At 37.1% G+C, this 72089-nt stretch overlaps 1 pseudogene; it reads left to right on the top strand.

The window, feature by feature from the left end:
- Positions 1–36180: 36180 nt before the first annotated feature.
- LOC122755126 lies at positions 36181–69668 on the top strand (annotated as a pseudogene).
- The last annotated feature ends 2421 nt before the right edge of the window (positions 69669–72089 follow it).

Here is a 72089-nt window from a genome sequence, read left to right as displayed (position 1 = left end):
AGTACCTTTAAGCAAGATGTAATTTCCTTCCTTATCTCTTTTAATGAGATCTATTTTTGCCTGCACTTTGTCTGAGATAAGGATTGCTACTCCTGCCTTTTTTACTTTAGCTGAGGCATAATATATTCTGCTCCAGCCTTTTTACTCTGTGTGTATCTCTCTGCTTCAAATGTGTTTCTTGTAAACAGCATATTGTAGGATTCTGGTTTTAAATCCACTCTGCAATTCGCTTCCGTTTTATAGCAGAGTTCATCCCATTCACATTCACAGTTATTATTACTGACTGTCTATTCCCCTCCATTCTATTTACCCCCTTTGTACTTTTCCCCCCTTCTTTCACCCTATTCCTCCTCACTGACATTTTACTTCTTACCCCTGCCTCCCCCGATCTGCCCTCCCTTTTTATCACCCCCCTCTATTTTCTTTACCCTTTGCTCCCTTGCTTTTGTCCTCCCTTCTATCAGTCCCCCCCCCTTTCCCTTCCCCTTTTGCTTCCCTAAAGAATGAGTTAAGTTTCTTTATCCCAATGAACGTATATGTTATTCCCTCTTTGAGTCAAATCAAATGAGAATAGGGTTGAAACAATGTTCCCCCCTCCTTTTTTTCCCCTCTATTGTAATAGGTTTTTTTTTTCCACCTCTTCATATGATATAATTCATCCCATTCCACCTCCCCTTTCCTCTCCTCCCCATAGACTCCCTTTTTAACCCCTTAATTCTTTTGTATCATCACATCAAAGAAAATTTATATTTATACCCTCTATGTAAAGTCCTTCTCTCTGCCCAAATACATTTACAGTTCTTAAGAGTTATGAGTATTATTTTCCTGTGTAGGGATATAAACAGTTTAACCTAATCGGTTAACCTTTTTTTTCCCCCTCTGTTTACCTTTTTAAACTTCTCTTGAGTCTTGTATGTTGAGATCAAATTTTCTATTCAGTTCTGGCCTTTTCACCAGGAAAGATTGAAAGTCCCCAATGTCATTAAATGTCCATCTTTTCCCCTGAAAGAAAGTGCGCATTTTTGCTGGGTAATAGATTCTCGGCTACAATCCAAGCTCCTTTGCCTTCCGGAATATCATATTCCAAGCCTTGCGGTCCTTTAATGTTGAAGCTGCCAGGTCCTGAGCAATCCTGACTGTGGCTCCATGATATTTAAATTGCTTCTTTCTGGCTGCTTGGAGTATTTTCTCCTTCACCTGATAATTCTGGAATTTGGCTACAATATTCCTTGGAGTTTTCCTTTTGGGGTCTCTTTCAGGAGGTGATCGGTGGGTTCTTTCAATGATGATTTTATCCTCTGATTCTATGATATCAGGGCAGTTCTCCTTAATAATTTCCTGGAATATGGTGTCTAGATTCTTTTTCTGGTCATGGCTTTCAGGCAGTCCAATGATTCTCAAATTTTCTCTCCTTGATCTGTTTTCCAGATCAGTTGTCTTTCCAATGAGGTATTTCACATTTTCTTCTATTTTTTCATTTTTTTGATTCTGCTTGACTGATTCCTGGTGTCTCATGGATTCCTTATCTTCCAATTGTCCCACTTTAATTTTTAAGGCATGGTTTTCTTCAGTGAGATTATGCACCTTTTTTTCCATTTGGCCAAGTGAATTTTTTAAGGCAGTGTTTTCTTCAATGAGATTATGCATCTTTTTTTCCATTTGGCCAGATGAATTTTTTAAGGTATTGTTTTCTCTAGTGAGATTATGTACTTTTTTTTCCATTTGGCCAAATGAATTTTTTAAGGCTTTGTTTTCTTCAGTGAAATTATGTGCTTCCTTTTCCAAGCTGCTGATTCTTTTTTCATAGTTTTCTTGTTTTGCTTTCATTTCTCTCCCCATTTTTTCTTCTACCTCTCTCAATTGATTTTTAAAAACCTTTTTGAGCTCTTCCAGGAAGGCTTTTTGTTCTTGAGACCAATTCACCTTCCCTAGTGAGGCTTCAGATGTAGGCAATTTGAGGCTATTGTCCTCATCTGAGTTTGTGTTGGCTTCTTCCCTATTGATACAGATGTTCTCAATGGAGAGGGCTCTTTTTTGCTTCTTACTCATTATTGCAGCTTATTTATTTATTTTTTAAGTTGAGGTCTGCTCTGGGGGCACCAGGGTCCCTGTTTTGTGCTTCTTGTGCAGGGGTATAGGTGCTGTGTGAGCGGGTTTTTAGTCTGAGGCCTTTATGGTGTGTGTAGATCCCCCACCCTGCACTTCCTGTCTGATTGTGCTTGGCCAGCCAGGCGCTGGACTGCGGCGTCTGATCCCGCCTGACCCGTTTGTGGCCCTCTCGGTCTTTGCAGGTAGGTTTTTCCACTGTCCTTCTTGGCCACCAGATTTTTGAACCAGGTTCCAGGGGCCTCAGTTGTTCAACTGTGGCCCACAGCTCCTGCTGACTTGCCCTGATCCCCTCGTCGCTGGGTTGCTGCCCTGCGCTGGGCCTCCCTTTTGCCCGAGTCAGACCGACCTGTTCCTGAAGTCTTCTAAATTATCACTGGTTGGAGGACTGTGTCTCTCTGTCTCTTTGCAGGTTCTGTAGTTTCAGAATCCGTTCAGAGGCTTGATTTAATGTTTGTTTTGAGGGAACAGAAGGAGAGCTCAGGCAGCTTGCTGCTTCCTCTCCACCATCTTGGCTCCGCCCCTCTCAAAGGGTGTTGAAATGAAGAAAATGGAAGAAAAAACATTTCCTTGAAATTGCCTTAAATTTCTAAATTTGATTAATCTTTTTTAAATTTAGAGATCAAACTCAATGAAAGGGAATGTTGCTAAGGGAGAGATTGGTTAAACATATATAAAAAGAGGGGGCAGCTAGGTGGTGCAGTGGAAAAAGCAAGGGCCCTGGATTCAGGAAGACCTGAGTTCAAATCCAGCCTCAGACACTTGACACTTACTAGCTGTGTGACCCTGGGCAAGTCACTTAACCCCTCTTGCCATGTAAAAAAAAAAGTATATAAAAAGAAAAAGAGACAAAGAAAAAGGAGGGGGAGGAAATAGCTTAGATTCCTTCTCTCACTGATTGCTCTCTCTTTGACTTTCCCTAACTTGAGTAGGTAGAGCATTTTTGCTCTACCTACTCACAACCATATGATGGGAACTTCTAGAACCTATCTATCCTGTCCCAGTATCATCTGTTCACTTCATTCTCTATCTCTTTGTCTAAGTGCAAAAGCCCTTCTAGTGAGATATTATCACATTACAAAAATTAATTCCTCATGAGGCTCAACTTCATGAATCTTCTCAATGAGGACCCTGTGGGAAACAGAGTTCTCCATATCATTTTCTGACAATAATGTTCTAAAGTCTCCCTTTCCTCCAAATTCCTAGGATGGGAGTCACTTAATTTCTTTGGAAAAAGGTAGCACAGTTCAGAGAAAAGAGTGCTAGATTTAAAATTGGGAAAATCCATATACAATCCATACCTTGATTGTAAGCAAGTCACATTTTCTTTGAGACTTAGTTTTGTTACGTATGAAAAAGGGATAATAATAACACTCATCATACTGGGTTATCTGACTTTCACATAAAAAAGAAAAAAAGATAAAGGGGGCAGCTAGGTGGTACAGTGGATAAAGCACTGGCCCTGGATTCAGGAGGACCTAAGTTCAAATCTGGCCTCAGACACTTGACACTTCCTAGTTATGTGACCCTGGATGAGTCACTTAACCCTCATTGCCCTGCCAAAAAAAAAAAAGAAAAAGAAAAGAATTTCACATGAGATGATGTATCTTATGTGTACATTGTAAAACTTAAAGGTCTATTTAGTGTGAACAATTATAATGGTTTCCTCCTTACTCTTTCTTTTTTTTCTATTCTGTCCTGGTCCCTCTTCTCTTCTCCCTCAGAACTATTTCACTTAGTGATCTCATCAGCTCCCATGGAACCAATGATTGTCTCTTTGTAGAAGATTCTCAAATCTTTTTATCCTCTCCTGACCACTGTCTTGATCCCTTTCTATTAGACATCTTAAATTATATTTCTTGTAAACACCTTAAAGTAATTTTTTCCAAAACTGAACTCATTATCTTTTATCCCAAACCTTCCTGTCCCACAAACTTCTTTCTTACTGTTAAGGGCACCTTCATCTTCTTTGTCATTCAAGCTTTCAACACAGGTATCATCTTTAACTCTTCATTTTCACTTTCATGTCCGTCCAATCTGTTGCCAAGTCCTGTCAATTCTATATTCTCAACATTTTTCATATTTGGCCCCTTTTTTCCTATGACACTACCAACATCCTGGTGCAGACCCTTATCACCTCTCACCTGGACCATTGCAAGAGCGTTCTGCCTCGTCTCTTCTACTCCATGTCATCTTCCACACAGCTGCCAAAGTGATTTCCCTATAGGGTCCTCTGATCACATCACTCCACTAAGAAATAAACTCTGGTAACCTATTATCTCCAGTACCAAATATAAAGTGGTCTGTTTGGCTTTTACTGCTCTTCATAACCTTGCCCCTTTCCTACCTTTTTTATCTTCTTATACTTTACTCCCCTCCAAAAACTACAACTCAGCAACAACGTCCTTCTTGTTGTTCTTGAAAAATACAACCCATTAGGCAGCTAGGTGGCACAATGAATAGAGCACCACCCCTTGAGTCAGGAGGACCTGAGTTCAAATCTGGCCTCAGACACCTAGTACTTATTAGCTGTGTGATCCTGGGCAAGTCATGTAACCCCAATTGCCTCACAGAAAAAAGAGAAAAGAAAAATACAACCCATCCCTTGAGTGAATTTTCATTGACTCCTGTGCTTCTCTACCTCATTCAGGACTTTCTTTCTTTAATTAATTAATTTATTTAGAATTTTCCCCAAGTTACATGTAAAAAACAAAACAAAACAAAATAAAATTTTTCACATTGATTTTTGTAAACTTTTTGTTCCAAATTTTTGCCTCCCTCCCTCCTCACCCCTCCCTAAGAAATCCAGCAGTCTTCCAAAACATCTTCACATTAATCATGTTATGAAAGAAAACAGACAAACTTTAGAAAGAGGAATGAGCAAAAAAAAATTATACTTCAATCTGTATTCAGATAACATCAGTTCTTTCTCTGTTGATGCTTTGCATTTTTCATGTCCTTCTGATAGCATCCTGCTCATCATTTCTTTCATAATTACTATTGTTAACTATATTACCCTTGATCTATTACCTCCCCTTGATATTTACTATATTTTCTATCTTCTTTCACCCTATCCCTCCTCAAAAGAATTTTGCTTTTTACTGCCCCCTCCCATAACCTCCCCTCCCTTCATCCTTTCCTCATATCCCCTTGCCCTCCCACTTTCCCTCAGGGCAAAATATATTATTATACCCACTTGATTATGTATGGTATTCCCTCTTTGAGTCAATTTTAATGAGAGTAAGGCTCACTGACTCCCCTGCTACTTCCCTATCTTCCCCTCTACTCCATAAACTTTTTCTTCCTTCTTTTATGTGACCTATTTTTCCACACTCCACATCTCCCTTTCCCTTTCTTCCAGTGCATTCCTCTTACCCTTAACTTTATTTTAAAGATATCCTCATGGGTCATCTAGGTCATCAGGAGGCCCAGAGGACAAATCCGGCCCAGACATAAGCCACCCCACCATTCCTGTCCCACAAAAAACAAGGATAAACAAAAAGTAAATGGTTTACAATGTGATGTTTAAAATCTAATGTGTGATAACCTTACCTGACCCAGGTGTGGCAGGGAGAACTACTTAAGTTTACTGTTAAATTCAGCAACAGTTTAGGCTTTTAAGCATTTATTAAAGTATATTAGGCGTTAGCAGAGAGAGAGAGAGAGAGAGAGAGAGAGAGAGAGAGAGAGAGAGAGAGAGAGAGAGAGAGAAAGCTGCTTTCATCTAGCTATCCATGCTTCCAAAGAGAGAACATGTGAAGTTTTGAAAGTTAGGAGATCTGTCTACCCTGCCTACTCCTGTCACCAAACACTTGTTTCTGAACAAAAGAGAGCGATCCTCAGTGGCTTCTCCCAGAAGCCTCCTGTAGAAGAGGAAGCAGGGCAGTCCCCACACACAGCTCCAAAATAATTGGCTGGTCTATTGATTGACATGACTTACAGGCAGTCTATGAATAGAGGTAACTTCCAGATGCCAGGCAACTTCCAGATGCTAGTCACATGATTTCTTTTCGGGGGGAGGGGGGGCATCATCCTGGTTCTCACAATGTCTTTCTCAGCAGGTGGTGGCACCCTGATTCTCACAACAGATATCATCCCTTCATATTCAATTCACACCTGTGCCCTCTAAGTAAATTCCTTTCAGCTGCCCTAATACTGAGAAAGTTTTTAATGAGTTATAAGTATCATCTTCCCATTTAGGAATGTAAATACTTTAACCTTTTAATATCCCTCATGATTTCTTTTTCCTGTTTACCTTTTTCTGCTTCTCTAGGGTCTTATATTTGAAAGCCAAATTTTCTATTCAGTTCAGGTCTTTTCATCACAAATTCCTGAAAGTCCTCTTTTTCATTAAGTTCCATTTTTTCCCCATGAAAGAATATACTCAGTTTTTGTGGGTACATGATTTTTGATTGTAATCCCCATTCCTTTGCTCTTCAGAATATCATATTCTATGCCCTCCAATCCTTTAATGTAGAAGCTTCTAGATCTTGTGTTATCCTGACTATAGCGCCACAATATTCAAATTCCTTTTTTTCTAACTGCTTGCAATATTTTCTCCTTGACATGGGAGCTCTGAAATTTGGCTATAATATTTCTAGAAGTTTTCCTTTTGAGGATGGCTTTCAGGAGGTGATTGGTGCATTCTTTCACTTTCTATTTTACCTTCTGCTTTGAGAATATCAGGGCAATATTCCCTGACAATTTCTCAGATGATGTGTAAACTCTTATTTTGTTCATAGTTTCCAGGTAGTCCAATGATTTTCAAATTATCTCTCCTAGATGTATTTTCCAGGTCAGCTGTTTTTCCAAGGAGATATTTCATATTGCCCTCTACTTTTTAAAATTCATTTGGACTTCTTTATTGTGTCTTGATTTCTCATAAAGTCATTAGCTTCTATTTGTTCTATCCTAATTCTTAAGCAATGATTTTCTTCAGAGAGTTTATGTACCTTCTTTTCCATTTGGCCAATTTGGCTTTTCAAGCTGTTAACTTTTTTTTCATGACCCTCCAGCATCACTCTCATTTCTCTTTCCATTTTTTCTGCTACCTCTCTTACTTTTCCCTCTACCTCTCTTACTTTATCTTCAAAGTCATTTTTTGAGTGCTTCCATGTCCTGAGTCCAATTTATATTTTTCTTGGAAGCTTTGGATGTAGGAGCTTTGATTTTGTTATTATCTTCTTCTGAGGGTGTATTTTGATGTACCTTCCCACCAAAGAAATTTTCAATGGTCTGCTGCTTTCTCTGCCTGCTCATCTTGGCCACCAACTTCTTGGCTTTTAACTCCTTCTTAACATGGAGTGCTGCTTCCAGGCTGCAGTGTCCCAAGCCACAGGGGGTCCCAGGTGGGACAATTAGGCTTGTTCTCAGCCCACCTGGCCTATAAGTAACCACAACCCTGCTTTCAGAAATCTGATTGAAATCTGATTCTCTATGATTAAAACCTTGGCATACCTGTGCCCCTCCCCCACTGGGCCTCTGCCTCTTAAGTCGGCTTCCTTGCCAATGTGCTCTGCCTCTGCTCCCATAGGCATCTCTACTCTTTCCCTCTGGGCAATTGCTGTACCCCCTCACCAGTCTGTGAGCTGAGTTTCAGAAGAAGCTGCTAACACTGAAGATTATGAGACTCCAGAGGTGTGGCCTGCCTTGGGCTGGATGTGTACCCCATGCTGAGTTCCTCTCACTCCCTGAACAGCCTATGATCCCTGCCACCTATTTAAGCTGGCTTTTGCTGGAAAATAGTTTAACACTGTTCTTTTGTGGGTTTTGCTGCTCCAGGACTTGTCTTATGGCATTTTGGGGGGTATGTGGACAAATTTATTGGGAGCAGTGAGAGTCAACAGCCTTTCCTTTGCCATTTTAGCTCTGCCACCCTTCCTTACTCTTAATACCCATGGGAAATGATCATATTGAATTCCAGATACTGAATCAATTGCTAATGCTGAATTCCCAAGGAGAGTAAAGAAAGTTTTGTGCTACAATAATAGTCTTCACTGATGTTAGATTGAAAATACTTTTTAAAAACCTCTGCTATATTAAGTAATTTTCTTTCAAGTTTTAATACCAATAATAGCTTTATCTGGTTTTATCCAAATGTGCATATACTTTTATTGATATTTTAACATTAGCAAAGGGTAAACTTGAAACCATTTGGAACTGGTTTGAGGGAGCTAATTATTAAATTTTCAGTATAAACATTGATACCTTGAGACTAGGAAATGCTACAAACAGGTACTAATTTATTTTTTGTCGATTATCTGAGCTTAAAAATGGAGAAATTTTTAATAAGGAGGTAGATTAGACTTAGCCATGTATTGTGAGTACTTATTTTTCCCAGAGAACCTGTTGTTAAACATTTATTTTGTACTGAGAACACTGCACACTTTCTATATTGAAATGTTCTATAGACATTTTTCTCCCCTTTCTTTCACTGTCATTGAAGGACACTTCTAATGCAAGTCTGAAGAAAAGAGAGAGAATACTGAACCTGATATGGAGGAACTGCATTTTTTTCTCATGTTAAATGAAAAGAGTATATATATTGTATTAAAAAAGGGAGAAGAAACATGAAAAGTGTAAATTGAACTTTTGCCTCTCATTGCATCTGCTGTGTTTACTGAAATCAGTTTATTTTTGTTTGTTTTACTGTCTATCTGCTGAAAACCTATCTGAAGCCAAGGCAAATGCAAAACATGTGACTTTAAATGGCTTGAACCAGGGAAGAAGAAGAACACTGGGGAACACTCTAAAGGGCTCTGTAGTGAATTGTGTACATGCACCACATCAAAAGTAAATTGAAGCTAAAATAAATAATGTTACACTGAAAGTTGAAAGAATATAGCAAATCCTAAAGCTGCTTGTGTACTAATTGAGAGTATTTTAATTGTTAAAAGATTTAGAGAAGTAAACAATGTGGATGGGAACACTGTGCTGAAAGCTCAGGGCCCAGTCTGGTTTTCCTTTTTAGTGGCTTGGCAACAGTGGCAAGGCTGAGCTGCCGCCTTGTTTTTAGAAACAGAAGCAGAGCTATTCAAAGGATTAATCAGCTGTCCGAACATGGGAGGCTATGATCTCCTGATATACACAATATTTAACCTCGAGGACAGAACAACTGGTCAATCTTTGTTTTTCTCTAGTTCCTTTGGTATTCCTCTTTCTGATAGTGGAAACCATTGTATAGTTTAAGGAACAATCATCTCTCCTTTTCCTGTGGGTTTTTTTTTTTTGGACAGTATTGATTTAACTATGCTCAATATCTAAGTGAGGTAGCATGGTTTAGTAGAAAGAAAAGTGGGTGTAGAGTGAGAGAACTTGAATTCAAATCCCAGCTCTTTAACTTTCTAATTGTATGAACTAGGAAAAGTTACAACTTCTTTTAACCTCAGTTACTCACCTATTTACAAAAAAAGCAAGGAGGGGTGGATTGGAATATTTGAAATTCTTTCCTTGATTTCTCAGAGACTTGTTGAATTTGTGTCACTTTGCAGGTTAATTACCTCATAGCCAAGGATATTTAGCAAAGACTTTCAACCTGGCTTTGCCATTGTACAGATGCCCTCTAAACCTCTTTTTTTTCAAACACCTTCACTATTTATTTTTACCATTAAAAAAACTGAGTTGCAAATTCCCTCATGACCTCCCAATTCTGCCCCATCTATTGAGAAAGTAAACAATATGATACAAATTATAACTATGGAATTATGTAAAACATTTTCCCACATTAGTTATATTGAGAAAGATGAAAAGAAGTGAGAAAATATACTACAATTTACACTTAAAGCACTTCAAAAAGTGAATACTGAGAAGATTTTTGGTTGCAGTTCTCATTTCTTTGCCCTCCAGAATATTATATTCCAAACTTTCCACTACATTCAACATGGAAACAGCTACATCTTGTGTGATGCTGACTGTAACTACTCGATATTTGAATTGTTTCTTTCTGGCTGCTTGAAATATTTTCTGTTTGACACAGGATCTCTGAAATTTGGCTATTACATTCCTGAAAGTTTTCATTCTGAGATCTCCTTCAGATGATGGTCAGTAGATTCTTTCCAGTTCTATTTTGTCATCTGGGTCTAAGATATTAGGGCAGTTTTCCTGTATAATTTCTTGAAATATGACGTTTAGGCTCTTTTTTAAATCATAGATTTCAGATAGTTTAAAAATTCTTAAATTATCTCACATATCTATATTTTCCAGATCAGTGGTTTTTCCATTGAAATATATCATATTTTCTTCAGTTTTTTTTTAAATTCTTTTGACTTTATTTTGTTTTTCTTTATGTCTCATGGAGGCATTTGCTTCAAGACACCCAATTCTAATTTTTAAGGAATTATTTTCTTCAATAAACTTTTATACGTCTTGTTTCCCATTTGATGAGTTCTGTTTTTAAGGGGTTCTTTTCTTCAGCAAATTTTTGACCATTAGGCTAATTCTGGTTTTTAAGCTGTTATTTTCTTCAGTATTTTTGTTCCTTTTTTAAAATCAAGCTATTATTCTCTTTACATATTTTTTTTTCAAAATTCTAATTTCTTTTCAAATTTTTTTCCTTTACTGCTCTTATCTTTAAAAAAAAGAGAAACTTCAGCAATTCTTGTTGGGCTTGGGTCCAATTTGCATTTTTGAGACTTTTAGTTGTAGCTATTTTTATGTTGTTGTTCTCTTCTGAATCTTGTCTTGGTATTCCTCTTCAGTATAGTAGTTCTTTATGGTCAAGTTTTTTTAGTTGTTTACCTCATTTTCCCAATCTGTTTATTGACTTTGAACTTTATGTTAAAGTTGGTCTCTGCTCACTTGGGTGTGGGAGGCATTGTTCCAGGTTTCAAGCTTTTTCATGCTGTAGTTTTCAGAGCTAGTTCTGGGGGTCTGCAAATTTTGGTGCTCCCAAGGTGGTGCAGTATAGGAAGGAATGCGATCCCTGCTTTCCTGCTCTGCACTCAGGTTTTTACCCAAGCAAGGCCCCTGCTTCTCTGTAGTTACAAGCCCTTTACTTACAGAAGAGTGCTCTTTTCTGCTTTGGAACTCTAACCAGGTACCCTGCTCTTTAATGGCCAACCACAAGTGTTCATACACATGCTAACATTGTAGCCGAAAATTGTGCATAGCCAATAGAGTTGCCATTGAGAGCCAGCTACACCTAGTCCCAGCAAAGAGTTTCCTGTAATTTCTTTCTGACCAGTTCTATGACCCCCTTAAAGTCTCTGAGCTAAGAGGTCCCAAAGCTGATGCTGCAGCTGTCATAGCCACTTCCAAAACCTGCTGCCACTGGTTCTGCGTGTGATCCAGGCTGGCCCCCATCCAGATGTCACAGATTTCTTTTGCCCATGTCTCCCACCTCAGTATTACAGACAGCCATTGCTTACCTTCTAAGTTTTCTTGGACTCATAAAATATCTCACACTCACCTTTTGTTGGCTCTGCTGCTCCAGAATTCAATTTGAGGCATTAATTTAAAGTTGTTTGGAAAGGAATGTTGAGAAAGTTTAACTGGATTCCTACTTTTAATCTGTCATTTTGGATCATATACACTAGATAACCTCTAAAGTAATTTGTAGGGGGGCAGCTAGGTGGTATAGTGGATAAAACAATGGCAGTGATTCAGGAGGATCTGAGTTCAAATCCAGCCTCAGACACTTGACACTTACTAGCTGTGTGACCCACAAACCCCTAGTTCTAAATATGGTGTGTTCGAAAAGTCTTAGTGGAATAAGCTATTACCACTCAGAAATTATACTATGACTTTTGAAATACCCTTTATTTTCCTATGGTTTACCCTGAACTTTATTTAGCATACTTTTATGAATGTTTGAATGAAGCATCATCTTTAAAATGATTATGGTCTCCTCAATTATTTTAGGAACAAAGCTAGATGATAGGGCTAAGATAGTTCAACCTGACAAAAACTTCTCTGGGAGGGGCAAATAACTAACTATTCTAATATATACGTATAATGGGTACCCTGTCATCACTAATGAAAGTAGTCGAAAAAATGTCCATTTGGTTGGAATACCCCATTTTATTTATGGATGATAGATGTAATAATGGAAGGGACTTTGGTGGCAATCAAGTATAATGTTCTCATTTTACAGATGAAGAACTGAGGTCCAGAGAAATGAAGGATTCACAGGCCTTGTGGGCCTTGCCCACAGGGCAAGATATATTACTATACCCCCTTGAGTGTGTATGTTATTCCCTCTTTGACCATTTCTGATGAGAGTTAGGTTCACTCATTCCCCTGCTCCTCCCCCATCTTCCCCTCCACTTCATAGGTTTTTTCTTACTTCTTTAATGTGAGATACTTTAACCCATTCTACCCCTCCCATTTTCCTTTCTCCCAGTGCAATCCTCTCACCTCTTAATTTTATTTGAGGATGTCATCATGGGGGCAGCTAGGTGAACAGTGGACAAAGTACCCCACCCTGGACCCAGGAGGATAAAAGCCCAAATCTGACCTCAGACAAAAGATACTCACCAGCTATGTGACCCTGGGCAAGTCAGTCATCTCTGATTGCCCCACAAAAATGTACAAAATATAAATGCTTTACAAATATCATCCCTTCATATAAATTCACAAGCTGTTCCCTCTGTCTAAATTTATTCCTTCAGCTGCCCTAATTCTGAGAAAGTTCTTATGAGTTAATATTTGGCTATAATATTCTTGGAAGTTTTTCATTTTGGAATCTCTTTCAGCAGATGATTGGTGATTCTTTCAATTTTTATTTTACCTTCTGCTTCTAGAATATCAGGGAAATTTTCCCTGACAATCTCTTGGAGGATGATGTCTAAGCTCTTTTTTTGATCATGGTTTTCAGGTAGGTCCAATAATTTTCAAATTATTTCTCTTGAATCTATTTTCCAGTTCAGCTGTTTTTCCAAGGAGATATCTTTCACATTGCCATCTAGCCCCCTCCCTTTGAATTTATTTGGATTTGCTTTATTGCATCTTGATTTCGCAAAGTTATTAGCCAGCATTTCTTTAATACTTAATCTTAAGCAATTATTTTCTTCAGAGAGCTTTTTTACCTACTTTTCCATTTGGCCAATTTGGCTTTTCAAATTGTTGACTTTTTTCATTACTTTCCTGCCACAACTCTCATTTCTCTTTCCATTTTTTTAATCGACCTCTCTTCATCTTCAAGTCCTTTTCAGTGCTTCCATGACCTGAGTCCAATTCATCTTTTCTTGGAATTTTGGATGTAGGAGCCTTGACCTTGCTATCCTCCTCTGAGGGAGCACTGCGATCTTCCTTGTCACTAAAGAAACTTTGAATGTCCCTCATTTTTTTCTCTCTGTTCATATTGGAAGCCTATATCTTGACTTTTAACTCCTTTCTTAATGTGGAGTACTGCTTCAGTATGCACCATTCCAAGCTTCAGGTGGCTCAGGTAGTTCTATTTAAGGAAAAGCCTGGTTCTCCACTTCCTGGCCTGGGCTCTGATTGTAAATAACCACAGGCTGACTTGCTCTTTAACCAGAAACAAAATTCTGTTTCACTGTGGTTGCTAGCTTCAGAGAACCTGTGCCCCTCTCGCACCTGGCCCCACCACCTCAAGACTGCTTCCTGGGTTCCCAGAATGGGTAAAACACCTGAGTTCCACCTCAATGCCAGAAGAAACCCTTGTAATCTTCCCCCTGCCAACCACTTAGCCTTCTCACCAGACTGTGAGATTTGTTCCAGAGGAAGCTGGTGCTGCAGCCAATTCAGAGGCTTAGGGGGTCTCCTTCTCTGGAGTGGCCAGCCTGGGGTTGAATCTGCATCTGTGGGTGCAGGGCTGTGCTTCACTCTCATTTCAGTAGAACATTCCTTTCCTGCTGACCCTCCTAAGCTGTCTTTGGCTGGAAAATGATCTAACCTCATCCTTTGTGGGTTCTGTTTAGGCTCCAGGAATTGTTTAATGGCATTATTTGGAGATTTTTGGTGTGATCATTTGGATAGCTCTAAGGGGGTTACTGCCTTTACTCTGCATCTTGGTTCTACCCTCTTAAATTGGGGATTTAAATTTATTCTTTTTCTATCTTTTTACTTGCATGTCCAATTCATTGATCTCCTTTTTCTCTATTTTATTCATGTAGGCATTTAGAGATATAAAATTTCTCCTAAGAAATGCTTTGGCTGCATCACATAAGTTTTGGTATGTTGTCTCATTATTGTCATTCTCTTTGATGAAATTATTGATTGTTTCTAGATTTTTTGTTGAACCACTCATTATTTAGGATGATATATATTTAGTTTCCAATTAATTTTTAGTCTATTTTTCCATGGTTCTTTATCACACACACACACACATATATATATATGTACATTATTATATTAATACATATTATATATATCTATATGTTTATATAAATATAGAGAGAATTGTGATCTGAAAAGAATTCTTTTAATCTTTCTGCATTTCTGCATTTTACTATGTGGTTTTTATGCCCTAATACATGGTTAATTTTTGTATAGGTACCTGTGCTGCTGAGAAAAAGTTATATTACTTTTTATGCCCATTCAGTTTTCTCCATATGTCTATCATATTTATTTTCTAACATTCTATTCATCTCCTTAACTTCTTGATATTTAGTATGTGATTAGATTTATGTAGCTTTGAGAGGGGAAGGATGAGGGCCCCCACTAGTATAGTTTTGCTATCTATTTCTTCCTGTATTTCACTTAACTTCTCTAAGAATTTGGAAGCTGTATCACTTGGTGCATATATGTTTAGTATTGATATTTACTTCATTGTCTATGGGACCTTTTAGCAATGTAGTTTCCTTCCTTATCCTTTTTTTGTTTTGTTTTGTTTTGTTTTTGTTTTTTTGGTTGAGGCAATTGGGGTTAAGTGACTTGCCCAGGGTCACACAGCTTGTAAAGTGTTAAGTGTCTGAGGCTAGATTTGAATTCAGTAACTCTGACTCCAGGGCCAGTGCTCTATCCACTGCACCAACTACCTGTCCCCCCTTATCCCTTTTAATAAGGTCTGCTTTTGCTTTTGCTTTATCTGAATAAAGATTACTAACACTCGCTGTGTTTTTTTAAATTCAGTTGAAGCATAATTTATTCTGCTCCAGTCTTTTACCTTTACTCTGTGTGTATCTCTCTGTTTCAAATGTGTTTCTTGTAACAACATATTATAGGTTTCTGTTTACTAATCCACTCTGCTGTCCTCTTCTCTTTTTATGGGAGATCTTATTCATTCATATTCAGTTATGATTATTAACTGTATTTACCTCCATCCTATTTCCCCCCCTTATTAGTATTTTTTTCTCTCCTTTTCCCCTGTCCTTCTCACCAGTATTTAGCTTCTGACCACTACCTTCCTAAAACTAACCTTCCTTCTGTCAACCCCACCTCCCCCTTTCTTATCCCTTTCCCTTCTTACTTCCCTATAGGGTAAGATAAAATTCTATACCTGACTGAGTGTGTATCTTATTCCCTCTTTGAGTCAAACCTGATGAATGTAAGGTTCACCCCTCCCTTCTTTCCCTCTATTGTAATAGGTCTTTTGTGCTTCTTCATGTGATGTCATTTATAACATTCTGCCTTCCCTTTTTTCTTCTCCTAGTATAATCCTTTTTGTCATCCCTTAATTTTTTTTCATGTCATCACATCAAAATTAACTTAGACCCACACTTTCTGTCTATGTGTACTCCTTTTATCTCCCTTAATAGGAATACAGTTCTCAAAAGTTACAAATATCTTTTTCCTGCATAGGAATGTGAACATTTTAACCTTATTGTATAAAATGTTTTGTTTTGTTTTTCCATTTTACCTTTTTATTCTTCTCTTGAGTCTTTTATTGGGAGATTGAATTTTCTGGACTTTTCATCAGTTAAGTTATAAAGTCTCTTATTTTAGTATAATGCCCCACTTTCATCCTGAAAGATTATGCATAATTTTTCTGGGCAGTACATTCTTTTTATTTTTTTTGGTGAGGCAATTGTGGTTAAGTGACATGCCCAGGGTCACACAGCTAGTAAGTGTTAAGTGTGTGAGGCCAGATTTTAACTCAGGTCCTCCTGACTGCAGGGCGGTGCTCTATCCACTGCACCACCTAGCTGTCTGGGCAGTACGTTCTTGATTGTTACCCAAGTTCCTTTGCCCTCCAGAATATCATATTCCAAGCCCTTTGATCCTTTAATGTGTGATAAAACAATGGGATTTGGCAGGTGCCCAGGGGTCCCACCTGAGGTTTGATTTGGAATTGATTGAATTGGGTGAGAACCTACTTAAGGTGATTGGGATAGAGACCATACCTGGCTGGCCCTGAGTGACATGTTGTTCTCAGATGCTGTGGACTACTGATGTCAGCAGGAGACCACTCTCAACCAATTAGCTTCAAGGACCTCCCCCTTTGGGAGGGAGATAGGAACTAGGAAGTAGAGCTTAGCTAGCTCAATCTTCCTCCTTTGGTTAAGGAACCAGCATGGCAAGAGATGAAGAGAAGGAGGGTCCCTCTTCTTACTGGTTTGGGATTTTGGCTTGGTGGGAGACAGAAAAAGGTGCATAGAGAAAGAGAGGAAATCATATAGGAAGTTGATAGACATTTCTGGTGTTACAGGATCCCATGTGTTGTCTTTACTCTTTAATAAATCCTTGAAAGCCTAACTCTTGTTGAATTTATCAGTGATTTTAGGCCAGCTTCCCTCCCCGCCCCCCCCCACCAGTTTTTGGGGGGGGCAGATTAGAATCTACATTTAGATTTTTTAAGACATCACAATTTGGCCAACCATGAAGAGGGAAAGCTGAACCTTGATCTTCTGATCTTCTGGTTGAGTAAGAAGTTTCTCCTACCCTGTCCCTTTAAATTCAAAAGTACCTGCTAAGTATGAGCTTTTTTCCCTTTAATTTTAAATGGATTTTAAAACATCCTAAGTTCCCCTTTTCTAAATTTAGCTTGGCTAATCAGAGAAGTGGAAAAGCTCAAGTTGATGCTTGGTCAGATTGAATTTAATAAATATTTTTTAATCCTATTCTTAGTATTGCAGGGCTTTGTTATGTGGTATGGAAGTTCTGCATGTCATGGAGGATATTAGAATGAGTATTAATTCCACAGAATTCCCCATTAGGAAGCTACTCATTGGATTTGTATAAGGAAAAATTATATCACAAACAAACATGATCAGAGAAAAGCTTATCAAACTGTGTTTTAAGTGGTATAAGGGCATTACAGGAAGAAACATGGGTCATTTTAAATCCCCAAACATTGAGGGATTTTCTCCATAAATGAGGCTTTGACAAACCAAGGCATAATTGTCCCATGCTCTTATTCCCCATACAATACGCCTATATTGCCAATTAAAAAGCCCAAGCCTGGGCTAGATGGCAAGCCTGTTTCCCATTTTGTATAAGATATTCAAGCTGTTAATTCCTATGTTATACCTAGACATCCTTAGTACCTAACCCACTAATATCATTTCCTCAATCCCATGTGAATGTAACATGCTTCACAGTGGTAGATCATGCTCTGCTTTTTTTTCATACCATTACATCAGGATTCCCAATACTTGTTTGCCTTTGCCTGGAAGAATAGACAGTGGACTTGAACCAGACTCCCACAGGGGCTTGTTGACAGTCCCCCACACTATTCTCTCAAATTTTGAGCAGCAGGAATTAGCCATCCATTACCTTTAAATGTTCCACTTTAAGTCCAATATGTAGATGACTTACTCCTGGCTGCAACTATACTGAGATTTTCCAGGAAGACAGCCTACATCTGTTATTAGAGTTGCACAAATGAGGGCCATAAGGTCTCTAAGTCTAAAGTACAATGGTCTCCACCTCAAGTGGAAAATTGGGTTTGTTTTGTTGCTGGCACTTGATTCCATCTCTCCTAAGTGTGTCCAGACTATTCAACAACTTTCTGCTCCTCTACTAAGAAAGAAGCAGGCTAAGGGCTATTCTGGGAGCAGCTGGATATTGCTGACAATGGATACCTCTTTTGGTGAAATTACTAAGCCTCTTACATCTCTAAACAAAAAATCTGTCCCAGAACCTTTACAGCTGGATTTACCACATCTTTCAGATATACAGAATTAAAATGGGGCATTGTTATCAGCACCTGCACTAGGTCCTCCCAGACTACAGTAAATCTTTTACTCTTTTTATACATGAACAGAGAGGAGTAGCTTCTGGGATCCTGACTAAAACATTAGGACCTGTCCAGCCCCCAAAAGCTTATTATTCTACCCAACTTGATTCTGTAGCTTCTGATGTGCCAACTTGCCTTAGGGTGGTTGTGGCTACTGCTCTTTTGGTAGAAAAAGCCTCTGATATGATCTTAGGTAACCCTCTAGTTGTGCAATGTCCTTATGAGGTTGAGGCTCTCTTACTCCATCATAGGACACAGGATTTTTCAGATCAAAGACTCACTAGATATGAAGTAACCCTGCTAGGAAATGAGAGAATCACTTTAAAGCATTGTCCAGTCCTTAACCCAGCAACACTGCTCCTTAACCTGCCACTCTCAGGGGAGCCTTTGCATGACTGTACCTCCCTAGTTGACAAAGCTGAGAAACCTTGTGATGATCTTTCTAACACACCCTTAGAGAACCCTGATTTTATTTTCTATACTGATTGTTCCTCTTTTATGCATGAGGGTACCCGTTATACTGGGGCTGCTGTAGTTTCTGATTATGATACTATCTGGGTAGCTTCTCTGCCTTCACACCTTAGTGCACAGGCTGCTGAACTTGTGGCTCTCACACAAGCCTGTTCTCTAGCCAGAGGAAAAAGTGCTACTGTTTACACTGATTCCAGATATACATTCAGGGTCTGCCATGCTGTAGGAATATTATGATTACTGAGAGGATTTTTAACCACTCCTGGCAAAGTTATTGCTAATGGAGTACTTATTAAAGATCTCCTATCTGCCTTAAAACTCCCATCTTTGTGGGGGCGGCTAGGTGGCGCAGTGGATAAAGCACCGGCCCTGGAGTCAGGAGTACCTGAGTTCAAATCCAGCCTCTGACACTTAACACTTACTAGCTGTGTGACCCTGGGCAAGTCACTTAACCCCAATTGCCTCACTAAAAAAAACAAAACAAAAAACCAAACTCCCATCTGCTCTAGCTATTGTTTATTGTCCTGCTTATACAGGAAAAAGTTACCCTGTTTCATAAGGGAATGAATGAGCTGCTGCTGCTGCTAAACTTGCTGCTTTGGAAGCCCCTGAACATATATTTAACCTTTCTTCTTCTGATAATGTTTTCATTTCTCTTACTTATGGTGGGGGGAGATAACTCTGTTGCTTCCTATATACAGGAATTACAAGCTAGGCTACATGAACTTCACGAGGCAGGAGCAGCAGTACAGGCTGGCCCCTTGGACTTCTTATATTATTTGAAACCAGGAAACAGCATATATATTAAAATTTTTCATCAGACTAGTGGGACCTAGCCAGTTTGGGAAGGTCCTTTACAAGTATTGCTTACAACTCCAACTGCCATCAAAATTGGAGAGAAGGACTCCTGGATACATTGCTCCCACATAAAACCAGTACCAGCACATGTAGACCACTGAATTTCATGGTGTCTTATTCTTCCATGTTTATTTTGTTCTATTCATCTATCTCTCTAATTTTGAACCAATGCAAGGTAGTTTTGATTTTATAATACAATATTAATTCTGGGAGTATTATGCTCCCATATTCTATTTTTTTTCCAACTGATTATTTGATCAAATTCTATAAAGCATTTCCCTGGCAAATTGGTTGCCATGGCAAGTATAAATTAATTCTAGAAGTATTATTTTTGGTAAGCAAAAAAGTCAGTTCAAATGTTACATAAGTTTCTTTTTATGACATTATATTTACATTTTGAAATCAATAGTATGAGTTTATTTTCATAGAGATTTTCATTCTTTTTAGATTGAGTTTTAATCTAATTTGAATTTCATTGTGTTTTATTCTTCCATGTGTATTTTGTTCTTCTAAACTGTTTTTCCATCTGTTTATTTGATGAAATTATATAAAGCATTTTCCTTGGTAACTTGATTACTATTACAAGTGTAAATTAATTCTAGATGCATTATTTTTACAAAAAATATTATTTGGAATTATTGCACATTGTAACTTTTATTCTGAGTCAAAGCAAATTCACATTTTTTTTGCAATCATTATTATCCTCAATTTTTAAATCCATATGAGACTTGGATTATGGGAATTTACCATTTAAGACATTAATTGCTTTCATCCATGAGAGGAATACATACAAGAGCAGGCATTGGACTGTCACAGAAGGGGAGACACACACAAAGTTCAGGTAGTGCACTGCCTTGGGAAAGGCTGAGAGAATGATTATTGGCAAGAGCTGAGGTTGGATTCTTTTGGTTTAATTCCCCCCCCCACCCCCCATATGGCACTGGGCAGCTGGACTGTGCCGTCTCATTTGGCACCTGACTTCAATTACCCTTTCTATATGCCTGATGTCATGGACATCTCAGTCCTATGCATCTGATTAAGCCTGATTCAGTTATTTCTCTGTTCTTTTATGGTAACCCCCATAATTATCTCAGGTATCATGATAAATACAATGTTGGATTTGGCCTTGACATCTGCTACCAATTATATTAGATCTTATTTTTCTCATAATGGCATGAGGATCATCAGGCAGATGATGCAAAAAGTGATGAAATGAAGATTAAAAAAATTTTTCTTAATATCACAATTGTCTTCTCAATTTATTCCCTCACAGTGGGGAATGTAGTAATATTAAGTTTTAGAGAATGTTTCAATTTTTGTTTTTATTATATGTTTCATGCATAACAACTGGACAATAATTGTAAAATCTGGAAAAGATTCTGAATTTCCTTAGATGTGTTTTTGAGAACTCTTATTGTTTGATTTGATTATTGGCAAAGTTACTTAAATTTGTGCTAAGCTCAATTTTGTAGGAAACTTTCCCAGCTGATAACTAATATCTGAAACACCTGAGGGACTTTACAACCATACCTGAAACCCTACAGCTGAGACTTGAGACTTCAGCATCCACACCTGACTTTTATTCCACAACTACACCCAGAGGACATCCCAAGAATCATCTGAGAAAAGACTTCCAAAGACTTAAAGGGACATTTCCCTATGTTCTTTTTCCCCATTGTATACACTGTTTATCATGTCCACTTACTAAAGGTGAGTGCCCTGTTTGGTTTTTCTGTTTGTAATGTCCACTTCCTAAAAGGGGAGTTCCCCCTTTTAGCTTTTGTTAATGTGTTGCTCAATTTCTTTTCTCTCTTTTCATGCCATTTATTTTGTTATTCATAAGTATCTAATGTTATTGCTTCATTAAGGACACAATTGTTTCTTAACAAACCCCAGCAAGGGGGGAGAGGGGGGGATGTGATTAAATAATGGAATTTGGCAGATGCCCAGGGGTCCACCCTGAGGATAGATTTCAAATGGATTGAATCTGGTTAGAACCTACTTAATGGTGATTGGATAGAGACCACACCTGGCTGGCCCTGAATGACATGTTTTTCTCAGAGGCTGTGGACTACTAACGTCAGCAGGAGACCACTCTCAACCAATTAGCTTGAAGTAACTCCCCTTTTGGAGAGGGAAATAGATACTAGGAAGCAGAGGTTAGCTTGCTCAATCTTCCTCTTGTGGTTGAGGAACCAGTGTGGCGGGAGATGAAGTAAAAGGAGGGTCCCTCTTGTCATTTGGGACTTTGGCTTGGTGGGAGACAGGGAAAAGGCAGATAAAGAGAGGAAAGCAGATAAAAAATAGATAGACATTTCTAGTGTTACAGAATCCTGTGTGTTGTCTTTACTCTTTAATAAATCCTTAAAAGCCTAAACTCTTGAATTTATCAGTGATTTTAGCCAGCTTTCCTCCCCCCCCAAAACTGGGGGTGGGGGGCAGATGAGAACCCACATTTAGATTTTAAACATCACAAATGTTAAAGTTGCCAGGTTCTGTGTAATCCTGATTGTTGCTCCTTGGTATTTAAATTGTTTCTTTCTTGTTGTTTGTAGTATTTTCTCCTTAAGTTGATAATAATGGGATTTGGATATGATATTCTTTGGAGTTTCCTTTTTAGGATCTCTTTTAGAAGGTGATGTTTGGATTCCTTCAATGACTATTTTTCTATTGGTTCTAAAATGTTGGGGCAGTTCTTGATAAACATTTGAAATATGTTATGAAATATGCTGTCTAGGCTTTTTTTTTATCATGGCTCTCAGGTAGTCAAATAATTCTAAAATTGTCCTTTCTGCCTCTATTTTTCCATTCTTTTGTTTTTATGAAGAAGCATTTTATATTTTCTTTTATTTCAACATTCTTTTGATTCTGCTTTTCTGCTTCCTGATGTCTCATTAAGTCATTAGCTTCCATCTTCCCAATTCTTATTATTAATGAATTATTTTCCCCAGTCAGCTTTTGTACCTCCTTTTCCATTTGTCCAATCATATTTTTAAGGAGTAATTTTCTTTTTCTAAGCTATTGATTCTTTCTTGCATAACTCTCATTTTCCCCCTATGTTTCTTCTGTCTCTCTTATTTGATTTATAGTCTTTTTTGAGCTCTTCCAAGAGGACTTTTTGCTATTGAAATCAATTTTTTCCCTTTGAGGCTTTGTATGTAGGCATTTTGACATTGGTGTCCTCTTCTGATTTGGTGTTTTGGTCTTTCCTGTCATCATAGCAGTTTTCCATGGGGAGGATTCTTTTCTGTTTATTATTCATATTTTAGCCTGTTTCATATCTTTTAAATTTGAGATCTTCTCCTGGGGTATATTGTCTTAAGTTTCTTTTACTGTGGGATAGGAGCCTGATCACTGTCTTTCTGCTATCAGGCCTCAGTGCCTTGCAGCTTGTTCACTGCACTGGGGTGGCTCAGCCTAGTTGTGCCTGTTGTGTAGTGAATACACCAACTGGCAGATTGTCTTCTGTGTTGAAGCTGGGGGCTTCACATCTGGCCTGCTGTGCCACTAGCTTGCTGAGCTAGGAATAAGGATCTTCAGATATTGATGTGTTCTGTGGCTAAGAACCTTCCATTGGCTTGCCCAGATACTCTCTTGCTTGAACTGTGCTCCCATTTTACCTTGGTGAGATAGACTTTTCATGAAGTCCTTCTAGGTTATCTTAAGCTGGAAGATTGTTTAATTCCATCTTTGTATCAGTTCTATAGCTCTAGAATCTGTTTAGATGCTTAATTTAATGGTGTTTCCAAGGGATATTTGGAAAATCTCAAGCAACTTCCTGGCTTCTCTCCACCATCTGGTATCTGTGTGCTCCCCACCCCCCCCCATGGGAATACACCTTGAGCAACCTTTAAATACATCAATCATGGGTGAATCCAGTAATGTTATACCAAAGTTATATGTTAATACTAGTGCTTAGGTGTTCATTTCTCTAAATGTTTTCTTCCAATTAAGTTTTGACTTCAGGATGCTCTTCAGTCTTTTAATATATACAAGCTCAGCTTCATATTTAACAGTAATATGTCCAATGGGACCAGGGGTCTGTAATTTCTATGGGAGTCAGCAGCCAGTCTCTAGTCTGCTCCGAATGCTCCTCCAAGGCCAGAGAGAGACTGAGAGTGTGTGTTACTTCCTGTTGGGGTCCCTATTTCTACCCTTTTCTCCCTCCCCCAAAGGGAAGGTCCTTCAAGTAGTATGGCTGAGACTGGTTCTCTGTTGATGACACAGTCCACAGCCTCTGAGGACACTCTTCTCAGGGTTGGCCAAGTTTAATCTGGGTGGCTAAAAATCTAATCATTTTAAGTGGGTACTTAGTAGTTTCTCATTCACACCCAATTCAAACAAATTCTATCAAGTTGGACCCCTGGGTGTCTGCCAAATTCCATTATTTTACCACATTTATAAGTATCATCATAGGATTATATGATCACAGCTTCTGAGCTGAAAGGGGTATTCAAAGTCATCAAGTTCACCACTTCATTCTTTAGATGAGGAAATTGATGCTCAGACAGATTAAATGTCTCACCCAGGGACACCCAGATAAAAAAATGTCTGAGGCAATATTCTAAGTAAGTCTCTTTTGCTCCGAGTCCAGCATACCAGTCACTATACCATGTTGTGCCTCATCTTCATTCATTGGTTCATTTAGATCTCCAGATTTAATTCTTCTGCCTCTAGTATGCTATGTTGCCATACCCATCCTAATTTGATAGATCTTTGATTTCACTAATTTGACTTTTCCCTCTAATGATTCAGATTGAAATTCATCCATCCATCCAAGTCCTCTTATCCTGTGTACCTTTTCCATGTCCACTAATAATCCTCCACAGAGGTTCATTAAACTTACTGTGTCTCATAATATGTATAACTTTGTGTCAATACCAATTAAACATTTCAACTCTCTATTTATTCATATATACATCATATAATAAAGGTACTATTATCCATACATATGCATAATTACCATATGTGGAATTTGTATTTTTTAATATAAAGTTTATATGACTTTAAAAAGTTTCAAAATTCCTGATTCAGTCTAACATATTTATTTGACAAATAATGAAACTGAAATCTAGGAAGGATAAGTGGCTTGCCCCAAACTATTTAGGTCAAACTTAGAAATTTGACTCTAAATCAATAATTCAACAAGCATTCATTAGGCCCCTTGCTCTATACCAATAATTGTGCTAGATGCTGGAACAAAAAAGACAAAAATAAATATCTCTTCCTTCAGTGCTTATATTCTAGAGAGATAATACTTACATGTGTTTGCATGCAAGTGTATAAGAAGTAAATATTAGAACAATATAAGATTATTTCTTTTGGAAGCATGGAGGCATTAGTAGCTAAGGGGATAAGGAAACCTCAGGTATCAGGTGGCATTTGAATAGAGCTTTAAAGAAAATGAGTTAAGCTAAGAGATAGAAGTGAAAAAAGGAGAACATTCTAAGCAGGAAGGACAGCCTGTGTAAAGCAAAGAGACAGATCATAGAGTACCACATGTAAGAAATAGCAGAAAGGTAAATTTGGCAGAAATGTTCAATTCATAACAATGATAAAATTGAAATCAGGCTAAGAAAGGAATTAAATATAAACATAGAAAGGTGTATTTGATTCTAGAGGTAATATACAATCACTTGAATATATTGAGCAAGGGGATGAAAGGATCACTTTGGTAGCTATGTGGAATGTAGACTGAAGACAGAGAGAGTTGGGACAAGTAGACCAACTAGGTGACTACTACAATTGTCCAGGCAAGGAATCATAAATGTCTGAACTGGAAAGGTGATTGTGGAGCATTAGGAGAAAAATGTCAAAGATTATGAAAGAGCTAGAATCAACAAAATTAGGCAATTGGTTAAATATATAGGTAATCTAATTCTCAACAGAAATAGAGAAATCGGGGTGTAGGATTGAAAGTGAGAAAGGACAGAAAATCATTTTTTTACACATGGTAAGTCTGAGATGCCTATGAAGATAAAATTTAAAACTACCAGTAGGAAGCTGATGATGTGGGTTTAGAGTTTAGGAGACATTCTAAACCAGGGAAACTAGAAACCAGGGGTGTAAATATAGATCTAAGAGTCATTTGTATATGGAGCTGATAAAGGATCCCATTGGAAGATACCTTGCTATACTTTCAAATACCATAATTTCATATAATTGAAACTATAAGGGACCTTAGAAATCACCTAGTCTAACTTGTCAATTTTATAGATGAAGAACCTAAGACTTAGAGAACTGAAGCAACTTACATAGTCACACAGTGTATACACCATAGAACCATGTCTTCTCACTCTGACTTCAGAGATACTCTACTTACAGGTTTTATCTTTATTTTTATTTTTTTTTAATATCCAATCCTTATATACAGCAGGCACTTAATTAAATTTTAATTGAATTAAATTTCTCTTTTTTTTCCAACAACACAGTGCTTTGCACCTATGATATTTAATGATGTTTGTTGAAGGAACTTTAAGATAAGTCTCAGCCTAGAAAAGAACAGAAAAACTTGATTAAAAAAATTTCTACTGGTAATAATTTAGATATTGAGAACTGCTCCGATATCAATAGGTTTAGATTAATAGGAATAATCATGATATATTGCATTTTTTGGACTTATGTTTTAATTATCATAGAGGGCCCATCTTTATATCATCTTCTTCTGAAACATAAAGATGGTAGGGAATTTACTTTATGTGCTTAAAATTAATAACAGTCATGACTAGAATCCAGATCTTTTGATTACTAGCTAGTTAGTAAGAATCAGTTCTTTATCTAAACCTTCCAAAATGGCAGTGCCATTTTGTCATTTCATCATGGTCAATGGCTCAAAGAAAGGAATGGCTTAAGTTTATTATAATGTCTTTGTCCAAGCATTTCAATACCAGGATGGTGAGCATTATCAGAACCCATAAGATAAATTAGTACTCACCATTCAAAGGATATTTACTAAGTATAAATTGACTCATTAATTTAAAATGACATATACTTGATGTATCTTCTCCCTATACCAAGTCATAACAGGTTTCCTCAATGTTTTATGAAGTTGACCTTAGGTTCCATTATAACATTATGCCAAGTTGGAAAAGATGATGTGACTCCATGATTCATTGACCCTATCTGTCTTCAAAGGATCAGTCCAGTTAAGTATTTATAAAGTATTTCATTATTTTCCAGTTACATATAAGGATAGTTTTCAAATAGGTTTTCACATGATTTTTAGTTCCAAATTTTTTTTTCTCCCACTCTCCCTTCCCTCCCTCCTCTCCAAGATGGAAAGCAGTCTGATATAGGTTGTATATGTACAATCACATTAAACATTGGAAATTTTGTGAAAGAAGAATGAGAACACAAGGGAAAAAACTCAAAAGAGAAGGGAAAAACAGCCCAAAAGTAGAAACAGTATGGTTCAATCTGCATTAAAAATTCACAGTATTTTTTTCTGGTTGTTGAGAACATTTTCTATCATGAGTTCTTTGAAACTGTTTTGGATTGTTGCACTACTGAGAAGAGCCAAGTCTATCACCATTGTTCATCATACAATGTTGCTATTACTGTGTGCAATGTTCTCCTGGTTCTGCTCCTCTCAGTCAGCATCAGTTCATGTAAGTCCTTCCAGGTTTCTCTGAAATCTGCCTGCTCATCATTTCTAACAGCACCATAGTATTCTATTACATTCATATACCACAACTTGTTTAGTCATTCCCCAATTGATGGGCATCCCTTCAATTTCCAATTCTTTGCCACCACAAAGAGAGCTGCTATAAATATTTTTGAACATGTGAGTCCTTTTACCTTTTCTGTGGTCTCTTTGGGATACAGTCCTAGCAGTGGTAGCACTGGGTCAAAGAGTATGAACAGTCTCATAGCCTTTGGGCATAGTTCCAAATTGCTCTCCAGAATGGTTGGATCAGTTCACAGTTCCACCAACAATACAGTAGTGTTCCAATTTTTCCACAGCTTCTCCAACATTTATTATTTTCATTTTTTTGTCATATTATCCCATCTTATACATATGAGGTAGTACCTCAGAGTTGTTTTAATTTGCATTTCTCTGATCAGTAGTGATTTAGAGGGGCAGCTAGATGGCACAGTGGTTAAACCACTGGCCCTGGATTCAGGAGTACCTGAGTTCAAATCCAGCTTCAGACACTTAACACTTACTAGCTGTGTGACCCTGGTTAAGTCACTTAACCCCCATTGCCTGCAAAACAAAAACAAAAACAACAACAAAAAAACCAAATAATAGTGATTTAGAGCATTTTTTCATATGGCAATAGAGAGCTTTGACTTCATCAGAAAACTGCTTGTTCATATCCTTTGACCATTTCTCAATTGGGGGATGACTTGGATTCTTATAAATTTGATTTGGTTCCCAATATATTTTAGAGATGAGGCCTTTATCAGAAATGCTGACTGTAAAACTTGTTTCCCAGTTTTCTGCCTCCCTTCTAATTTTGGATGCATTGCTTCTGTTTGTACAAAAACTACTTTTTAATTTAATGCAATCAAAGCTTTCCTTCTTGCATTTCATAATATTATCTATCTCTTGTTTGGATATAAATTGTTTTCCTCTCCATAGATCTGAGAGGTAAACTATTCCTTCCTCTACTAATTTATCTACAGTATCACCCTTTATGTCTAGATCTTGAACCCATTTTGATCTTATTTTTGTATAAGGTGTAAGATGTTGGTCTATGCCTAGTTTCTGCCATACTGTCTTCCAGTTTTCCCAGCAGTTTTTGTCAAATACTGAGTTTTTATCTCAGAAGCTAGAGTCTTTGGGTTTATCAAACACTACATCACTAATGTCATTTACTACTGTGTCTCCTGTGCCTAACCTATTCTATTGATCCACCACTCTATTTCATAGCCAGTACCAAATAGTTTTGGTGACTGCCACTTTCTAGTATAGCTTCAAATTTGGTCTGGCTAGCCCACCTTCCTGTGCATTTTTTTCACTAGTTTCCTTGATATTCTTGACTTTTTGTTTTTGCAGATGAATTTTGTTATTATTTTTTCTAACTCTATAAAGTAATTTTTAGGTAGTCTGATTGGTATGGCGCTGAATAGGTAAATTAATTTAGGTAGAATTGTCATTTTGATTATGTTAGCTCAGCCTATCCATGAGCAATTCATATTTTTCCAATTATATAGATATAATTTTAATTGGGTGAAAATTGTTTTGTAATTGTGTTCACAGAGTTCCTTGGTTTGTCTTGGCAGGTAGACTCCCAAGTATTTTATATTGTCTACTGTTATTTTAAATGGAATCTATCTTTCTATATTTTGCTGCTGAGCTTTGTTGGTCATGTTCAGCCCAGATAAGTTGAGGGAGGAATATAACCAGAGATTTGAGCACCAGTCAACACATTTTAGCAAGATTGCCTGCTAAGGCCCAAAGTGATTGAGTTCTGTATCAGTGGAGAAACAATACAAAATAAAAAATAATCAGTCTTTGTAATATTCATGATGTGTCTGCAAATTTTAGATGATCTATCATTTCCCTAATCATTAACTTTATTTTCTCTTTTTATTTTAAATCATTTATGTGATTTTCTTGGATTCTGGATGCATAACATAAATTAGAAATTTTGTCTTGCTGTGATTGAGTTTTTTCTTCTGTAGCTCTTTAAGTTCCTTAAAAGTAGGGACATTTTCATTTGTTATCTTTATGACCCTAGTACCCAGCAGAGGTCCTGGCATAAAGAACATCCTTTATAAATGCTTACTGATTATTGACTAGAATTTGACTCTCCTCTCTGTCTCTGTCTCTTTGCTTATGCATGTATCAGTCTATTCCTCTGCCTCACTCTCTAAGGTCTGTCACTTTCTCCCTCTCCTCTTTAGGGGATGGAAGGATCAGAATCTGATTTTATCAATGTTAAGAAACTCCATTTTCACACAAATCAAATCAGATCTAAATAATTGGAAAAATACCAATTGCTCATGGATAGGTAGAGGTAATATAATAAAAATGACAATTCTACCTAAATTAATTTACTTATTCAGTGCCATACTAATCAGACTACCTAAAATTATTTTATAGAGCTAGAAAAAAATAATAACAAAATTCATCTGGAAAAACAAAAGGTCAAGAATATCAAAGGAAATAATAAAAAAAGCACAGGAAGGTGGGCTAGCTGTATCAAATCTGAAGCTTTACTATAAAGCAGCAGTCATCAAAACTATCTGGTACTGGTTAAGAAATAGAGTGGAGGATCAATTGAATAGGTTAGGCACAGGAGATACAATGTAAATGACTTTCATAATGTACTGTTTGATAAGCCCAGAGACTCCAGCTTCTGGGATAGGAATTCAGTATTTGACAAAAACTGCTGGGAAAACTGGAAGAGAGTATGGCAGAAACTAGGCATAGAATAACATTTTACACTTTATACTAAAATAAGGTCAAAATGGGTACATGATTTAGACACAAGAGGTGATACTATAGGTAAATTAGGAGAGGAAGGAATAGTTTACCTCTCAGATCTTTGGAAAAGAGAACAGTTTATGATCAAACAAGAGATGGAGAATAGTATGAAATGCAAAATGGATGTTTTTGATTACATTAAATTAAAAAGGTTTTGTACAAACAGAAGCAATGCATCAAAAATTAAAAAAGAGACAGAAAACTGGGAAGCAATATTTATGTCCAGTACCTCTGATAAAGGCCTCATTTCTAAAATATATCGAGAACTTAATCAAGTTTATAAAAATCCAAGTCATTCCCCAATTGAAAAATGGTCAAAGGATATGAACAGGCAGTTTTCTGATGAAGAAATCAAAGCTATCTATTGTCATATGAAAAAATGCTCTAAATCACTATTGATTAGAGAGATGCAAATTAAAACAACTCTGAGGTACCACCTGACACCTATCAGATTGGCTGATATGACCAAAAAAAGGAAAATAATAAATGTTGGAAAAGCTGTGGAAAAATTGGAACACTAATGTGTTGTTGGTGGAGCTGTGAATTGATCCAACCATTCTGGAGAGCAGTTTGGAACTATGCCCAAAGGGCTATAAAACTTTGCATACCCTTTTACCCAGCAATACCACTATTAGGACTTTTCCCCAAAGAGATCATAAAAAAGGGAAAAGGACCCATATGTATAAAATATTTATAGCTGCTCTTTTTGTGGTAGCAAAGAATTGGAAATTAAGGGGATACCCATCAATTGGGAAATGGCTGGACAAGTTGTGGTATATGAATGTAATGGAATACTATTGTGCTGTAAGAAATGATGAGCAGGCAGATTTCAGAGAAACCTGGAAGGATTTGCCTGGACTGATGCTGAATGAGATGATCGGAAACAGGAGAACACTGTACACAGTATCAACAACATTGTGTATTGATCCACTGTGATAGACTTGATTCTTCTCAGCAATACAATGATTCAAGATAGTTCCAAAGGACTCATGATGGAAAATGCTCTCCAAATTCAGAAAAGAAAAAACTGTTCAATCTGGATGCAGATTGAACCATGCCATTTCTATTGTTTTTGTTTTTGTTTTTCCTTTTTGCTCTTATTCTTCTCTCATTAAATGACTAATGCAGAAATATGTTTAATGTAATTGTACATGTATAATCTATATCAGATTATTTTCTGTCTTGGGGAGAGGGGAGGGAGGGGAAAAATTTGAAACAAGAAATCTTATAAAAACAAATGTTGAAAACTATCTCTATATGTAACTGGAAAATTATAAAATATTTATATGGAAAAAAGAAACTCTCAGTGATTAACAAATACCTCCTTCCAATACACATCAGAACTTTCTTTGAAACTTAAGGTCTTAAAGAGTTGGCTGTGGACACTATGAGGATAAATAACACAAAGTCACCCAGCATATATGTGCTAAATCTGGACCTGAACTCAAGTAAGTTTTCCTGTCTTTGTAGCACATAAATTTCTATCAACTAAATCACAATGACTCTCATAATCCTCTCCCCACCCATTGTGGTTTGTAAAGCACTTCTCTAATACCAACCCCAGGAAGTAGATAGTAAAATCACTATTACTATTAGAATAAAAGCTCCATGAGGGTAAGAATTGCTTCATTTTTTATATTTTCATTCCCAGATCTAGGTGTTAGGCACACAATCACTACTTAAGAAATAATTGTTAATTACTTGCTTAATAGATATAGATAAAATACCTACAGTTGTACGAAGTACCTATGACTCCTTGGCTAGGAAAGCTCTCAGCTGGGATTTGGTTCCCTACCAACACCAGAACTCACGAGAGCTTCCCTCATGTTTTATGTAGGGTAAAACCTAGATGAATTCAAGAAATATATATGCTTACAATCTCTTGATACAGGAAAATGAATAGTTTTGTCTGGGTATTGGAAAAACTAAATATTTTGGATTGAATTTAGTGATTATATATATACATATATACATATATATATACACACATATATACATATATACACACACATATATACATATACATATATAAATATGACAGCTTGCCTAATGCTTTATCATTTTTCATTGCAAAGAAGCCAAGTGTAAATTTTGAATTACATCTATGCACTAGTTCAACAGTCTTCTTCATTCTTACTGCCTGTGGAAAATGAGCTATTCATAGGAGGTATACAAGACATCTTGACTGACTGAAAATTGTGCCTCCTAAAACCACATTCCTAAACAATACCTCTTTCATTATTTCAATATGTCAAAGATCTACAAATGTAAAAGATGTATGAATTTTCATCACTTAGGATGTGGAAATCTCTGGTTATATAGTCTTTGAGAAATCATATGACAGAAAATTTTTACCCCGTGGTTAATATTATTATAGCCTTTGCATGAAACTACTCTGGTCCTTAGACAACAGCCATTCCTGAGCCTCTACTCAAGGCTTAACTAGGAATTCTAGCACCAGGGTCAATGTCACAAGACATGTAGCATAAGACCAGTTGTGCCAACCTAATTATACTCTCATACTTCTCAGTCCAATAGGACATCCCAAAGCTTGAATTTCCCTGGAATAACCTCCAAGAACCTTAAGTCGCCTTCATTCCATCATGAAGAATAGGATAGGCCTTTATTAGGGTGCCTTTTTAGGAGTTCTATGATTTTATTGGTATAGAAAACTCCCTGTAAGGAAATGGTCCTCTACCAGTACGGATCACCACCTTCTCAGTAGCATTGTCTGACAAAGTTGCTTGAGGGTATTGAGAGGTTAACTGGCTTGCCCAAGGCTCCTCAGCTACTATGTATCAGAAATGGGACTTGAACCTAGGCATCCTCTTCACCAAAGCTTCTTAAACTATGGTTTGTGACCCCATATGAGGTCATGTAACTGAATGTAGGGGTTGTGAAAAATTTGGCAATAGTAAAAGGTTTTGTATACCTACTTTATATACCTATATCCCTGGAATTGCATAAAAGTTTCTAGGGTAAAAAGTGGTCACAAGTGGAAAAAAGTTTAAAAAGTCCTCCTCTACACTACAAGATCAGTTTATATCTGTGATAAAATAATGGAATTTGGCAGAGGCCAGGGGCCCCACCTGATTGATTTAGTATTGTTTGAATTGGTTGAGAATGAGAAACTAAGTACCTACTTGGGGATGATTAATTGGAGGCCACACCTGGAAACCCTTGAGTGACGTGGTGGTCTACCACTGACATCAGCAGGGGACCACTTTCAGCCAACCAGCTTGAAAGACCTCCCCTTTGGGGGAGAGAGAGAGAAAGTAGAAAGGGAAATGCTTGCCCTGAGAATAGCTTTCTTTCTTTTTGGTGAGCTTTGGGAGCATACCAGAGAGGGACTACACAGCTGACTATTATTCAAAAACTACAGACCCCAGGTGGAAATGAGGTCAGCTCTTCCAGCTAGCTGAGCTGGAAGCAAGTTTGGGGTTTGAGTCAGTCTTTGCTAGAGCCAGGGAGCTTATTTTTTTCTCTTCCCCTATTCCCTTGTCCCTGGCTTTATTAACTTCACTTCTGTTATGAATTTTACTTCCATTAATAAAACCTCATTTGTTTGTGGACAAGAGGCTGTTAATTCCCTTTCTTATCAGCCTGGGAGAAATAACTAAAAATGCAGCTTGGAAGGGAGGAAACTTTGGACCTAGAGGTCTCTCATTATTTTCTGAACCCCAATATTGGTGAGTCACCCAATTAACTCTCCCCATAATAAATTTGGCCCTTATATATCTGTACCATCTTGATTCTTGTTTCTGTCCTATTACCTCACCTATGTCTCAATTCACTCTCTTGACTCACTGTGCTCTTTAACTGCTGCCTTACCCTACTGCCTTCCAGTTTCCCTACATATATGATCCCCCCCACCCCATTAGAATGTAGTTTATTTGAAGATACTATCTTATTTGCTTGCATTTGTATACTCCACACTTAAGACAGTATCTTGCATAATTATAGGTGCTTTAATAAATCATTTATGTATCCTTGGCAATTTTGTCAGATATTCTTTACTTCTTGAGCATTGTAGCATCTACAATGAATCTAAGGCTTTCCTTCTAACCTCATCCGAATGCATCAAGAGTTCTTAAATGTGTTTCAATCCTAATGAAAAAAAGGGATATTATTTTCCTGTTCTTTAAATTGTGTGATGGCCAGATTGGATTGTGATTGGTGTGTGCTAGCCTTTTTGCATTACCATTTGATTTTATAATAAGAACCATATGAGACAATTTTAGTTTATTAGTTCTTCTGTTGCCAACATGGCTTTAGTACAGCTAATAAAATAAATAAGAATACTCATCTTGTGTTCTTTCTTAAAAAATGCACTTGTTATATAAAGAACAAGCATATATCAGTAAAGAGGCAATGTGGCATGGGAAGAATGATCATGCTTCTTCTTACTTTTGAAACTACAAGAGGCATATTTATTAGTTTCCTAACAGTTTGACTCACCATCTGATGCCTTTATCTCCTCACTAGATGTCAAAAGCATTTATTTAGAAAAAAATAGTTAACAGTGGACTACATACAGTCTTGCTAGCAATGCCAAAACCAAATTTCTAATGAAAATGCATTACCAAGGAAAGAGTGCAATTAAGGGAGTGGAAAAAATGAAAAACACATGCCTTCTTGGTGCCCATGGTAAATTAACCATGGCCTCCATCATGTTGAGCTACTGTTGAGCCACTGTTGGAATTAGTGGTGTTCAGCTGCAGTTAGTCAAACCGAAAGGAAACACCAACCTCTGAATAACTATTGGTTAATTATAATTTTAGGCCTATTTCAGCATTTTGGTTGTCTTTCAATGTTGACCATTCCTGTGTGTTTTTTTAAGACTTGTATGTCAGCAGACTTTGAGGTCAACATAGTGTTAAATCACAGTGTTTGTCATAGAGTCATCATGACCTTGACTCTATTTCCTACAATGTTTCTTCTATATGGTAAAAAAACAAACCAAGAAAACCAATTAACAAAAATCACCTATTTTCCTGTGAATTATAAATACCAGGTCCTCTGGTTTCCCGACTCAGGACCTTGGAAAAGTTTGGATTAATAGAAGTCAAGAAATAAAGGGTATGTTGATGATTTACTTTTTTTTTCAGTGAGGCAATTGGGGTTAAGTGACTTGCCCAGGGTCACACAGCTAGTAAGTGTTAAGTGTCTGAGGCCGGATTTGAACTCAGGTACTCCTGACTCCAGGGCCAGTGCTCTATCCGCTGCGCCATCTAGCTGCCATGATGATTTACTTTTGTGACTTCCTTAACATCAGCTAACCTTTCTTTGATTTGTTTTCTCACAAATGTAAAAATAGCTAAGATTTATATCAGTTAGTAAACAAGTATTTACTAAGAGCCTACTATGTCTAGGAACTATACTGAACACTGGAGATACAAAAAAGGGGAGCAAAAAATGAATCCATGCTCTCAAAGAGCTCACAGTATTATGGGGGAGAAAACATCATTCAATAATAAACACTTATTAAGAACCTACTATGTGACAGGCACTGTGGTAAATGCACATGCAAGAACTATGTACAAATTACGGACATACATGTGTGTACACACACACATATAATGCATATGCACACATATAAATAAATTATATTGGAGAGAACCTCAGAGGGGAGGCACTAGTATTAAGCAGGACTGAGAAAGGCTTCTTGCATAAAGTCAATTTTTTTGTTAGGAACTGAAGGGATTGGGGAAGTCAGAAGTAGAGATGAGGATGGAGGGAAATCCAGGCATAAGGGCCAGTCTATGAAAATGCCTGAGCAAGATGAAATGTATCATATAGGAACAGCAAGGAGGCTGATTAGATCACAAAACATGTGGAGGTGGGCAATAAGGTATAAAAATACTACAAAGGGGGGCACGTAGGTGGCACTGTGGATAAAGCACAAGCCCTGGATTCAGGAGGATCTGAGTTCAAATCTGGCCTCAGACACTTGACACTAGATGGGTGACCCTGGACAAGTCACTTAACCCCCATTGCCCCACCCCCCAAAAAATACTAAAAAGGTAGGAATAGGCCAGGTTGTGATGGACTTTGAATACCGAACAAATGATTTTATATTTGATACTTGAGGTGATAAGGAAACATTGGAGTTTATCAGATAATAGAGTGATTTGGTCAGACCTTTCTTTTAGGAAGATTAATTTGAGAGCTGAGTGAAGGATTGACTTGAGTGGGGGTGGGGAGGAGAGGGAGAGATCTCTGTGTTAACACCATGAGGTAGGTACTATTTTACAGATAAGAAGATTGAGGCTGTAATTGGACCAGAGTCACACAGCTAGTAATTATCTGAGGTGAGATCCAAACTCAAATCTTCAGTCACTGCTTTAACTACCATACCACATACCTGCTTCTCATGATATAATGTGATATGACTTCTTCAGATTTAAGGGAAAGATTTCTATTGATAAGCTCACATCAAGTTCTTATGTGAAGAAACATTAAATTATTAAACCATAAACTACTCTTCCTTTGTTTGTTAATGATGGTGACTGTGTTGCAAATGTACATTGATTTCTTCCCAGAAGAGAAGTTGTCTTAATAAAAGGAAAATAGCTCTCCACATTCTAGGTAATCAGGATAACTGAAGTGGGTCTCAATTAAAAAAATGCCCAGAAGTAGGGCCACGATGGGGTTGGGAACAAAAGTATCTGAGTGACAGAAGAAATTTGAACCTTGTGAGGAGGTGAGAGAGTAGAAGATTATAACACAAAGGAGGAAAGGAAGGAAGACTACAATTCTATAAATCGGGATTAAAAAAACAGATTTGGGGCTTTCTGAAAAGGGAAGAAAAAGGTCCTCTGAGGAGGAAGCAGCTGTTTGTTCTTAAAGAAATAAAAAGGCTATCATATGAGATATCATGCAGGAAGGGTTGCAAAAAAGAGAAACATAACATTGACTGATGACTCTCCTGTTTAGGCATCCTGAGGCATTTTTGATGACAAAAGTGGAAGGAGTTTATGTTCTTGTCAGGGGACAGATCTATGCCATAACAGAAAACATTCCCACAACTTGTCAGAATCCACTTCTGGAAACTCAGGTGAGCCCAAATTATGCTGCCTGAAGGAACAATTAGAGTATTAACAAAAATTTAAAAGACTTGGGCAAAAAAAAAAATAGCATGGGGGCACTGATTATGTTTTCTTCATTCATTTCAATCAAAGGTAAGGTGAGAAGATAATTTTAATGAAAAGGGAATGATTATCTTTAAAACAGTGTCTTTATATAGGAATTTGGATTTCTTGATCACACTTTAAAATCTGGGAAATGACATACTCCTGACCTGGGTTAGAGTACAACACAACATCTAGTAAAAATGTATTTTCTTGACATCTGAAAAATCTAATCCAAAAGTATGCTATAGACAACCTAGAAAGGAAGAAGAAATAGAAGATGAATTTGGAAAACAGATTGTAAGCCTAGTATGAAAGTTGTTGTTCTTGGTCCTTCATTCTCAAAGAGGATCATGCCATTGGAGTGATGTCATAACTTGTACTGAATTGGATTTAAGTGAGGGAGGGCTGTGAAAGGTCACTAACCTCACTCCCTCCTCCAGAACCTTCTGGGTACAGTGCAAAATATATATCATGACAACTGGAGGTGACCCCAGATGTTTGGGACAATCAGAGGTAAGTGACTTGCCCAGGCTGACAAAGCTAGTAAGTGTTTGAAGTGATATTTGAACCCAGATCATCCTGACTCCAGGGACAGTGCTCTATCCACCATGTCATCTAGCTACCCAGCATGAAGGTATCATACAACTGTGATGGAAGACTTCAATTATCCAATCATTCAGTAGCTGGTACTCTATAGATCAAAGGCAGAAAAGCTAATGAATTCTTGGATTGCTGTAATGGCAATTTCATTCTCAAAATGGTGGAGGAACCAATGAGGATAAATTCTATTTTAGATTTAGGATCAGAGATTTAGAGATGGACCTTTGAGGTCATCTAGTTCAATCCCTATTTATAGTTCAGGAAATCAAGGGTCAGAGAGGTGAAAAGACTTGTCCAAAGCCACACAATAGAAAAAGAGTCAGAGTTTGAACTTAGGTCTTCTGTATACAAATCCAACACTTTTTCATTTGGTAGAATGGAAATCATTACAAACCTCGGAGGAAAGCAAACAATCCTTCCTAGAGATAGAAGAGGAAAGCCAGAGAAAATCTTAGAAGTAACACAGATCTTACGAAGGCAGATTCTAGACATCTCAGACTACGATTATATAGGAAATAATTAATTAATATTTTATAGAGGAAGTTCAGCCATGGGGAATTGTCAAGGATAAAATTCTGAAGTCATAAAGGAGAAAAAAATTATAATGAAAAAGAAAATTGGTATCTATATACAGGTGAATATACAGGGAACTCACAAAGAAACTTAGATTTTTGAATATATATACAAAAGAAGAATCAAGGGAAGATAACAGAAGATAAATATTAGAGTAAAAATGGTCCTATAAAAATAGTGACAGGGAAACTAACATTCAGAATGAGCAGAGACTAGGGGAAATAGACGTCAAATTTGTGAATATATATGTACATATATATTAAATAAATAATGATACAACCTAAAAGAAGTTGAATATTTTCACACTATATCAATGAAACTACCAAGGATATGCTTTAGAAAGTCAGATAAAATAATAAAATTACTTGAAACAACCAATGATATGGAATTTCAAGGGAAGTAATGAAAATAAGTAAGAAGGAAGTGCTATTTGCACTTCCAGACCTCAAACTAAATTATCAAACATAATTATTAAAACTATTTTGTGCTGGATTAAAAATAATAGAAAACTAGATGAGTATAATATCCTACATAGCAACAAATCAGGAATAATTGAAGTTCATAATCTGATATTCGATAAATCTGAGAACAAAAATTAAACAGGCAAGAATTCCCTATTTGACAAAAATTGCTTAAAAAAACTGGGAAACAGTTTGGCAGAAATAAAGTTTAACATAACATGTTGCATCATATGGCACAATAAGCTTAAAATGCATGTGACCTAAAAATTAGAAGAAAATCAGATCAGGTATTTTTCACAGTTATAGCTTGGGGAGGGGGAGATTTCTTAAATGAAATGGGATTTGGTATTGATCACAAAAGATAAAGTAGATAGTTTAGATTAAATTAAAAGTTTTTGCAATAAAAATTAATACAACTCTGGAAATTAGGGAAGCTATTAATTGAGGAAATCTTTGTATCAAATATCAATTATAAGGATTTGATACCCAAGACATATAGGAAACTAATACAAATATAACCTACTAAACGTCATTTTTCAATGTATAAGTGACAAAAGGATTAAATAAACAGTTCTCAAAAACCCAAATGCAAATTATTAGCCATATGAAAGAATTCTCTTAGTAATGAGTATGTACATCAAAACAATTCTGAGGTTTAACCTCAAATACAGAAAAGTAATGAAGATCAAATTAGATGGGAAGAGTTAGTGTAGGAAGATTATGGAAAGCCAACACACTAATATATATTTGGTAGGTTGTGTATTGGTTCAACAATTCTTAAAAGCTATTTGGAAATATGCTTTGTAACTAGGAAATCAATAATAATTGGTCAACTCATAGGAATATAAAAAAGAAGGTAAATAATATATATTTTTTTAAAATGCCTACCTCTACTATGTGAATTAAGAATTTTATAGTAGCAAAGAACTAGAAGAAAATTGTCCATCAATTAGGGAATGGCAAAATAGTTGTGGTACAAGAATATAATGGAATATTGCTGTGATGTTTTTAAAATTAATATGATGAATACAGAGAACCATGGGTAAAAAAAAAACCTGTTATAAACTGATACAAAGTGAAATAACTAGAACCAGATAAATAATACTATATAATGAATTTTGTTATTATTAAATCATTTTTTTGGTTGTATGATTCCTTGGCCCCATTTGTGGATTTCTTGCAAAGATACTGGAGTGGTTTGTCATTTTCTTCTCTAGCTTGTGTTATAGGTAAGGAAACTGAGGTAAACAGGGTTAAATGACTTGTCCGGGGTCACACAGCTAGTAAGTCTCTGAGGCTGGATTTGTCATGAAGATGAATCTTTGTGATTTCAAGCCCAGTGTTCTACCCATTGCACAACCTGGTTACTTATAATAATTACGGCAATATAAATGAAAGAAACAACAAAATAGTTGAAACTGCACACTGTTAAATTATAATGACCAGTCATGGTTCCAAATAAGAGATATATGAATACATCTTTCTCCTCTCTATGAAGAGGTGGGTATCTGTGGGTACATCTAAAATCAGACTTGGTTGAAATGTTAGTTGTAGTGTTTATTTTTCTCTTTTTTTTCTTTATTATAAGGGATGGCTCTCTGGGAGGAAAAGAGACTAGACATGATAGAAAATGCAATAAAACCCAAAGTTTGGGGGAGAAATGGAGAATCAAGAAGGGTTTACAAAGGCATAAAGGAGGAAGAATACTCAGAAAGTGATTTTCCTGAAAAAGTTCTGAGGGTCTTAGTGAATTACAAATTCATTGTATGTCAGTACTGTTATGTGATAGCTAATTATAAATAATAAGAACAGAAACAATAATCATAACAATGACAAAAATCATCATCATCATAATAATAATGTATAAATAATGTATAATTGGGCTACATAATAAATGCATAGCCTCCATGTATAAGAAGCCCCTACTCCCTCTGTAGCCTCATATTGTCAAAAGACATCTGAAGTATTGTTTTTAAGTTTTGGTACTACAGTTTGGAAAAGGCATTGTTAAGCTGGAAAGTGGAACAACAGTCATAAGAGCTAACATTTATATAGCACTTTAAAGTTTCCAAAATATTTTCAGTACATTATCCAGGGGATCAAATGAGAACTTCCAAAGGAAACAACTAAGAATATGAGTCCATATCATAAGATTACTTTTAAAAAGCTTGAGATGTTTAGCCTGGAAAAGAAAATACTCAAAGGATCTATGATAATCATTTTCAAGTACTTGAAGGATTGTCATGTGAAAGAGTGATTAAACATGCTATGTTTGACTGCAAAGGGAAGAATAAAGAATGATGGATGTAAGTTGTAAAGAGACAGAGTAAGCCTTGATGTCAGGAAAACACTTCCTCACAATGAATGGTCCACAAGTAGAAATGGTTTCTTTGGGAGTAGTAAGTTTCTTCCATTAGCACATAAATGGCCCAGATGAGAAAGCACTGGACATGAAGTCAGGAAGACCTGAGTTCAAATCGTTCTTCAGAAACTTACCACCTATGTGACTCTGGGCAAAGCATTTAATCTCTGCCTGACTCAGGGTTCTCAACCATAAAATGAGAATAATAATAGTGTCTACCACACAGGGTTGTTGTGAGGATTTAATGAAATATTTATAAAATTCTTAACACAATTCCTGGCACACAACAGACACTAAATAATGCTTATTTCCTTCCTTTCTTCCTTCCATTGGAAACTTTTGAGGAGTCTGAAAAATCACTCATCAGTTAAGTTACCATGTAGATTCCTTTGTAGGTATGGATTAGACACATTTTATGTTAAAGTACTTCCCAATCCTAAAATTCCTTGATTCTGTGGAACAAGGAACAAAAGAAACCAGTAATTCTTATATAAGATAATGTCTGGAGGAAATAATGATTTCTATAGAACATAAGACAATTATCTTAGGCATGACACTTTTGCCCCCAACAGTGAATTCATTTCAATGAAAAAGTTATGCTCCATTGAATCTGAATTAATTCACAGTGGGTACAAGAAATTTTATAAGGATTGTTTTACTAGTCCTTTAAGAAAATAAAACCTGGTCTTTTTATGTTTTAATATGGTTTGAGAATAAAGATTTAATTTGCTTAAATTCTTCCATTCAAGCTTGATCACTTTCCATCTTCCATCTTGAGAGAGCAGAAATCAAATATGAAACCCTCTTTCTTTCCAACTCATAAAACTCAAAGTCACATACCTTCTGATACTTTTAAAAACACATGGAAGCACTAATTGATTTCCCTACTCTAAGGCTAATTAATCCAGATAGCTTTTGTAATTGTAAGTCAAATGATTACTCATGAGAATTTGGTACAATAGAAATACCTTTTAAAACAAAGGTCTGAGAAATTAATTTTTGCTTTCTTTGATGTAGAGGGCAGGGCTTAGAGGAAAGGGAGAATAAAGCATAAATGTATAAAAGAGTGCCCAAACTGCAAAAATAGAGTCCTTGATACTTAGCCCAGGTAATGGAAACCAAAAGTTTTTCTTTCTACTTGTAAAAGTGGAACAGGTTAATGTTGAACTATTTTCATCTACTTCTCTCAATGCAATTGCATTAAAAATGATTTTGAGGATTTTCTTTGACCATCCCATGGCTAAACAGAGACCAGTACAATTTTGAAAGCCTTAAAGCATTTTTAAAGACAGAGAGTTTGGGGTGATATGGATTATTCAGTAAATTGATATCTTCCCCACAACCCACTCCATAGAATGAATGCCCTGGCACATTCTCGTTCTCTTGAAGTCAGGGTTAAGGTCATTCTTAGGGCATTGTGAGGAAATGTGGAAGCAGCAGCTGTCTGCACCACACCTGGCCTGTGAAGAAACAGAAGGTTTCAGTTTCCATTCTTCAAATACCTTGTTCCCTACCCTTCACTAGACTGTGTTCACCCCAGTCCACAATGACTATAAAAATAAAACCAGACTTTTGCTCACCATGGAGTTGGAAGATCAAATAGTGGAAGTTTCCCAAATGCTTTAAGGCCTTTAGATGAAAGGTGGGAGGGAAAGGCAAAGCCTGATTATTTGGCTGTGGCTGATACTCTTTCATTTATCTGGGTTTGTCAGAATTTAGTTCCAAGTGACATTTGGAATTTATGTGACTTTTCTTATGAAGAGTGTGATTTGTTTAAAGCAAATATGTTACCACAAAGTCATGGAATCATAGAATCTTAGAGCAGAAAAGAATCTTAGCAAGCACAGGATCATCATTTAGGAGGAAGGCAGAACCTAAACATAGAATCCTAGAATCATAATATTTTAGAGTTGGGAAGGACCAACCTTTAGTGACAAATGGACATCTGAACTCTGCATATGTCCAAGGAGAGGGAACTTTCTGGATACATTTAGTACATATCTGTCATTTTACATAAAAGGAAACTGGGAACCAAAGTGATTAAATAACTAGCCCAAGGCCACACAAGTAGGAAGTGGCAGAACCTGGATTTCAAGCACTGTTCTCCTAAATTTTGGTGTATATACTTGTCAAGATTGTGCCTAATCCTGATTTCTTCATTTCGCAGATGAAGGAACCAAGAGCTAGAGATATAATGTGACTTGGCCAAGATGAAACAACCATTTGGTAGGAGAAGCCAGTGGTTGCAGCTATGACTTGTTTTCTTTCCCTTTGCTCTTTATTATTTGATTTCCTTTTTCCTTTGGCCAGGATTAAAAAGTACCAGCATAGCTTCTGCTATCCAAATGGAAGTGCATGGATAAAAATGTCCCTGCTCACCATTAAATTTTCATGCTGATTCTATGGTAAGAGAGAGTTCTCATCTCTGAAGTGGATCAGGCAGGAAGGATGTGGCATTTCTACAATTACATAATTTTAGAGTTTGAAGAGAACTCAATAGACATCTATTCCAACCTAAACACAAAAACCAACACCACTATAATATATTCCCTGGACCTAATTTTTTCTGTAGATTAAGTCCAAAGTGAATTCTCTTCTGAATCCTTAGTTAGCTCTCTTCTCCACTGCCAAGGGTCACTATCTTCATAGTTCCTTCTACCAAATATCTCCTTGATTCTTTGGACATGCTACCAGCTGAGTTTGATATATTTTCCTTGAAAAATAGCTTCATTCCAATGCCTCATAAGCATTGAGGGGCTGGAATAATGAAACCTTAATTTTCCTTCTTGCTAGAGGTTCAAAGGAAAAGGCAAAATAACTTCTCAAAAGATACCCTCTCAAAAGCTCTTTTCTTCTTACATTGTTGGCTCTTCTTGATATTACAGCTCATTGTAGAATAAAGCATATAATCTATAAATGAAGAAAAATATTCATATGAAATAGCTATTTATGGCAAGTTGTTAAGCCATTCAGAGAGGAGTGAGGTGTTTCATGGCTGCTTTATCTCTTCCTAATTCTCACCAAGTTCCTACAGAATTCCTGTGTTCATTGTCTTCAGAGAATCATGAGAAGAGCTTAGAGGTGGATTCCCTCTCATAACCTGCTGAGTTACCTGGATTGTGTTACTGGGAGGAAAATTGAGCGACCTTCTGACCTAGGCAAAAAAAAGCTTAAAGAATGCTTTGTCTCTGAATTGTTGTTCCTCTCTGTCTCTCTCTGTCATTAAAAATTATTTAGAGGACCCTTGAGGAAGTCAGGTATAAGCATTTAGGATCTAATATGTAAGTAACAGCTGTTGGTCTGGCTTTTATAGTAACACAAGATGACAGTTAATTAAACGGTTCAGTCATTAGTTCTACCATGTCTTTAAAACATTTATGAAGACACATTGAGTTGTGAGAAGATGAACATTGATGTTCAGCAAGTAACCTTGACAAGATGAATGAGGCACACAGCAGGTGCATTTGTTTTCTGCCCTTTCTGTCTTTTCCCCAGGATTCCCTGGCCCATTATTCACAATCTCCCCTTCACTTGCACCTGCTGTCACTGACAAGGATTGATGCCGAAACAAAATTCCTACAGATCAACAACCTTCACACCTCTTACTTTTTCCTCTCCCACTAGGGACCCTATTGTTAAATTCCACCCTATGAAGTGAATCCTTTATTTGATTCTACCTTCTTAAATGTAAGGATGTTGCCATTTTTAAAAATGGTGACAAGGATGCAACTAGGTGGTGCAGTGGATGGAGCACTGACCCTGGATTCAGGAGGACCTGAGTTCAGATCCAGCCTCAGACACTTGATACTTACTAGCTGTGTGATCCTGGGCAAGTCACTTAACCCTCATCGTCCTGCAAAAAAAAAAATGGTGAAAATACAGATGGCACTGAGTCCTCATTTCTTCTCTGGACAGGAAAATTGTTCATTTTGGTATAAGACATCCTAGGAAGAGTATGTTTTAATTAAATTGAAGAGCTTTTTCAGTTTTTTTAAATCACAAATATGAAGATCAGAAACATCAGAAAGCTTCTGATTTGCTATTTTGAAATAAAAAATATTGCAGCAGGAAAAAATTGCTTTTATTTTCTATCAATATTTTGGTCTTGTTTTTCTTTTTTGTGTGTTCTTGCCAAAATTAGTATTTAATTTCTATTGTACTTTTCTCACACCACTTCCACAAATATGGTAGTGCAAATATTCATATAATTGAGGTTCCTATAAATTAAATGATTTTCTCAAAAGACCAATCAGTTTGGTATTTGTATCCCCAGTGCACATGGTAGGTCTTCATACTGTCTAGTCTTTTTATACCCTTGTCCCCATGTACACTACAAACCAGTGACACTGGCTTTCTTGCTGCTTCTCACACAAGACACTCCATTTCTGACTATGGATATTTTCATTGGTACTCTCCCTTACACAGAATGCCGACCCTCCTCATCTAAGTCTCATGGTTTCCTTAAAGTGCCAGATAAAATCCTATCTCCTATAGGAAGCCTTTTCCAATCCCCCTTTAATTCTAGTGACTTCATTCTAGAGATTATTTGAAATTTATCCTACATATAGCTTGCCTGTGCATAGTTATTTGCATATCATTTCCCCCAATTTGATTGTGATTTCTTCTGGAGCAGGCATTGTCTTTTATGTTTCTTTGTCTTCTTCAGGCTTGGCACAGTGACTGACACATAGTGGGCACTTAATAAATCTTTATTGGATGACTAAAATTGTCAGAGCTGAGATCTAATACAGGTCTTTCATGACTCAGACCTCTTTACACCATACTATCTAAACTATTTTAGTAAGGAACAAAAGAAATATCTAAAGAAACCATCATGATGGCAGGAATCTTTCTATTAAAATTTATTTTTAAAAGGCAAGTCAAAGAATCTTGAGTCATTTTATTTCTTATTGTGAAATCATTCAGCCATTGATTTTCATTTTTTCATTTTTTTTTGTGGAGCAATGAGGGTTGAGTAACTTGCCCAGGGTCACACATCTAGTAAGTGTCAAGTGTCTGAGGCTGGATTTTAACTCAGGTCTTCCTGAATCCAGGGCCGGTGTTTTATCCACTGTGCCACCTAGCTGCCCCGCTTTTTAATTTTTATTGATTTTCAAGATACTTCACAGAGGGGAAGATTCCCAATTAATGAAAGAGACTGCAATTTAAACTATTATCCAAAAAAATGTAATAATAATAACTACCAATATACAGGCATATCTTTTCAACTCTTAAAACATGACATATACCAAGTATTGAGTGTAATCTTAATGAAAATATGAGAAGTGAACAGGCAGATAATTTTACATAACCAAACACGACTTCACAATTATGCAAAAATTTACTAAAAAGAGCAGAGAATATAAAGAACTGGTGTATTTATTGGATACTAATTATTAAGTGAAGCAAAATTCAGCCTTAATAATCATTCTCCACAATGGTAGTTCCATACATTTTTTAAGATCATATGATCCTCCATGATAGACTTCATTCCATATAATCATATTAAATGATTTCTTGAATATAAACATGACAACAGGCATATTATGGGGAGATGAATACTTAATTAAGGTGCTTGCAAGTATTATGCATGATTTCTTGTACAAAATCCAAATAGACAAAAGGCTTCACAATATATTGTGAGGTTTTCCAGATGCAGCAAATAAGAAATGATATTATGCTAATTTTATGGAACCCTGGAAAACTATAGAGTTCCTCAATGAGATCCAGCATCACTGAAAAGAAATTGACTAAGCAAATCACACACTGGGAACAAAAATAGAAAGAAGGACTTTTGTCCAGGTCTTTATTTGGAGGTTAATAGGCAGCCAATAATCAGAACATATTTTGTCAGGTACTACACAAACACAATGAGTTGGGTCCAGAATTGAAGAGGAAGAGATTAGGCTGGATCACATTAGGAAAAATCTTCAGGGCTGTCTACTAATGATAGCAAGTTTCTATCTGCTGCAAAAATCTATATTTTTAGAATCAGTATTCTTTCTAACCTGCTATTTGTCTGTAGATCATGGAACACCATTTCAGATGAATTAAGATTGTAGATGAAATAAAGACCAATTGTAAAATGGGTAGTGGTTACTGGAAGGGTTCAAAATATTACCAATGATAACCAGTGCTTGAGAAGTGATACAAAATATACTGATTGGTAGGTAAGCTTGTAATGAAGTTAAAGTGGATAACAGATGGATTATGCAAGTGCTTCACTGGCGTCCACGAACTATTGAAAGAATCTGAAAATGAACCCCCAGATCCTAAAGGAACTAAATGATATTCTTTTAGGAAGGATTTATGGAAAGACCCAATATTCGTATAGAATGAAAAGGTATGGATGATTTTTCCTCTGAACTGATGAGGAAGGAAATGTACCTATTCCTATAAGAACATATATAAACTCCTGTTTGACATTTAAATTTCTTCCCAATCTGGCTACAACCTACTTTTCCAAGTTTATTACTTATAACTCTTTACGTGCTCTACAATCCAATCACACTGACCTACTGTCTGTACCTCATACAGGGCACTTTCTCATCTCTGTGTTTTTGTGAAGGCTACACATTGATGTCTAGAATCTATTCCTCTTCACTATCATCTCAAAGACTTCCTACATCATGTTGAAGTCCAACACAGATGGGCTCTTCTTTGTAGCTTGTATTGATTCCTCCCAACTATATGTCTTCTGAAATTACTGTGTGTTTACTTTGTATGTATATTATTTTACCTATATAAGGTTATATGTCATGTTGTTTCCCTGAGTAGAATGGAAGCTTTTTGAGGGCAGAAACTATTTTTTCAATTTTGTGTTCCCAAAGACCTACCATAGGGCCTGTGGCATGATTGTTATTTGTAAATATTTTATTATTGATTGAAAGAATGATTGATTAATTAAGAGGACATATGCAGTTTCATTTTTCTCTTCATATAAGACTTCTTGGCACAGAGTAAATATTTTTCAAATGTATGCCAAGACCTACGAATTCTACTACCACAGAATCTCTCCTATTTGGTTTCTTCTATTCTTTTACATAACTATCTCACCATCTTTAGCATGAATGCCAATCGTAGATTCCTAACCAGTTTTCATTACTATAGCTTTTCCTACTTCCAATCTATCCTCTACAAATTCTAAAATAATGTGCCTAAAGCAATTTTGACCCTGTCACTCACATGCTCAAAAATTGTCAGTAACTTTCTCAGCTCTCAGATTAAATATAAACTTGTCAGCTGGGCATCTAATTCCCTTCAAAAATCTAGCTTCAGCTGAACATTCCTGCCTTTTTTATACTCTATATTCCAGAAAAACTGGACTATGATAGCTGGTCCCCTAAATTGACATTATATTTCCTGCTTCTCTGCATTGTTACAAGATATCGTTCAGTTTAGCAGTCACTCTTAGCTAATCTTCAATTCCAGAATATTTGTCCTCCTTTTAAGGTTCAACTCAGGCTCCACTATAGTGATAACAGCTGCTGCTCCTGCTGCTGCTGCTAATAGTGGTGGTGATAATAATAACTAACATTTTAAAGTTTGCAAAGCTCTTAACAAATATTATGTCATTTGATGCTCACAACAACCCAGGGTGTACCATTAACTCCACTTTACAAATGAGGAAACTGAGGAAGATGAACATTGAATGAATTGTCCAGGGTTAAATAGCTAGTAAGTAAATTTGGTCTGAGGCCAAATTTAAACTAAGGTCTTTCTGACTCCAGGTATATCACTATAGATGCACCATTTTGGTGCCCTCTCAAAACCTACTGATGATTACCAATTATTAGAGTTTTCTTTATTATTACTTTTCAGTATATATATATATATATATATATATATATATATATATACACTAAAAGTATTTCCCTCACCCTAAGTAGAATAAAGAGCCCTTGAAGTAATGAAAAGGTGTGATTTTTATGTTCCTGGAACCAAAGGATTGTCTTTGTATCTCTATCACTGAGCACAATGCTTTTCACATAGTAGGCAGTTAATACATGTTTGTTTTATTGGATTGAATTTATGACGATGTTTAGAAAACAAAGTGATGATCATTAAGATCCATCATTGGCTTTCCAGGGCAAACCATACCAAATTAAATAAATTACCTTTTTGATAAAATTATCAAATTGGTAGATTCACAGAATTCCATGGACATAGTATATCTGGATTTCATCAAAGTATATGACGTGACTCTCCTGATGGATGTCTAACTCTGTGGTTGTATAGTCATTTGCTGAGATGTTATATGGGAGATTCCTGTGGCAGTTTGCGATTTGAACCAGATGATGTCTAATGTCCCTTCCAAATCCTAGATGCCATGATTAATTTAGTATCTATCACAGATCATAGATTTAGAGCTGGAAGGGACCTTAGAGGCCATTAGGTCCATCCCTCTTATTTACAGATGAGGAAACTGAGGATAGGGGAAATTAAGTGACTTTTGCAAGGTCACACAGCTTGTAATTGAGACAGAATTCAAATTCAAGTCTTACTGACTCCAAGCCTTATATCTGAGGTCTTGTACTATCCAGTTGCCTCCAATTAACCTTCCATGGATGCTTATTAAGATTTCTTGACAAGTTGTATTCGTTATACTAGTTATGCCTATCTCAACTGTCATTTTCTTCTAGGGAGTAGTCCCTTCAGAATGCTAGACAGGCTTAGGATTCTACTGCAGGCCCCATAACTATTAATATTCCATCCCTGTAAAATTCGCAATCTCCACAGGTATCCGACTTGGAGGCTCCAGAGCTTAGTTCCTCTGGAGACTAATAGTAAATCTTCCCCCATTCTTTGCTGTTTTGTAGAACTGGGTTAGATGAAAAACTAATGTGTTTAGGGGAATATTACTATAAACCTGAATAGTCAGAAAGGAGTTCAGTTCTGTAGACAACAACAATAATAATAATTAAAGCTGGCTTCTTCAGTGTTTGGAATTCCAACTGGGACAGGCTCAAAGCTTTGGTTTATCATCACAAAAGAGCCACAGAGCCCTCAAGAGCCCTTTCTGGGATTCCAAAGAAAATCAACCAAGGCAAAAATTTCTTCAAGCTTTTTTTATTAAAAACAAATAAAGGCAAACACAAACACATTCCAATACAGAAGCACATCTGAAGAGCCACAAATCCACAAGGTTCCCAGCCCCTGGCTAGTTCAACATGCCCCATAAAGACACCAGGCATCAGGCCAGGATGGATCAGCTCCACATAAGAGTCAAAACAGACAGCAGATACTCCTTCATGTTCCACCTTATCTTAATTTTCACCTTTTTATAATTCCCTAATTCTTCTAACTCATTTTCTTTCAAGTTTTAAGAATACTATATTCTTTATTTTGAAGTTGATATTTTTCATTTATCTTCTACATTAAATGGATAGCTCCTGAGCTGTGTCAGGTTGGTATAAAGATATATAGTCCTGTCAATCAGCAGGGCTTATCTCCAAGGAAATGTTATGGAAAGAAACCTAGAATTATCCATCTTTTTCCTATGGATGGACTATGCTGATCTGTTTGAACTAAGTGATAACATATGAGTGGACAGATACATAATTTCACACTTAAGAATATCCTTACCTAAAGTGAATGCCATTAGGAAAAGGATGACCTATTTTAGTAGAAAAGTTTTGGTTTCTTTCCCCCTATCTGATAATCTTCTGTGAACAGAATGTGTCCATTTGGATGGATTGTGCACCTTATATACCTGGCATAGCACTGAGTACAGTAAGAGGTGCTGTCAACTGCTCAATGTTATGCTGCTGCCAAAAGGAAGATGCTTGGGTGCACCAGAAGTACAGATCAAAGGCATAAGATAATCAGCTTTGTAAGCATCCTCAGCCACTAATCAGCCAATACAACTTAAGCAGCCCAGACAAAGAAGAGAACAGAGTAAGGAACTGGGAAACAATAAGATGGCATGGTCAATCATGCAATCATGATTTCAGGCTGGAAAAGATATTAGATATTTAGTCCAATCATTTCATCTTTCAAAGGGACAAACTGAGGCCCAGGGATTTGACATGGTTCATCCAAATTTACAAAGAAAAACATGTGCAGAACCAGGTCTTCTGATTTCAAATCATGAGCTCTTTCCACAACACCATTTTGCTTTTTCAGTGATCTGTTTGGACTCCCATTTCTCATCAGCTTTCCTTTTCCTGGTCTATTACATTCCAACAAGTAGTTAGTGGAGGAGGAGGGATGGTTAGAGGAACGAAGAACAGAAGATAAGAAAGGTTTATAATGCTGGAGGTCTTACCTGGACCTTTTCCAGACATTCTGGGCAAGATGAATGCAGTCACAACTTTACATCATTCTGTTTTCAGAGTAAGTGGATGTGAGATGGATGTAGTCAAATGATTTTTAATTGAGAACTATTAAGTGTTAAGCTGTACAAAACATTTAACCTGCCCAAAAGAGGCTTAAAGTAAAGTTAGCAGATGATCCATCCTGGTGAGTTCTTTAATTACCATAAAAGGTAAGAGATTACTTAATTGCCACTAAATTATAATTGGAAATCAAAGAAGAGAGAACCATGTGAATGAGAAGTCAAGGAAGGCTCTGTTGAGCAGAAAGGATTTGACCTTGGCCTTGAGAGTGGAAAGCATTTGAATAGTAATGGTGAGTATGGAGTGATTGTGTTTTAAGCAGAACAGCAAAAACAATAACAACAAATTCAATAACAACAGCATGATAATAGTATTTATATAGCACCTACTATATGATTTTCAAATATTATCTCATTTGATGCTCACAATGACCTTGGGAGGTAGGTACTATTATTATCACAATATTATAGTTGAGGAATTTGAGGCAAACAAAGGTTGAGTGACTTGCCCAGCATCAAAAGCTTGAGAAGTAAGTATGATCCCAGAATTCAGGGAGTGTAGGGGAAGGGACAATGAAAAGAGCTTCATGACTGGAGCACAAACTTCCTGTTTCAGAAGAGTGGTTGGATACATAGGACAGGTACAAAAAATGGAGAGCTCCTTGAATTTGCCTTGTTATGGTAGGTAATAGAGGGCTACTGTAGTGTTTTACTAAGGAAAAGGGAATGGTGAAGACAGTATCTGAGAAAAAATGATATGGCAGTGATATATAGGAAGGATCAGGAAGAGTGAAGGTTTCCTAGAAGAAAGAAGTTTAGCCAAGAGACTTTTAGCCATAATCTAATGCGGAGGTGATGAGGTAGTAGTGGGAATGGAGAGAAAGAGGTGAATCAAAAAAAAAAACCAGTTCACAATAAAACTTCTGGAATTGGTGACAAATTAGAAATGGAAGAAAGGAAAGAGATTTGGAAAAAAAATTACTTTCTGATGCACAGAAACCAAGCAGCAGATGTCAGTGACATCTATGAAACAGGAGCCTGAGTTGGGCTCAGACCAGGCGGGATATTGCATTGGGGATAGAGGCAGATGTATAACTGACACACTCTGGTGGGGGGGGGGGGTTGCTGCTTGATGAGTACCTTCTTTTGAACCTTCCACCATCAGTCATTCTTTTTCTTTTCTTTCTTTCTTTTTTTTTTTTTTTGCAGGGCAATGGGAGTTAAGTGACTTGCCCGGGGTCACACAGCTAATAAGTGTCAAGTGTCTGAGGCCAGATTTGAACTCAGGTACTCCTGAATCCAGGGCCAGTGCTTCATCCACTGTGCCACCTAGCTGCCCCCAGTCATTTTTTTTCAATGGGATGACTTAAATGTTTAGACATAAGTGTTTGGGCACCTCAGAGCTATCTATAAATTGTAGACTTCTGGAGCTATTTCAGTCTCAACCATACCCATAATAGCAGAAAAGGTACCCTGCTATGTATCCTCATTTAGGCCAAGGGTCCTTAGCATGTGTTCTATAACAATTAAAATATATTTTCTAACTATATTTCAATATAATTGGTTTCCTTTGTAATCCTACACATTTTAATTTATTCATTTATAATCCTTATTCTAACAAAGGATCCATTAGAGTGGTTCAGACTGCCAAAGGGCTCCATCATATAATTACTTGCCCTCATCCAGCCTCTCATCAAATCATTTCAGAAGCATCAGCTATAAATAACAAAACACCATTTATTTCTTCTAGGAGATAAAGCAGCACCCCCAAAGTGAAGGTGAAGGAAGCCTAATCTCTAAAGGCAATTCAAGACTTAAACATGTCTTCATTCTATCTAGGGCTTAGGCTAAGTTTGAACCCGTCATTACTGGTTTTTTTGTGCCCAGACACTTTCCATTCAAGACTATGTTAGTTGCTACTTGGTTCTAGTTTTTTAGTCTGCCATGTTGTGATGACAATAGTTAGACTAAGGCAGAGGATCCTTGAATGTTATTGCAGTTACAGAAGATCAAGCTGTGATATCTGGTTCTCAATTCCATGGCCAGTAGATGTGGAATGTCTATCCATTAAAAAAAAATTAAAATAATGTAGATGATCTTAATTATGTTATATATTCCTTAAAGACCGCTATATGGTACACTGATTTACATGCTGGACTTGGAATCAGAAGAACTGAGTTCAAATCCTGCATCAACCACTTAAAAGCTATATGATCTTAGGCAAGTCCTTTATTTTTCTCTGTGCATTTCTTTTCTCCTCTGCAAAATGGGGATAATAATAGCACTCAACCCCTCAGACTTGTTGTAAGTATCAAATGAGACAATATATCTAAGGAACGTATCAAATTCTAAAGTGTAACATAAATGATATATTTTCTTCTTTGAGCCATAACAGCCTAAAAATTACCTCATGAAAATTATCTTAGGAGTATGATACTAAAAACTAAAATTCAGATGCTGATTCCATATAATGACAGCATAAAATTGCATAACTTATACTCATGAAAAGAGTAGAAGTATCAAAAGAGCATTTGCAAATAACAACACATAACTATACACATGAAAAAAAAATATTGTTAGTACCACAATTCTCTTGAATCAAAAGATTTGGCTGCCCTTCAGAATATATGGCGAAACAGCTTGCATCATCCAATATATCATTAAGGACATTTTTTCTGGGTTTCTTTCTTTCAAAGAGACAAGGATATCCTTTTGGACTTAACCTTTTCTTCTCTAGAATTCCTACCCTAGTGCTTCATCTCCTGATTGGGGAGTGCCTCGTAGGCCCACTATATCAGACTAGCTCCTGCCAAGCTTAACTTCACTTCATAGCCATTTATGCACCTACCTTACCACCAAAGGAATACACTATGAGCCCCATTCCTTATAACCATAATTGAATGTCATTGCTAATGGAAAGAGTATTTCAGTCTATTCCTCTGAAGTTGCAGTCAATATTCCTGTAAATTTTCAAATCAAAATATCCATCCCTGCCATTACTCCCCTATATTTTTTTTTAGTGAGGCAATTGGGATTAAGTGACTTGCCCAGGGTCACACAGCTAGTAAGTGTTAAGTGTCTGAGGCCGGATTTGAACTCAGGTACTCCTGACTCCAGGGTCGGTGCACAATTCACTGCGCCATCTAGCTGCCCACTCCCCTATATTTGATCATTCCTTTTATTAGAATATAAGCTATATGAGGGCAGTAACAATCTTTGCTTTTGTATTTGTGTTCCTACAGCTAAGTACAGTTCCTGGAATATAGTAAACATTTATTCATTAATTGACTAATGAACATTAGATAGGTACATTAGCCAGGGAAAGTTTCATAAATGACAAGGGGACTAACAATGATCTGAAATTTATTCTCCTTTGCCTGACAGTGTCATTTTCTAGTGTATAGAGATCTTAGGGATCTCAATTTTAGGACCAGCAATAAAATTCAAGGTTGAAAGCTAGGGCATAATTTTAGATCATCTAATATCTTGAAATGTTTTTCCAAATGTTCTGGTTTTGGCAAAACCCAAACTATGTTTTTCCAAGCACTTTTTCCTTCAATTTTAAATCTGTGTATATTTTAATGGAAATTTGAGCTGTTTGATGTTAATTCATTTACCGTTAACTCATTAAAATTCATTTTAGAAAACAATTTCTTTCCCAGTTGCCTTTTGAGTCTTTTTATAAATGTTAAGATTTAAAAAAAAATCACAACAGGAAGTTGTCCCTTGCCAGGAAAAGACAAAAAAAATCCAGAACACCAAAAAGTTCAGGTTGGGTTCAAGTCTCAGAACCCAGAGGTTCCGTGGAGATCTGAACTTGGCAAAAGATTTCTTCCATCCAAGTTTATACCCCACATGTCACTGAAAAGAGCAGCCACAAAGACCACAAGTCTAACGTAGTTCCCTTGTACTTTTTAATTGATTTCAACTCAGAAGAGCTTTTAAAAAAATGTTGACCAAATTGAACTTTACAAACATGCTGCTGTTAAATAGTGTTTTTCCAACTAACCACGGGTGTGGGAGGTGATGTCAATCATCTTGGCTCTTTACTAAGAAATGACTTTCTGAATCTTCACTTTAAATCAAGAAAACTCTGACACTTCTAATGTGGCTAAGCTCTCCACTAGTATCTTCCCGCATATTTCTTCCTACCAACATAACTTCCAAATCCCAGGTTTTCTCATAATAGTAATGATACCAAGTATTCATTGAATTTTTATATGTGATACTGTAATTGGAAGTAAGAGAATGTAGTATATCCATCTCAGTTTGTCTGCTTCCCCCCATCCCCCGACACATACACTCCATGCTTCATAGAGTGGAAGAGATTTGGCTGGAGTAGCTATTAGAATTTACTAAACATGAAACTGTGGGAACAGAGGAGACCTATTTGCAATGTAGGAGAGAGGCACAATGGTTGCAGCAACCTTATCCTTACTAGGGTTAACTGAATCTAATCACCTTGGGCCATGACCCCATGAGACCATCAGAGTTCTTCGCTAGCAACTAGAAAGGGGAGACTAAGGGAAAACATCAACCCTCATTGCATTCCTATTTATCCAGACCCTGAGGTCAATCACTAGCTCTTTTGTCTACTTGAAGGAGAACTGAGTAGGCCCTTCCTTTGAACTTGTAGATTGGATTTATCTGTCTGGGATTTCTGGGATTTAAATGGGTTGGAGGCATATAGCCTTTTGGTAGATGATTTATTGTTATGCATTGTTCCCTTGTTATTGGGCCTTATTTATTTGCTAAACTATTCTATGTTAAAAGTAAACATAGCCATATGTCACATTTTTTCAATTTCATTTTTCAGTTAACTGCCTGTATTATTTAGACATATGTTTACTTCTGTAGAAAGCCAATTTCATTATGCCAAGTCCCCAAGACTAGGTTTAACTGAAGTGTATCAAGTTCGAGAAAGAGACAGGGTTTGTCCAGTAGGTGCATCAGAGATAATTATGATTGCACAAGTCCACAAATAAACACACTGCTTGACAATGAGTGAACATTGCTCCACAGAAATAGGGATGGAAGGCTGATGACTCTCTGAAGGTCACTGACCATAAAGAACTTGGAATTTACTCAGTAGTTCTGTCCAAAGTGGTATGTACAATCTGACAGACGACCAGGGGACCTCCCTACTTCAGACTTTTCCTGTTAAATAAGATCAGGAGAATGACTAATAATACCACCGAGTCGTAAAAAGCATATTATCGAGTCAGTCAATCAATTAACTGTAATAGAAGGCAGGAGACAAAACTGTAGCCTTCTGTCCTTTCTATCTCTCACATATTGGCTGTGCAAATATGAACACATCCCTTAACTTCTCAGGATCACCTCAGTTGCTTTATCTGTAAAAGAACAAGGTTAGACAAAGGATATTTATTCTCTTCTAGACTATAATGTACCTACAACTCCTATAAGACAAAAAACCTCAAACTGCTTTGCAATGGAGCTGAACAATGGATCATTTCAGGTTCTATCAGTTCTAAGATGTATTTTCAAATATTCTTTCATGAATTAAGGAGGAAAGGTAGCTTTGTTGCTCTTGTACTAGATCAAGAACAGCTAACGGCGTGGGTAAAGATTGGGAAGGAAGCATTACTTACACCTATTGGATTATTATTTTTTTCCTTATTGGTCCTGGTTTAGATCTTGGCCACCAGAGACACAAGGCATAGAGTAAGTATTCTTTTTCTCCACAAACAGTAATCCCTACTTTATCTCTTTTCACCTCAAAAATGGCTTTTTTCTTCTTCTCCTTAGCCTCTTTTCCACTTCATCTAAGGTGGTAAAAATCCCTGATCACTGATCTCTTTTTCTCACCTCCCTTGCTGTGTCCTCCGATTGCCCATCTCCCCTCTCCTAGCACCCACCTTTTCTTCTTCATGAATACCCAAAGATCAGGCAGTGAAGTAGGTATCAGAGGATATGAGTTCAAATATCTTATCTATGCCACTTGCTACTTGTTGAATACTGGGTATGTTACTTCAACTTCTTTGAACCTCATTTTTCCCTGCTGTAAAACAGTAAGGGTGAATCCCCTAACATTGACATCATCCCCAAATCTATGAAAGTTCCTTCCAGTCTAGCCAGGTCTATGGGCTATTGAGGTGTACAATTCATCTGGAGTAGTCATATAACCTTACCAAACAAGACTGGGGCCTCAAGCTATGTTTGGATATATGGAGAGAATGGGGAGAGAGAAACAATTAGTTTAATTAATACACTGACAATTTTATCACACTTTAAAGTATTCAAATCACTTTAGTTACCTGACCTCACTTAATCCCTCACTAAACCTATTTGGGAGCTACAACAAGGTGTTTTTTTTTTTTCAGGATAAGTAAACCAGTTTAGGAAAGATTAAATTACTTACCCATGATCACAGAAGTAATGTCAAAGATAAGAATTGGAATCAGTTCTTTTCAGACATACATTCAACACTCTATCTACTATGCCACACTCTCTCTTAGAAGAAAGTGGCTCCATCCCAACTGGCAAAAACTTGGTTGGTCAGAAGAAGAAAGAGAAACCTGGGAGACCATTCTGAATACTTGCTGGCTTGGTTTCCCAGTTAGTGCTGGTGTGGCTCTGGTTTGCCTAGCCTTAATACATTAACAAGGACCCTCAAGAGTCTACCTGTGTGTACTATATATTCATGGACATCTATGATGCAAAAAGGTATATACTTAACCCTCAAGAAAATCTTCATCCCCAGTTTAAAATGTTCCTTGAAGTCATTTAGCATAGTTGGTCATAAACTAAAACATACTTTGGCTAATGGTGATGACACAGCCTCCCAGAAGAGGTAGAGTTCCTTAGAAACAGGGATTCTAGGTCACTTTTACTGCATTGGCAGTTGAATAAAAGTAATGTTTGATTGATAAAATGGCAGTTTCAATCTAAACCTCAATTCAACTCACACGGGACCCTGTTTGTCTTCTATTATTGGATAACTCTCCAAGATTCCAAGCTGCAAAGAATACAAAAATGAGGAAAATTTGACTTTGTTTTGCTCTTGAACCAAAATTACAAGTTTCATTTTAATGGCTATGTATTTTGTTATGTTCAGGGTTCTGACTATATAGTTAAATAGGCAAACCTCGAGATGTCCATGACACAAGTTCTACTCATGTATTTCATATTTTAAAGGGAGCATGGAACTGGAAAGGTTATTAAGTGTTAATAGGAGGCTTGTTATTGTTGACAGCTTCTCAAAAATGATCTGGGCCAATAACACTTAGACAGCACCATTCCCTTAGGCAGTTAGGTTTGGACCATTTCCTTGGATCAGTGCATTGAAGGACCTTCCTTGAAAAATGAAGGCAATCATAGTTGCTAAAAAATCCAAGGAAATTGGATATGGACAAAAAGACCAAAGAGACATGGTGTGGAATTATTTCAGGTCCCACCCACAGTCTACCTACTTAAACCATCCAAACTAGTTGAGATTTCACAGCTGGAACTGCCTGAAAAAGATGAATGCTCACAAGATACCTAAATAATATCTCTTAATTTTGTTTCTATTCTCACCTAGTCTTTCCTATAAGTCTTATGCCTTCATGATTGTGCACAACAACAAAAATCTCTACGAGCACAATGTCTATTTGCCTTCAAGTAGCTAAGTATAAACAAGGTGGGCCTTAAGTAAAATTATGAATTATTAAATAAAATTGTGGCCTGCCAATAAACTAGATGACTCTAGTCCATCTATTCTATCCTACCCCCTTCCCCAGTGACATTGTCCCCTATTTCCCATTTCAATCAATCAACAAGCATTTATTAGGCAGAAACCAATTATGTTCCAAAGATTGGATATACAAATACAAAGAATGGAACAATCCTTACTCTCAAGGAACTTATATTTTAATGGGGAAGATAAACAGATAGATAGAAAGATATAAATATGTATATGTATGCATGTGTGTGTTGTATGTTATAGTATGTGTTTTGTATATATATATGTGTGTGTATATTGTAATAACTTCTAATCTAAGACTTTGTATTTTAAATAATTTTCATTACATTAAACTTAAAATGATAAAGCTTAAAAAGTGAATATTATTGAAGTTGTCTGACAGATTACTTATGATGTGACTTTGAAAAGGATACTCTATTAAGATGTCATTTTTGTTGCTAGTATCAGAATAGATCAGTCAATCCACAAGCATTTATTAAATGCCTACTCTGTGCCAGGGACTGAGCTAGGCTCTAGTAATGCCAATGCAATAAATGGAATAATACCTACTCAGAAAGAGGTTTTTATGAAAATGAAACAAGACGTACATATTTAGGTATATACAGAAAAAATCAAAAGAATATGTTCATTGTTTTGTTTTGGGGTTTTTGCAGGGCAATGGGAGCTAAGTGACTTGCCCAGGGTCACACAGCTAGGAAGTGTCAAGTGTCGGAGGCCGGATTTGAACTCAGGTCCTCCTGAATCCAGGGCTGGCGCTTTATGCACTGTACCACCTATCTGCCCCCCAAAATCAAAAGAATAAATAAAAATTAGTACAAGATATTTAAATACAATACTTAGGTAGGAAGAACACTGACAATTGGGGATTAGGGAAGGTTTCATGTAGAATGCTGTTTCAGCTGTATGTCTTCAAGGGAGAAGGAGAGAGAGAGAGAGAGAGAGAGAGAGAGAGAGAGAGAGAGAGAGAGAGAGAGAGAGAGATTGAGATTCCCATCAGTGGAAGATAGGAGGGAGTGTATTCTAGTTATGAGAGCCAGCTAGTACAAAGACATGGAGACAGGTGATGTGGTGTTATATGTCAGGAACAGAGAGAAAGCCCACAATGTGATGTTAAGGATTACTAGGGAAAGAGGTAAATCCCAAGCGCTGCTTTTTTATAAATTTTATGTATAAAAAATGGATCCCATGCCAAAATGCTATTATGCTAAGACAAACTTATCATATGATCCAGCCGTGTCTTGTGGAATAACTTAAAAACATGAGACTACTGCTGTGAGCCATATTTTTATCAAAGACATGTGAACACCTGACCTTGCCATTCCCTTCATTTATACCAATTAACAAGGCCCCATCTTGACAAACTACTTCTAATTTATCTTTTGATATGTGTCTGAACATCCAAATTCAGATCATATTACCTTCTCATGGGTAGGACTCAGAAAGCTCACAGAGAAAGACAAAGATGGTCTGTGACAAATTCCATCTATCAAGACTTAGAGTTCTGATATAATCTCACATGAAGCACAGCTTCAAATATACATTGAGCTACAACAAACGCTCATGTTGCTGTTGACACTTATTCCCTAACACTTGTCTAAATTGTTGCCGTATCTTTCTATTAAAAAAAGGAACTGGAAGAAACTGAAAAATTGACACATGCAACGTGCCTCACTGAATGTTATTTTAATACTAATGTGAAAATTTTGCTTTGTGCACAAACACTTTTCTTTAGGATGGATTAAAAAAAAAAGGAACCAAAGAATTCTGTATCTATTTCACTGGTGATGACAAGTATGTTAATTGCTTGCAGATAACATCTGTTCTGGTGAAATCCAGATGCAAAGTCCAGGCTGGAATGGTGGGGCTATATTCTGAGCTTTGTCTCTGAGACCCACTTCAATTCACTGACTCTTTAGGCAGCTGGAGGGTCTTTGAGCTTTGTTGAGAATCTTGCAACAACTGAAACCAAATCTGCCAGGAATCCTGGGTCATCGAAATGTCTCCCTTTGAGCAGTGGACTCACCTTTGAAGCTCAGCGACTTTCACTGACCATGACGCCAGTGTGCTCTGGCTGAAGCAAGTTCAGGGTGAGCTGCCAACAGCCCTGCATGAGAGAGCCTCTGACTTTGCTCTCTGTTTACAGTATAGGGTGAAGGGCCTCTCCACCGAGGAAAGCAAGAGCCTGGTAAATATAATGTCAGATCTAAGAAACCCTTATCCTCAACAGGCTACATTTACAATTTGAAAGGGTTGTTGGTCGTCAGACCATGTACTCAAGTTACTTACCAGATGTTTCTATTGAGGTGGCTGATGGGGAGAAGACAATGGTTCTCCAGTGCCAGCCATTTCCAGGCATTATATCTTCCTTTCCCCATATATGTTAGGCACTTGTACAGAGTCTCCGCAGTTCTTCAGAGAAACAATTCAGTCCTCCAAGGGCCACAGCTATGGAGGGAAGCAGAAGTATGCAATCATATTCTGAAAGAAACTACACCAACCCAGTTGTAGTCAAAGTTGTTTCCCTGAGACATCTTGACCACTGCCATTACCCTGTACCTTTGCTTAAATGCCCACAGTCTTAAAAAATAGAGACAAGGAATAGAAAATTGCTAACATTTATATAACACCTTAATGTTTGAAAAATTCTTTACATAGAATATATCATTAGATTTGTTTTCACAAATGCTAGATGAGGTAACTGACATTATTGTCATCATTGTTTTTTTGTTTTGTTTTTTTGTTTTTTTTTTAGTGAGGCAATTGGGGTTAAGTGACTTGCCCAGAGTCACACAGCTAGTAAGTGTTAAGTGTCTGAGGCCAGATTTGAACTCAGGTACTCCTGACTCCAGGGCCGGTGCTCTATCCACTGCGCCACCTAGATGCCCCCGTCATTGTTTTTTTATGAGGAAACCAAGACTAAAAGAAGTTAAGTGATTTGTCTTAGATCACACATAATGCCCAAGGTAGGATTTAGACTCTGGTCTTGTTCACTCCAAGTGTCAGCCTCTATTCCCTTCAACACTTAGGAGCCTAATTGGGTTGTATAGGGGAGAGGCTATTGGCTCTATTTCAAGCCAGTATTGTGATAAAACAGCAAGAATGAATGGATACAACAAAATGGTTGGATTTCACAGGAAGAAGGGAGAATCAGAAGAGCAAAGGAAACATTTGAAGTGAGAGAAGAGGAACATAGAACTGGAAAAATGGCCATATATGAAATGAGAGGTGCTCAGTAAAATAAGAGAAAAGATAAATACACCCCTGAGAGGTTGAAATGATTTAGTCAGCTCTAATTTCCTTCCTTTTTGCCACAGTCAGAATTTGTTTTATTTAATTTTGTTTTTTGCCCTGCACAGTTCCAACTTCAGAAGAGCTTTGAATGTCCTTACAATCCATGAGCTTCCAATTCATTCAGTGATTTTGCAGCCATAAAGGAAGAAAGTAAACAGTAAGAATTACATTCTAAGAGTCTTCCTATGTAATGAAAAATACTCCAACAACCCCATAGTTGAAACAGTATTCCTTCACATATGGAAACACTCCTCTTTAGCAAGTTTTGCTGACACTGTCCTGAACTCCACCAGTGAGCAAATAAAAGCAATCATCCTTAGCCATACTGTGACACTGAATGAGATACAATGGAGAAAGGAAAATACTGACAAATATCATTAAGGTCAATAAGTGACATCTTTCGGAGCTGTCTTCATATAACATCAACCTTAATTACATTTGCCATCTTCTGTGAGTTATGGTCACCAAGATATATCAGTGCAAATGTAAGATTTAAGGCTAATAAAAGGAATCCATTTTGGGTGGCCCTTCTGTGTGATCTGGCATTCTGGACTTCTGTGATTGGTTTTAATACTAGTAGGACATTTTTTTTTCTTTTCAAATCATTCCTATATCAAGCAATATTTTAATAGCAGTTCAGTATTTTCATCTGCAAAAATTCACAGATTTCACTTTTGTTCACCAAGTGTTTCTCAGTGTCTGTGTAGAGAAATTTGTTTCATTTAAAATTTCTGAACACCTTAGCGTGTTCAGATGTGAAGGATGTGAAGGCACCACAAAGTAAAATAATCCCAGAAAGAGAAGTCTTTTGTTTGACCCTGAGAGGCAATTACGTCCTTATAATGAATTTATCACTGACCATCTTTCTCTCTCTGTGTCCATCCTTTGGATAATTATTTGTTTTATCTGAAGTTTTCAGGAATAAGTGGGCTCCTATATTTGATATATTCATATATATGTATATGTATATATGTGTACATGTATATATGTATGTATATGTGTATATGTGTGTGTGTATATATACATATGTGTGTGTGTTTCCATTGGCCTGAGACGAAAGGAACTTCTAAAGTTAGTCCTTTCCAATCTTTGTAATTTAGTAATTTGTTGACATCCTATTTCTTAGTTGAGGGTTTTGTTTCCATACAATAGTGATTTAATTTCATTCATTTATTCATTCAGGCTATATTAAGCACCAAAGTTAGAGGATACATACTGCCTTTTATATTAGCACAGGGAATTGGTGTTTTCCATTCATGTTTTTAGGGAATTTTTCTTCCAGTTGGATCAATTTGCTTCTCCTCTTCTTCTGTCCTTCTGTATATCTGTTGGATTTATTTTTTTATTACTGTTAGCAACTTCTCCAAAAATGAATAGAGGCAGGGATAGAGGGATGGTGCAACTTAAAAGCAACATATGTTGCTACTTGATAAACATTGTATTCAACTGTTTGGTAGAGAAGGGTGAAGTAATTAGCTAAAATAAAATGGGGAGAGTTTTTAAAGATATAATTACACGTTTCCCCTATTGCCATGAATTTCAGAGATAGACTTGCTATGTTTACATGCTGAGAAAATAACAGCTTCGAAGAATAGTCATTGTTTCATTGGACTGGGGAGTGCCAAGTCTCTGCATGAAGCAAAACTATAAGTAAGAAGCAGTATTCTTTGTGTAATAACTGAAAATGTCAGCAAATGCTAGAATATCCTTAAAGGACAATATTTTATCTAGAAAATATCTAATAATAAAACTGACATTTGCACAATGTGTTATAGATTAGAAAGTTCTTTCTACATAATATTGTGGTAATACTGATTATGCTTCCTTTTTATTTGTTTGGGGTTTTTCTTTGTTTTCTTGTTTTAGATAAGGGAATTGAAGCATAGACACATTAGATGTTTTTGCCATGCATACATAGAGAGATAGAAAAAGTATTTCTTAAGTATTTCCTATGTACCAGGCGCTGAATTTTGAACAAGGGAGGAAAATATATGCACAAGAGACAGTCCTTCTCTTTAAGGACCTTGTATTCTAACATGGGAAGAAAATACAAACAAGGAAACTGGGAAGTGGGAGGGGGAACCCTCATTTTTTTGTTTTGTTTTGTTTTTGTTTGTTTGTTTTTGTTTGTTTGTTTTGTTTTGCAGGGCAATGAAGGTTAAGTGACTTGCCCAGGATCACACAGCTAGTAAGTGTCAAGTGTCTGAGGTCGGATTTGAACTCAGGTCCTCCTGAATCCAGGGCCGCTGCTTTATCCACTGGGCCACCTAGCTGCCCCGGGGGGAACCCTCATTGAGGCAAATCTGCTCATAATAATACAGTTCTTCTATTTAAAAATTTCTATCATTCCCTCCAGTTCTCTCAAGTGTTCTTTTCTCCAGACCAAAAACACCCCAAATTTATTTAAGTGGTCCTTTATGGGAGATCATAATGCCATTCACCATCATAGTTACCTTCCTTGGGACACTTTCTCATCACTATTCAATATATGCATCTAGGTAGTACAATAACTAATGTGTGTGGACCAGAGTCAAGAAACCTGAAATCAAATGTAGCATCAGACACTTATTACCTATATGATTTGAATAAATCACTTAACCTCTTTCTGTCTCTGTTTCCTCAACCTATTATGAATGAAGATATTTATATCCTATGGTTGTTGTGGGGATCAAAAGGGATAATATGTGCACTTACAAAGTACTGAGCACTTAATAAATGCTTGTTCCTTCATCTCCTCCCCCTTTCTCAAAATGTGGTGCTCAAAAAAATCACAATACTTGAGATGATATATATATAAAGCATAGTACAGTGGGACTATATCATCTGCCTCCTCCTTCACAATACCTGTCTTAATTCAACCTAAGATTTCATTAGTTCCTTTGAGTGTGATATCACTAATTTGCCTTTTCCCCAGACATCCTTATTCCTACTGATCACACCATTAACTTTGCGGACATTCAGGTTCACAAACATAATTCTTCACTCTCCCTCACCTCACTATATCCAATTAGTTTCCAAGCTTTTAAAATCTTACCTCTCTAACATCTCTCACATATGTCTCCTTTTCTTTCCTCTACTCATCTACTACCACTAATAATCCTCACCTAAACTATTGTAAAAGCTTTGTAACTACAGTTTCTGGCTCATCTCTTGTGTCTCCCTTTTATCCTACTCATAGCTGCCAAACTAATAGGCCTAACACAATTCTGATCATGTTACATTCCTGCTTAAGAAGCTTCATCTCTCTCTCTCTCTCTCTCTCTCTCTCTCTCTCTCTCTCTCTCTCTCTCTCTCTCTCTTTCTCTTTCTTGCTCTCTGTCTCTGTCTCTGTCTCTTTTGGTGAGGTAGTTGGGGTTAAATGACTTGCCCAGGTTCACACAGCTAGTAAATGTCAAGTGTCTGAGGCCAAATTTGAACTCAGGTCCTTCTGACTCCAGGGGAAGCACTTTATCCACTGTGCCATGTAGTTGCCCCTCGTGTTTCTCGTTTGACTCTAGAATAAAATGCAAACATCTCAGCTTAGAATTTAAAGCCCTTGTCGATTGGTTCCACCTATATTTCTAGCTTGATTTCACATTAGTTCCTTTTACAGAGTCTATGTTTTAGCCAAATAGGTATATTTCTCTGAAGCTTTTATTTCATCTCCTCTCTTGGTATATCAACAGGGGCTGCCCACTCCTCCTCCCCCATGATGGGACACTATGTTGTCCTCACTCCCCAGTTCTTAGAATCCATACATTTTTTTCAAGGCTCAACTCTGGTGCCACCTCCTCAAACAAATGTTTTCTGGTTCCCTCAGTTGTTGGTGCTCTCTCCCTTCTCAAACTATTTTATAATGTATATATAAATGATGTGTTCACTAGAAATACAAACTCCTTGATGGCATGGACTATTTCAATTTTGTCTTGTTATCCAAAGCACCAAACAACAGAGCCTTGGATACAGTGTTTTTTAAAAGTTTGTTGAATGAAGGTCACTCTAATGTCTCGTATTGAGCCAGTTAACCCTCACTAAAAATCTAATTTTTTTCAGATGACTTGCTATTTACACATGCCTCCTCTGTCTTGCACTTGTGATTTGTAAATCATTGGTAAGATTTTGCTTCTTATACCTCTTATATTTCATTTTATTAAGCACAGTCTAATGTTCTAGTCAATTAAGATCTTGGGAGTTAGGACTCTCATCCAATATGTTCCCTATCTGCTCCAACTTGTGGCATCTGAACATTTGACAAACATACCATGTATTCTGTTAACCAAGTCATTGATGATAACTTAAAGCAGTACCAGATCAAGCAGGGACCATTTGGCCATTCAATCGATGCCTACTTTCAACTAACATCAAAACACTAATGATTATTCTTTGGAGCTGGCCATTGAACTAGTTCTGAATATACATAATTTTGATACCATTTAGCTGCTTTCTTGTTATGTGCTTTTCCAAAAATCTAGATAGATTATATTTACAATATTCTTCTGACCTACCAGCCTAATAACCTTGTCAGAAAAAGAAATGGAAATAGCCCAGAATGACCTTTAGGGAGAAAATAAAGATTCATTTATTCCTTTTGTTTTTATATGATAATTATTTTTGGATAAAATCACTCTTAATTTCCATACCAAATGAACCTTCTATCTTAATCAAGAAAAAGCAAAGTAAAACTAATAAAAACAATGATACATCTCACAGTAAATACTATGCTCTTCACTAATAATTCCCCCACCTCTCTACCCAAAGGAAGAAAGTACTTACATATTTCTTCTCCAGGGACAAGATTAGTCATCAGAATTACTCAGCATTTTTTTTAAATTTTAGCATTCTTTTTGTTTATATTATTGAAGTAAACAGTCAAATTACTATTGTGATCCTGTGTATTTCATTCTATATCAGTTCATACAAATAATTCTATGTTTTTTAATTCTTCATCTTCATAATGTTAGTGTACAGTAATATTCTATCACATTTAAATACCTGCAGTTGTTGAGTCATTACTCAATGAACAGAAAACCACTTTGTTCCATTTGATACTGTAAAAAGTGCTATTATGTGGTAGAGCCCAAATGGTAGAGAGAAGCCAGGAAGTTGCCTGAGCTCTCCTGAGTTTCCTTCAGAAACAACATTAAATCAAGTCTCTAAATGGATTCTGGAAGTAAAGAACCTACCAAAAGAATGAGAGACACAATATTTCAACTTGAGATAATTTAGAAGATTCAGGAATGGTCTGTCTTACTTGGGTGAAAGGGAAGTTCAGTACAACTCAGTACAGCAGGGAGGGTGTCTAGGAAAGGCAATAGGAGGCTTTTTGACACAGAACAGATCAGTAGCTGAGGTCCCTTAGTCCTAGCTCAGAATGCTGGTGGCACATAAAAACAGTTGTTAAACCCACCAGCCCTGGCTGAGAGGGCAAACTGCCAGCTAGAGAACAACCCAGAAGACAGGTACAACTAGGCCACACTATTCCAGCACAGGGAGCAAGACCAGAGAGGTAAGGAATCTCTGAGCCCAAGAGGTTTCAGAGCAGAAAGCCAATGACCAGGCCCCTATAACAAGAAGCTTGTAAGAGTGGCCACTGTACCCCAGGAGCACAACACAACTTTAAAAGTAAAAAAAAAAAAGGCTAACATATGAATAAGAAACAGAAAAGGACCCTTATTGTAGAGAGCTTCTGTGTCAACAGAGAAGGCCAAAACACAAATTCAGATGAGGACAATACTGCCCAAATTCCCACATATGAAGCCTTAAGGGGTAAGATGAATTGGTCTCAATATCAAAAAGCCTTCTTGGAAGAGCCAAAAAAGGATTTTTAAAATCAAATGAGAGCAGGAAAAGAAAAAATGGGAAATGAAATGAGAGTTATAGTCTGGGACAGCAGCGGCTGAGGTGGCGGTGAACCGGGCTCCTAGACTGGCCACCTCAGTGCCCCAGACAGCTGCTGATGCCCCCTTTAGTACAGCTTGTTCTGCAGCATCTGATAGGGAACAAGCAGCAGCCATGGCTCCTGGAGCCCAGCATCCTGGGTGGGATCTTGAACCTGGACAAGAGTGACGAGCAGAAGATGTTCAAGAAGGCCATGGAGAATTGCGCTTTCAAGGCCCCCTGGAGTGCGTAGGGGGATTTGTCTTGGGAGGAGCTTTTGGAGTATTCATTTGTGATGTTTAAAATCTTAATTGTGGTCACCAAAATTTAAAAGGCTTCAGTACCAGTCTTTGGGCATTAAACATTTATTAGAGCATACAGATATTTACAAAGAGTTCAGAAGGTTATGAAAAAGAAGTCCTACCTAGCCTAGAGTTCCAGCCTGGTTGGGTTCTTCCTGAAGTCCTCCTCCACGAGCCTGCTTTAATCAGGAACACCCTTTTCCAGCCTGTTTTAATCAGCAATCCTCCCCAAGCTGTTTGTGGAAGCTTTTTTATAAATCGGGAACAGAGGTGGTCCTTATACCCTGCTTCAAGGTGATTGGTTGGCGTCATCCAAATCCATTGTCTTTGAAGGTGTTCTCAAGTTGAGTTCATAGTCTAGTTTCTGAGAATTATACCTTCTTAAGGGATAGCCAGGTGTGATCACAATCCAATTAACTTGATACAATCCAATTAACTTGAAGTAGGCTTAATCAGCAGTCAATCACTCTCACTTGATTCAATCAGTCTTGATTAATCTCCAGGTGGGTCTTTGAGTATCTGCTAAATCCCATTATTTCATCACATTCCCCCCTTTGTTTCTTCTAGGAACAGGTGTTCCTAGATGAAACAGTAAAAAAAAATAATTAAGTCTTTGTAAGTCTTTTCTCTGTTCTCTTGTCTTCTTGGAGTGGTAAGATGTCATCAGGAGGAAGCTGGATTCTGGTCTGGAAAGCTGGATTCTTCTTCTTTAACTAAATTGCTGGATTTTTTACTAAACCTTAGCATAGCGTTGTCAATGATCAAATTTAGTACATTCCATTACACATTGCTGGCATAGATATGAATGTGGGCTTTGACCCAAAGGATCTATATCGAACACCAACTGCAAGAGAAGTTCTTAAGGATATGGTACAGAGAGGCATGTCCTATGCCAAGAACTTTGCCATTATGAGGGCCATATTTTCCTGTACTGAGTGTCTGGTAGAGTCCTATCAGGGAAAATCCAACTGGAAAAACAGTGTCCTCAGCAGCTGCATCACCTGAGGAGCCATTGGCTTTAGAGCTGGTCTAAAGGCTGGGGCCATTGGCTGTGGAGGCTTTGCTGCTTTTTCTGCTGCCATCAATTATTACTTGCGATGAAAGAAACTTCTTCTGGTTGAGGAGCCCAGCACCCAGTCATGAGCCATGTAGTGGAAGAGGATGGGCCTTTAAGGACTTTGCCTGGATCATGAAAGAGTCACTTGGTTTGCTTTCCCTCTCCTTGAGTGGTGGGTGACCTTAGGAGGGGGTCTGGTGGCTTTTGTCTCCAGTCTCCTGAGCAGCTACACTCAGCTCTCCCAGGTTCTGGTAGACAGCCTCTCATGGGAATCCCCAGTCCTTCCTGAACTCCACCCAGAGCTTTCTTTTGAGAGATGCCATTAGGAGAGCCCCTTCAAACAGATCAGGGACAATTTATTGACTTCAAGGAGTTATGAATCCTGACTACAACTATCCAGCCAGCCTTTGTTAATTCTAAAATAAACATTCTTTACTATCCTAAAAAAAATGAGAGTTATGCAAGAAAATTATGAAAAAAGAGCCAATAGCTTAGAGAAGGAAGCACAAAAATTGACTTAAGAAAACAATTCCTTAAAAATTACAATTGGCCAATTGGGAAAAAATCCACTGAAGAAATCAACTCCTTCAAAAGTAAAGTTGGCCAAATGGAAAACGCTTACAGAATGGAAGCTTACAGAAGAAAATGATGCCTTAAAAGTTAGAATTAGGCAGGGAACACCCAGGTGGCACAGTGTATAAAGCACCAGTCCTGGATTCAGGAGGACCTGAGTTCAAATCTGACCTCAGACACTTGACACTTAGTAGCTGTGTGACCCTGTGCAAGTCACTTAACCCTCATTGCCCCACCCCACCCCCCAAAAAAACAAAAAACTTATAATTGGCAGATAGATGGAAGCTTATGACTCCATGAAACACCAGGAATCAGTCAAACACCACCAAAATAATTTTTAAAAATATAAGAAAATATGAAATGCCTCATCAGAATGACCTGGAAAAAAGATCTAGGAGAAATAATGTAAGAATGATTGGACTACCTGAAAGCCATGATAAAAAAATATTATAAACACCATATTCTTTCCCAGGAAATTATCCAGGAGAACTGCCCTGATGTCACAGACCCAAGGGATAAAATAGTCATTGAAAAAATCCCTGATCACATACTGAAAGAGACCCCAAAAGGAAAACTTCAAGGAAATAGCCAAATTCCAGAATTTTCAGGTGAAGGAAAAAATATGGCAAGCAGCCAGAAAGAAATAATTTAAATATCATGGAGCCCCTGTAAGGATTACACAGGACATTGAAACTTCAATAATAAAGGATTGGAAGGTTTAGAATGTAATATTCCAGAAGGTAAAGGAGCTTGGATTGAAACAAAGAATCAACTACTTAGCAAAATTGATCATTATCTTTCAAGGGAAAAGATGAACATTCAATAAAATAGGGGAATTTCAAGCTTTCCTGATGAAAAGACCAGAACTTACCAGAAAATTATATCTTCAAATACAAGACCCAAGAGAAGTATAAAAAGGTAAACAGACAAAAAAAAACATTCAATAAGGTTAAACAGTTTATATCACAACATGGAAAGATCATGCTTGTAACTCTTGAGAACTATATCTCTATTTAGACAGGAGTCTACAAACAGGGTATAGGTATAAATTGATTTTATCTGATGATATAAAAAAATTGAGGAGGGGCAACTAGGTGGCACAATGGATAAAGCACTGGACCAGAGTTCAGGAGTACCTGAGTTCAAATCCAGCCTCAGACACTTGATACTTACTAGCTGTGTAACCCTGGGCAAGTCACTTAACCTCAATTGCCTCACCAAAAAAAATACTGAGGGGTGAAAAAAGTATACAGGAAGAAGAGGAAAGGGGAGGTAGAATGGGGGCAAATTACATTCACATGAAGAGCCTCAAAAGACCTATTGTAATAGAGGGAAAGAAGGAAAGGGTGGGCATTGTTTCAACCTTATTCTCATCAGATTTGGCTCAAAGAGGGAATAACATACACCTCATTTAGATAAAGAAATGTGTATTACCATATTAAAAAGTAGAAGGACAAGGGGGCAAGGGCAGAAGCCCTGATAGAAGGGAAGATATAAGTAGGAGAATAAAGGAGAAAAAAGGGAAGGGGACTCATAAAAGGGAGGGCAAATTTAGGGAGAGACTGGTCAGAAGCAAAGTGATGTTGAGGAGGCATGGAGTGAAAGAAGAAAGAAAAGTATAAAAAAGGGGAAAATGTTATTGAGAGAAATACAGTTAGTAATCATAACTGAATGTCAATGAGATGAACTATCCTATAAAATGGAAGCAAATAGCAGAGTGAGTTAAAAACCAGAATCTTACAATATGTTGTTTACAAGAAACTAATTTGAAGCAGAGAGATATACACAAAGGTAAAATGTATGAGCAGAATATTTTATGATTCAGATATAGTAAAAAAATAAAAAGAAGAAGCAGGGGTAGCAATCTTTATATCAGATAAAGGAAAAGCAAA

This window comes from Dromiciops gliroides, chromosome 4, assembly GCF_019393635.1.
Source record: "Dromiciops gliroides isolate mDroGli1 chromosome 4, mDroGli1.pri, whole genome shotgun sequence".
NCBI lineage: Eukaryota > Metazoa > Chordata > Mammalia > Microbiotheria > Microbiotheriidae > Dromiciops > Dromiciops gliroides.
This window is presented reverse-complemented; position numbering and strand designations above follow the sequence as displayed.